This window comes from Canis lupus, chromosome 6 (assembly GCF_003254725.2).
Source record: "Canis lupus dingo isolate Sandy chromosome 6, ASM325472v2, whole genome shotgun sequence".
Lineage (NCBI taxonomy): Eukaryota > Metazoa > Chordata > Mammalia > Carnivora > Canidae > Canis > Canis lupus.
This window is the reverse complement of record NC_064248.1, coordinates 15,243,748-15,298,252: the sequence shown is the minus strand read 5'-3', so window position 1 is coordinate 15,298,252 and position 54,505 is coordinate 15,243,748. Positions and strand designations below refer to the sequence as shown.

At 58.7% G+C, this 54,505-nt stretch overlaps 3 protein-coding genes and 1 long non-coding RNA gene across 10 annotated transcripts; 1 reads left to right on the top strand and 3 right to left on the bottom strand.

Moving 5' to 3' along the window:
• Positions 1-19,328: 19,328 nt before the first annotated feature.
• MAFK (MAF bZIP transcription factor K) lies at positions 19,329-31,168 on the top strand. 2 transcript variants are annotated; one of them, XM_025416051.3, is made up of 3 exons: positions 19,329-19,512; positions 27,494-27,572; positions 28,557-31,168. In XM_025416051.3, exons 2-3 carry the CDS (start codon positions 27,537-27,539, stop codon positions 28,989-28,991), a joined length of 471 nt encoding a protein of 156 aa, XP_025271836.1. In that variant the 5' UTR covers positions 19,329-19,512; positions 27,494-27,536; the 3' UTR covers positions 28,992-31,168. The 2 variants fall into 2 exon arrangements, with proteins under 2 accessions (XP_025271836.1, XP_025271837.1); XM_025416052.3 differs by lacking the exon at positions 19,329-19,512 and adding an exon at positions 26,457-26,839.
• On the bottom strand, positions 24,956-26,479 carry LOC125755255 (uncharacterized). The gene is made up of 3 exons (XR_007411183.1): positions 26,312-26,479; positions 25,641-25,808; positions 24,956-25,184 (listed from the first exon to the last, which is right to left on the bottom strand). It is a non-coding gene; the product is annotated as an uncharacterized LOC125755255 (long non-coding RNA).
• Positions 31,169-33,706: 2,538 nt separating the features above from the next.
• Positions 33,707-45,684, bottom strand: TMEM184A (transmembrane protein 184A). 4 transcript variants are annotated; one of them, XM_025416047.3, is made up of 11 exons: positions 44,756-45,654; positions 40,809-41,015; positions 40,253-40,488; positions 39,849-40,094; positions 37,491-37,656; positions 37,147-37,237; positions 36,964-37,039; positions 36,793-36,884; positions 35,826-35,995; positions 35,179-35,376; positions 33,707-34,484 (listed from the first exon to the last, which is right to left on the bottom strand). In XM_025416047.3, exons 4-11 carry the CDS (start codon positions 40,092-40,094, stop codon positions 34,249-34,251), a joined length of 1,275 nt encoding a protein of 424 aa, XP_025271832.1. In that variant the 5' UTR covers positions 40,253-40,488; positions 40,809-41,015; positions 44,756-45,654; the 3' UTR covers positions 33,707-34,248. The 4 variants fall into 4 exon arrangements, with proteins under 4 accessions (XP_025271832.1, XP_035574215.1, XP_035574216.1 ...); XM_025416050.3 differs by having other exon boundaries at positions 34,344-35,067; positions 44,756-45,684; XM_035718322.2 differs by lacking the exon at positions 40,809-41,015.
• Positions 45,685-48,576: 2,892 nt separating this feature from the next.
• PSMG3 (proteasome assembly chaperone 3) lies at positions 48,577-50,140 on the bottom strand. 3 transcript variants are annotated; one of them, XM_025416054.3, is made up of 3 exons: positions 50,023-50,140; positions 49,548-49,793; positions 48,577-49,063 (listed from the first exon to the last, which is right to left on the bottom strand). In XM_025416054.3, exons 2-3 carry the CDS (start codon positions 49,761-49,763, stop codon positions 48,911-48,913), a joined length of 369 nt encoding a protein of 122 aa, XP_025271839.1. In that variant the 5' UTR covers positions 49,764-49,793; positions 50,023-50,140; the 3' UTR covers positions 48,577-48,910. The 3 variants fall into 3 exon arrangements, with proteins under 3 accessions (XP_025271839.1, XP_025271840.1, XP_048967167.1); XM_025416055.3 differs by having other exon boundaries at positions 50,001-50,040; XM_049111210.1 differs by lacking the exon at positions 50,023-50,140 and adding an exon at positions 49,897-49,921.
• Positions 50,141-54,505: the final 4,365 nt, after the last annotated feature.

Here is a 54,505-nt window from a genome sequence, read left to right as displayed (position 1 = left end):
AGAGGGGGCACGAGGATTCTGGTCCAGATGTGCTGCGTCTTCAGGGTCCTGCTGTCCCATTGAGCTGTCGAAGGGCAGGTTCTGGGGTTCCTGCGGTGGAGCAGGAGGAGGGAGCTAGGGAGGGCTGGGGGTGGGCAGGGCCCTCATCACAACCGGCTGGGGGGCATCAATCAGCCCAGACTCAGTTTGCTCGACTGCACAGTGGGGCTGTGCAACCTGTCTCAGTCCCTTTGGCGGAAGAGTGAGGGCTCCGTGGCGACAGGGAACCCCACACCCTCCTCCTCTCTGGGGTTTCCGGGCGTCCTGGGGTTTCTGGCTGGGGATCCGGGCGTCCTGGGGATCCCACCCCGCACCAGGAACAAGGCCCAGAGCAACTGCCTGGGTTTCTGCCTGCAGCCCCGCACCAGCCAGCCGGGTGCCTTCCTTCATGGAGCAGTCGGCCGGCAGGAAGGGGCAGGCCATGCACGCGAACACTGAGCTCGAGGCCCCTGCCAGATGGCGAGCTTCAGGGAGGCAGCGGTCAGCGGATAGGGACCCGACTCCGCCTTGCCCGCGGGCATGGCAGGGCTGAGCTTCAGAGGAGAAGCAGGGTGTGGGGGCCAGGGAAGACCCGCGAAAGGCACTCGTGGCATGGCTGCATGGCCAGCTGTGTCCGTGGACTGGCGGTGACCAGAGAGCAGATACGGGGCCCAGCGTCCTGTTGGAATAGCTGTGGGTCCCAGTGTGTGTCCCAAAGGGACGCAGCAGGACTAACTATTGCAGGCGCTTTCCTGAACGTTCTAAGGAAGGGGACAGGGGCCTCACTGGCCCTGCCTGTGGTCCCTCTGTCAGTGGTAGGACCAGTGGACACAGCAGGGAGGTCCCTGCCCTCAGTGGGGGAGGAAGTAGGGTCCCGGGCCAGAGCCCTAGTGATGGGATCAGTGCCCTTATGAGAAGAGATGGGAGAGTCTTCTCACGCTGCTTGCCCCCCACCCCCACGGGACAACCTGCAGCAAGGTGCGTCTGTGAGCCTGGAAACTGGCCCTCACCAGACACCAAGGCTGCGGGCAGCCTCCAGAACCATGAGAAGGAAACGTCTGTGCTGCGGGCCACATCTGGCACCATGGTGTCACAGCCAGAGCCGAGACCCCGTTCAAAGCCCTCCTTCTGCCAACAGCAGGAGCTCATCTGCTTTCATGGGCTGGGAGAGGGGGACCAGGGCCCTCATTCCAGCAGGCAGGAGGCCTCATGGTGGTCCAGTCACACCTGCCTGCAGCCCCTCTCCCACTGTGCTTCTTGTCCCCCCCTTGTCACCCTACCATCCTCAGCCCCCACCCCTGTGGGAACGCCAGGACCCCCAGGCCAGGCACCCCTGGCATGAGCTCACAGGGCAGGTGGGCTCACATCCCAGTCCTCTGGATGGGCACCCAGTAGGGGCTCAGAGGGGAAGGGTGACTGCTGCACCCCATCACTCGGGTGAGGACAGACACTACGAGTGCTGGCAAGGACATGGAGCTGGCGGGAAATGGGCTGCTGGTCCCGTGGAAACACTCCTCAGCACGGACCCAGAGAACTGAGAGACCGACCTTGCTCAGACATCTGCATGCCCACGTTCACGGCAGCACGATTCACAAAAGCCAAGAGGTGGAGATGAATGTCCATCAGTGGATGAACAGAGACACAAAGTGTGGTCTGTCCACACCATGGAGGATTATTCAGCCATGAAAAGGAGGGAAGCATGGATCCATGCCACAGATGAACCCCGAAAACATGCTGGGAGAAGCCAGACCCAAAAGACCACACATTCAGACCACTGGTACGAAGTGTCCAGAACAGGCAAAACCACGGAGAAGGAAGGCAGATGGTCAGGCCGGATGGGGGCAGGTGGGGGGAGGGGTGGCCAGGGAGGGGCACTGCTCAGGGACACAGGATCATCTTTGAGGTAAATGTGTCTGGAATTTGGTGTCGCTTCTAGGTGCAGAGCACTTGAATATTCTAAAAGCTGCTGAATTGTGCACTTTAAAATGGTAAACGTCAGGATCCCTGGGTGGGTGGCGCAGCGGTTTAGCGCCTGCCTTTGGCCCAGGGCGCGATCCTGGAGACTCGGGATCGAATCCCACGTCGGGCTCCGGGTGCATGGAGCCTGCTTCTCCCTCTGCCTGTGTCTCTGCCTCTCTCTTTCTCTCTCTCTCTCTCTCTCTGTGACTATCATAAATAAATAAATATACCTTTAAAAATATTAAAAAAAAAAGAGGTAAACGTCATGGTCTGTATCTCCATGAAGTCATCGAGAAAGAAGCAGTTCGATGATACTTCGTGGGGGTTTTTTTGGTAGCCAGAAAAAAAATTATTTTTTTCCATCTTCAAGGTTGTGTAATTGACAACAATTTAAGGTATTTAAGGTATGGAACGTGGCAATTGACCTACGTACCCTTTGTGAAATGATGACTGCAATCCAGCTCACTCACATCTCCTTGTCCTCACCTGGTCACCACTTGGATAGCTCCTGGTTTTGACACAAAGCTGTCTGAGACCCCTGCTGGCACGAGGTGAGGTCTCCATTGCATCCCTCTGGAGTGGGCTCCCATGAGTGCTCGGCCCCCAGAATGTGACAGCTGGGACACCCCGTCCCTGGGACGGTGGCTCCTGGAACCCAGCTGCGTTTCTGCTTATGTGACACCTGCTGCTGCAGGGGCAGAGATAGGCCTCCCCTGCCACCCCTTCCCAGCACACAGACCCGCGGGCAAGGTGGTGACCATTGGTACTTTTAGTCACTAAGGTGGGTTTTTTTTTTTTTAAGAGTTATTTATTTGAGAGAGAAGAGGGGAAGGGACAGAAGGAGAGAGTCTCAAGCAGACTCTGTGCTGAGTGCAGAGCCTGACACAGGGCTCCACTCCAGAACCCTGAGATCACGACCTAAGCCAAAACCAAGAGTTGGACACTTCACCCACTGAGCCACGCAGACACCCCTAAACTCACAAAGGTTTTTGAAAAACTGGGAGACATGATTTCCAGCACAGAATTTGCAAGAATGGTGCAGAGTGTTACTGAAGAGCCTTCGTCCCAAATCCCGGAACGTTAACCATGTACTGTCTTCGTCTTGCCCTCTTTTTCTCTCCCCGTGACTTCTCCTAAACTATTCAAGAGTAAGTGGCCAAAGACTCCCTTAACCCCTGGACTCCTGAGTGTGTATTTCCTGGCTCAGGTGACGACAGCACTGTGATCGGCATCAGGAAAACTACGTCAGAGCCGTGCTCTTCGTCCACCTAAGGCCTTAGGAGACCGTCTGTTGTCTGGGCAACACCGCCAACCTGAGATCCCGCATTGCATTCTGCAGCCCCATCCTCCACCCCCGCAGCCTTTCCTCTGGAACCGTCTCCAGCCTTCCTTGGTAGTTCAGGACGTTGACGTTTTTGAAGTGTCCAGGCCTGTTATTTTGTAGAATTCCCGTGAGCTTGCATTTGCCCTGTGGCTCACGGTTAGCCCCAGGTGACGCGCATCTGGCAGGAGTAGTTCAGAGATGCTAACTGTGGGCGCGTCGTATCAGCAGCTACATGACTTTAACATAACTGTAATTTATCTCGTTGCTGGCAAAGTTGATTACTTGATTTGGGGGCTTCTGCTGGATTTTCCCTCTCACCCCGGTCCCCAGACTTTCAGCCACTCAGTTTCAGCTTCCTCATGGACTTGCACAGACTCCGTCCTGAGGATCACTGATGGCCGTTGGCTTCCCAAGTCTCCATCCTGGGTTTGTGGGCGGCATCCCCACCCGCCTGTTACCATCAAGATGGACTGGGGGACTCCTTGCCCAGCACACTGTAACCCTGCACCATCGTTATTTAAGACACAAAATGTCCCAGGTTTTGGACAGTGGAGCCCCTGCCAAGCTAGCTTGTCAGCTTTGGACATGACTCCATCATTACTTGTCCTTCCTTTGCTCCCCTCTCGTTACTTTCTGAAGCCACTGAGAGCGGAGGCTGTTTGCTAGGGACAGCTGGGCTGGTGGGAGGATGGAGAGTCGGCCGAGGGATGGGAGGAGAGGGATGGGAGGGAGGGCGTGGGCGTCCCCGGTCACCTGAGAGGCGAAGCTGCTGGAGCATGTGCTAGGTGGGCAGCTGGGGGGCAGCCTGCTGGACATACAAGGGAGTGTCCCCTCCACATCGACGGCTGCCAGCTTCCCTTCCTGCCCTTTCCAGGCCACCCCTGGGAGTGATGGAGACCCTGCTGCAGCCTCCCTGGGGTGGGCAACATGGGGTGCTGGCTGCTGCAGGCAGCAGGGTCTGGGCAGCCAGCAAGGACGCCAGATCAGGGCCAGACTCCAGTGGAGGTTCTGCAACTATGTACGGGGGCGGGGAAGATGGGACTTCTGGCAAAAGCCATCAGAGATTGAGTGTGCCCAACCTCTGACCCAGAATCTGAGCCCAAATGTGCAGAAATGCAGGCAACAGCTTGGCCGCCTCAGAGGCCCCACGTCCAGCCACCTCTATTGGTCAGCACAGCCGTGAGGCGTCCACACCACCCCCATTTCCAAAGCTGCTGTGAAAGGCCCACACCAACCCTTCGGGGCCGAGAGGACCAGATGGGGTGAAAGGGGGCTGCTTATGGCCCTGGACACATGAGGTGATCACACCTGTCCATGGTGGGAAAGAACACACCCCAGTGCTTTAGGGGCAGTGGGCAGCACCAGTGTGCTCTGTGTGGCTTCATTTTGGCAATTAGGTGGATTTCCCAGGGACAAGAAGGTTCCTGTTGGAAAGCAAAGAGGAGTGTGCTTTCCTGTGGGCAGTCATAGGCCTCACCCCACAGAGGCTCCCGTCCCCCTGCTTGGGGGTCTGCAGGCCGCCCTACCCAGGACAGGACACTGAGGCTGCCCCACCCCAGAATTGAGTGCAGGGATCTGGGGCAGGCCCAGGAGTTGGATTCTTCGAGCTTCCCACCATGCCAGCACAGGTGCCCGAGGCTCCCTGAGATGTACTGTGTCTCCTCCCTTGGCTACTGTGACAAACACCCCAGATGGAGGCCTAAACAATGGAAGTTTATTCTTCCCCAGTCTTGGAGGGGACAGATCAAGGTGGTGACAGGCTGTGCTCCCTCCAGGGCTCTGGAGGAGGGTCTTTCCTGGTCCCTCCCAGCTCCTGGGGGGCACCTGGACTCTGCCTCCCCCCAGGCCCCGGCCACCTGTTCAAGCTTCTTCTGTGACCTCTGCTCCTCTGTCTATGCCTCCTTCTCTCCTCCTGGTGGATGAGGGCCCAGCCCAGCCCAGAGTGATCTCAGACTCATACCTGACTTACCTGTGCTGCGACTCTGTTTCCCAGCAAGGCCCATTCTGTGTTTGGGGGCCACCATTTGGCAGGCTGCAGCTCTTTGGCGAGGACCCTAGGAGTGCCAGGCTCTGCCGTCTGGCCTCTATTCACCCTGTTTCCCATGTCAGGAGCCCCTGGCCCTCGCATGGCCACCCTTGCTCTCACTGGTCTTTGCTCTGTGCAGCCTTTTTCCCTGGCCCCCACAACCATGGCCCCAGCCCCAGTTGGCCTGGCTGGCACCTGGCCACCCTCCTGTCCCTATGAAACTGCTACTACTCACCAACGAGTAGGCCTGACACCAGCCACCAGCAGCACCAGCTCTGCTGCCCCCTGTGCATCCAGGGACCACGCTCCACACTGCATAAATGTGGCCACAGCCCTGTACAGAGCAAGATCCTGTTCAGTGAAGACATAGTTGTTAGGAGCTGGGCTCAGCCCGCAGGGGTGCATCAGGTGGGCAAACACAGGCCTCTGATACCCACATGCCCAGTCACCATTGCCACAACCCCGGATCACCGTGAGAACTGTATCTGCCACCGGTCCTGACCTAACAACTGTGTGATGTGCTTAGGCAGCACCAAGACAGCAGGAGGGAGGACCAGACAGGGCAGCCCCTCCCAGAATCTGAAATGCCAGGGCCTGGGTGGCCAGCAGGGTGGGGGACAGAGGTAAACAGGGACCAGCCTAGGCGCCCTCCCCAGGGGCGGGGGATGGGGAGGCATGCAGGTCTGCAGCTGCCTGTGGTCTAACTGCCTCTAGGTCAGGAAGCAGCTGCTCCCCGATGCCTGGCCTGGGCCCCAGGGCTGTGCTTGGCCCTGGGTGGTGTCTCCCTGGGGTCCAGGTCTCCCCGCTTGGGTCAGGCGTCTCCAGCACTGGACCAGGCCTGGCCCTTCCTAGCACTCCTGGTGTAGGGACGGTGAGATGAGGCACAGGGCACCCCAGGGCGGCTGGTCGGTTCCCAACTACCTTGTCCACTAAATTTAGAAAGCGCTTCACTCGTGCTGGAAGCCCCGGCAGCCTGGTGACTGGGTTTCAAAACCATGAATCAGCAGTTATTAGAACTCAGATGCCCGCATCCTGGGGGATTGGGGCAACTTGGAGACCCAGCTACCCTCAAGCGGAGGCTTGGGGAATTTCCTCTGCTAGCGAACATTCTGGCGCGGAGTGTTCAATGCTGGAATCCACCGATGAGAAGCCCCTGTCGTGGGGCCGGCTGGCGGTGTGCAAGGAGGCCATAAGGATTCCTCTCGTCCAGTGCCCGTGAAGGCTGGGGCCCTGGCAGCCCGGCCCGAGGCACTGTGATATCTGAGACTCTGCTGGGCAGGCGCTGGCCAGCAAGCGGAAGCTCTGGGGAGGCAGCCTCTGGCTGGAGGCGGGGAAGTGCTTTCCAACAATTGTCTGAAAATAGAACGGGCTGGCTCACGAGGAAATGAGTCTCCCGTCACGGGAAGGGAGCAAGCAGCAGCAGGAAGGCCATGTAGCCAGCAGGGGATCCAAGGTATCTGAACCCACCAGGCACTGAGTCCTGTTTCTTACCTGCGGGCACCCCCCAAATGTTTTGGGGCTGGAGGTGAGAAAGCAGGACTGGGGTACAGGCACCTTCCCCAAATCATGGTGCTAGGAGGCCAAGCCAGTGCTGACAGGGAGCACTTTCTTGGGGATCTCGGGCATGTGGAGAGAAGAACCAGTGGGCAGACCTGCCTGGCCCCATCTGATAGCCGTGTGCCCCTCCCTGGACCTCATCTTCCCTTTCTCTTCAGTTAGTGTCAGGCTCTCAGCCCTTGATGTCACATGCTGACGTCCCAGGGTCCAGCAGCCCATGCTCTGAGGACCCCACACAGTGAGCGGCTGCCGCCGCCCAGCTCTGGGCTCCCGGGTGGAAACAGAAGGAAAAGGAGGCACAGGCTTTTGTTCTGGCTCTGATCTTTCCGCTGTTGAAAGACTTCAAGGGGAAGAACGCTCTATCAGAGGGCCGGGAAGATAAGAACTGGGTGCCCCTGGGGCCCTCTGTATACCTTGCCCCCCCCCCATGGAACCCTGGGGTTCCAGAGAACACAGTTTGAGAACCAGTGCCAGCATGGCCATGGTCTAAGGTATAGGGTATCTCATGACCTGGCTACACATTCCCAGCCAGCACCTCACCCATGTGCCAAAATTTCCCCCTGGAATGGCTGAGGCTGAGGACGGGCCTCAGGCTGTCTTCTTTTGGTGGTCGGTGGAAGCCCCTAGGTGCACCCTGTGACCAGTCAGCTGTGGTGGGGCAGAGGTCAGAGGTCAAGGGCATGGGGCTGCATCCTCCAGAGGTCACAGCCCACATCAGGCAGGACCAGAAAGGTGGCTTGGGTGGGGAGAGTCTTGTCCCCCGGACACAGCACTTCCTCTGGGGAGAGCAGTCGGAAGGGCTTATCCCCCTGCACTCCCCCCAGCACCTGCGCCCCCTCCTTCTCTCTGTCCTTCAGCTGGGGGAAGGGAGGCTCCTGCGCAATGACCGCCTCCCTCCTGCCCTGCCCAGCACAGATCTGACTCCAGGCCTTCATCTTATGGGCCCTATAGACCATCCAAGTGTTCCCAACGTGGTCGGGGGTGCAAGGGGGGCTACACACGGCTTCATCTCCTCATTTGGCCTTGTTCAAATTTTCTGCAAAGAGCATACAGTGTATTCAAAATGAGAAAAAGACCCTCCTTCACTTTTCTTGAAATTAAATAAATTCAGAAAACAAAAGTCCCAGAAACTCCCTGTCCTAAACACAGTTCTCAGGTGCTGTTTTGCTGACAGAGGCGCCTCCACACACTCACACTATGTCGCACATCCTGACTTGTGGTACAGGCATTACGGTCAGGCACAAAGTGTCCCAGGTTGGGTCAGTACAAACTGATGTTCTCATTCTCAGGCTTCATGATGAAGAAGAGCATAAGACTTCCAGGCATCTTGATGTCAAGTGCCAATTGGCATTTCTCATGGTATCGATTCTTTACGACCCATGTTTTCTGTAACTGGTCGCACTGGGCCCGGCTAGCTTGTGCCCGAGGTAGGCTGTGGCACCTGCTCAGGACTCGGGCTTCCTCAAAACATGGCACTGGCTTCCCCAAGCCAGAAGCCTGGAGACCCAGAGCCTGATGGAAGCTGCCAGGTCGGGTAACATGTTAAAATAAGAAAGATCATATCTGTTTTCCCTCTGGGTTCCTGGCACTAAGCTCCTACAATCCTTGACATTTCCTGAAAAGTGGGAGCATCATTTGTTATTCCCAATGGGTCCCTTGACATTGCCTGAGTTTTTGTGCTAAGGAGGTGCCCTCAGGTAGGGCCCCCAGACAGCCTCAGGATGGGGACCCTCTGGGTGGATGGCATGATTAGTGATCAGAGCCTGAGCTTCCGAGGGGGGAGGGGAAGGGAAGGGAGGGTTAGAGGCGGCCCCACCAACTACTCAATCCTGCACCCCTAATGGAACTTCAATGCAACTTTGTGGAAGAGCTCCTGGTGGCCGCCTGCGGAGGGCATGAGGCTCAGTATTCATCTCCCCACTTCTTGTCCCCGCATCTCCTCCTCTGGCTGCCCCTGCACTGTTTCCTCTATGGTAACACTGTACCCCCGAGTATGATGCCCTCCTGAGTTTTGTGATTGGTTCTATTACAGTGAACTACCGAGCCTGAATTTGTTCTCAGCCGGCAAAAGTAGCGGGGGCACTGTAGGGGCTCAGGACTTAAGTCTGAGGTCACGGAGATAGCTCATGGAACCCAACCCTTCACCCCTGCTCTGCGCCAACACGGGGAAGTAGTGGAGGATGCCAGTGAATTGTGGGACACCCAGCCAATGCCAGAGCACCGGAGATCTGGCTGGTGTTTGGGAAAACAGAGCACTGGACATCACGCCCACTGTCCTCTGTCAGGAAGACGTGGCCAGGTTCCTGGGAGAAGACACGCATTCCGCTCCTGGAGGGGAGACACTGGTACAGCATCCCTGGAAGATGCAGTGCACTCGCCTCTTCGAACTTGGCTCCTGGCTGCCACAACCACAGACAGACATCTGGCAAGGGGCCATGTCCACCGCTTGGTGGACATGCTGGTTATTTCTGCTTGGGAAGATGATGTGTAAGGCCAGAATAAATGCTTGCTCACGGGGCCTCTCACTTGAACCTGATTCCACCTGCACCTGTGTCTCCGGGCCCTGGTCCTGGCTCTCTGATTCTCCCTGATGTGGACAGGACAGAGCTGTCTTGCCCAGCTCATCAGAGGAGTTTACTGAATGCATGCTACGTACCTAAACTGGTGTCTGGTGCATAAGAACGATTAAAATTCACAGAAATTGATTGATAGCATTGTGGTCGTTAGTCATCGAGGGGAAGATGGCTGTCTCACTGTGCGGTCCTTGTCCCGCTATTCACATTTGGTACCTGACCATTCTTGGTGTGTGGGGCTGTCCTGTGTGCAGCAGGGTATTGAGCAGCATTCCTGGCCTCTGCCCACTAGATGCCAGTAGCAAACCCCCTTCCCTGGGCTGCCACAAACAAGAATGTAAGAACATGTCCCCCTGAAACCCTCCGGATGAGAACCACTGCCCCAGAGCATGTCCATATTTCACTGGCAGGAACAGGGTGTTTGTTTGCAGGGTAAATGGTATGGTTCCTGGGGTGGAGGGAGGGAAGGCAGCACAGCCATTCTTGCCCCAGAGACACCTGGTAAGGTGTCCCAATGCAGGAGGGTGGTCTCGGCTATGATCACAGCTGGCCTGCCTCTCTTGTGACTCCCAGGGGTTGGGCCACAGGCCTTTGAAGAAGGGTGAGAGCCTCAGTGGGATGCTGGTGGCCTTGATCAGCCAGCTTTGCCACTACCTGGGTCCCAGGTACCCCTGCTGAAGATTGGGCCAGGCTCTCCTGTTGCATCCCTGTAGCATGCAGGGTGTGGCGCCAGGTTGGGGTGGCGGCCTCAGACATGAGTTGCCCAGGAGGGCCGCCATCCCTGCCCTGTCCACTGGACCTGCTGGGAGCTGATGGGCCAGAGATGTCAGCAGCAACATCACTGATTTGTAGAGAGGATGCGGCCGCTGCTCTCGGGTGGGGGTGGGGGTGGGGGTGGGGATTAAAGGCAGGAGGGGTATGTTCTTCAGGAATTTTTTTTTAAGATTTTATTTATTTTTCTTTAAAAAGGTTTTTAATTATTTATTCATGAGAAACAGAGAGAGAGAGAGGTAGAGACACAGGCAGAGGGAGAAGCAGGCTCCATGCAGGGAGCCCGATGTGGGACTCGATCCCGGGACTCCAGGATCATGCCCTGGGCCTAAGGCAGGCACTAAACCGCTGAGCCACCCAGGGATCCCCAAAGATTTTATTTATTTATTCATGAGAGATACAGAGAGAGAGAGAGACAGAGACAGAGACATAGGCAGAGGGAGAAGCAGGCTCCATGCAGGGAGCTTGATATAGGACTCAATCCCGGCACTCTGGGATCATGACCTGAGCCAAGGCAGACGCTCAACTGCCGAGCCACCCAGGCATCCCTGTTCTTCAGGATTCTTGACCCAATTGCCCTCAAAGTATGAATGGAAACCAACTTTATTACTTTACAATATATCAATATCATCATCAGAGTGATGGGAGTCTTCATTTGAGAGCTCTGCATTTTACAAAGAGTCACTTCCCATGTCTGGTCGTCGTCTGTCAATCCTATTCCCAGTTTAGCAAACGGGCTCAGAGACGGAGGACCTGCCCAAGGCCACACAGCTGGCCCCTTCCAGAGGAACATTTGGAAGCCAAACTCTGCTCCCCCTGGATCTAAAGTACGGAGGAGCCTTTCCCCTCCACTAGTGAAGAAAAAGGTGATTCCAAGACTGGCCCCTCTCCAAGAAGAGCCAACTACCTCTTTCGCCCCAGAAGCAAGCTGGGGACAAGCAGATAGAGGGTCTCGGCCACCCCCCAAGCTCCCACTGTAGCCATCAGCTGCTTCATGGCAGAGGACCTGGCCTTCTGAGCCGCAGGGACTGAGATGAACATGCACCTGCTAGGGAGGGGGCTGAGGACAGGCCCTGAGATCAGGTACATGCCACCAGAGAGAGGTGCAGGCAGGTGCATGTCACCTGGGGTGTTGGAAAGGGAGACTTCTCCTTTGTCCCCAAAGGCAGTCAATGGACAGCGAAGGATGAGGGAAGGGCATTGTTGAGCGCTGCCTACCCTGCACAGAAGCATGAGTCATCTGTTCCAGGTCAGCAAACATCCGCCTGCAAAGACTGCCCCCTTACAGGGTGTGGGGTACAAACACCCCGCCCCATTGACTTCCTAGAGGACCGCACTTGGCTGCCCTACATGTGTGTGGGGGTCATGCAGCAGGCTGTCGCCAAGGCCAGCCCACCCAAGGTTCAACCCTCTACGTTTCTGAGTCAGGGGCCATGAAGACTATGACCACCGGGGGCCCCTTCAGTGAGAGCAGTTGCCCCCACAGGGCTACAGCCTAGCCCTGCCCCTGCCTCTCCTCTTCCCCCAGAGTGATTGGTGCCTTGCCCTGCCCCGGACCTTGGCCAGGGCCACCTGAGTCCACCCTGTGGCACTCCCTACATCCAACTTTCTGGAAGGAGGGTGGGGCAGCATGCGTAGCTGGCCAAGGGGCAGGTCCTGCTACTCTCTGGGACCCGACAGTCACGGGACTGCCAGCCCCCGCAGGGCGAAGGGGCACTTTATCTAGTGTAAGCAGATGCTCATTATGAGCTTGTCCTTTCCTTTGGCAGGTTCCTTTGGCACACGGACATCCGTAGTATCTCCCTCCCTCCTCACACTGAAGGCGGTGCAGTTACATGCAGTGAGGCACCTTGCTTTTCACTCACTGTGCGCCCCAGGTCTTATGGACCTGCACATGCACCTTTCCATGTAGCTTTTGCTGCTGTATGGCACCCCAGGTCCCGCCTCTCACTTAGCTGGCCCTTTAGCAGTGACTACTTTTTGCTCTCACAAGTCTCGTACACTCCTAGTTCACTTGTGAACAGGTGCACTTGTTGCATGGAGCTCTAGAAGGGGGAAGGCCTGAGGTCAAGGAAGGTCCATGGCAAGGATGAAAGGGCCCCCAGATGGCCCTCCTGCACCCCCACTGGCAGCTGTGCCCCTGTTCCCCCCACCTTGCCATTGGAGGACACCCCCGAGTCTTGAGTTCTGACAGATGCGAAATGGAGTTTTGATACTGCTTTAACATGTGTGCTTTGATTATGCACATCTTCCTCTCTCTGAATTTAGTTTTTTTTTTTTTCTGTTGTGATCTCTTCCTATCCTGTGCTCCTTTTTATTTGTCTCTTCCTTTTATATTCCTGGGAGTCTTTTGTAGATTAAGGGAGATAGCCCTTTGTGATGTGGACTGAAAATATTTTTCCCTACTGTATACTTTGTGTTGTGTCTTTCCTTATGTTGATTTTTGCCTTAAGTCTTTTTTATGTGTCCAGACTTTTAATCATGATTTAAATACTCTTTTCCTGCTCCAAAGTTTTAAAGGGAGTCACTTGTATTTTCTGCAAATATTTTTAATGGTTTTTTTTAATTCATTTTTTTATTTCAGTAAAATATACATAACCTAAAATTTACCATTTTAACTACTTCTAAGTGCACAGTTGAGTGGCATTAAGTGTGTCCCTATGGCAAGCATCCACCATCCGTTTCTAGAACGTTTTCATCATGTGTGGTTTCTTCGTAAAAATGTTAAATCTTTGATCCATTTGAAGTGTATAGTGCTGGTGTGTGGTATGGGCAGATGGACCCAGCTCCACCTTTCTGTAAAGGGTCATCACGTTGTTTCAACATCATTTATTGACAAATTTGTCTGTGTTCTATTTTACTGAGCCTGTTTTAGAGTTGGAGAAAGTGAGGTTAGGAATATGAAATCAGGAGCCCATTAGCATGACCTGCACGTCCCCTCTCCTGGGTCCCAATGTCCAGCCGTCCTGCTCTTCCCGCCTTCCAGGAGCTGATATGAGAGCACTGTGAGTGCTCTTAGAAACCCAACATTAATATAAAAATCTGCAGGCCAGTTAGGGGAAAGAGGACCCTCATGAGAAACCATGTCACACACAACATCAGAGCAGATGGAGCTCCAGCTTTGCCTCTGAGGACAGAGGGTTTGGGGAGGACAAACCACTTTCACATCCCCGGGTGGGAGCAGTCAACCCTGGAGAGGTGGGCTGCTGTTGCTCTGCTGTGCCCATTGAGACAGTCAGCAGACACCCGTGTGCCTGGTTGTCCACAAGGTCAATTTTGCCCAGTGAGGACACAGTCACTCAGAAAGAGGGCCATTTCTCTGCAATGAGAAGCCACAGGCTACTTCCTGGCACTTTCTCCTGCTTATTTCCCAGAATCCACCGCCTGCAAGGTGCCTGAGGCCCGTGAGCACTGCTCCCACAGCTGCGCCCATGGGGGCCTGCTGTCACCCCCAGAGCCTTGGTGAGTTTCCTCCACACTCAGCCTCCCAGCCGGGTGCTGGGGATAGGAATGTGGCGCTGGTGGGCTGGCAGGCCACATGATTTGGGAGGTGTTAGAAGTTCCCACGTACCAGAAGTAAAGCCAACAAATCAGTAAGACTTACTTAGTTACTGTGCACACAGCAGAAGGACACTTGGCCAGCCAGGAGCATGCCCATCTGAGCAGGGAATGGGGCTGGGGGCTGTGCTGTCACACAGCAGCCCCCACAGTGAGAGTGCGGTGAACACTCATTGTTCATGGTGACTGGTTACCTCAGCAGAACTTTCCTAAATGAGTGGGAACTGGTTAGTGGTTCTCTCCCAACAGCTTTGAAGCAGTTTAGGTTTTGCTTATCATTTCCAGAGGCACAAGTATGGAATGACGTGGGTCACTTCAGCTTTGCAAAAGCAGCTCAGTGAAACTTTGTTCGACTCAACTGTTTGACTCAAGGTTGGTCTCTGTTTGTTCTGGGTTTTAGCAATTCTCCCCTTTTGCTGGTCATATCAGTGAGGTTCTTTCTTTGCCTTCTGACTTTCCACTGAATCTTCAGGCTGGAGGGTCGTGATGTCACATCTTCATCATTTCTGTGGTTCTTGTTGACTTCATCCAGGTGTCTAGTTCTAATGGATACTGTTTGGCACATGGGTGGCTGCCATCAGCATTCATACCCAGAGAGTGTGCAACATCCTGGAGAAGCCAGTATGACGACAGTAAGGAGGACAATAAGCAGGATGGAAAGGTTCCCCAGAGCAGAGTTCCCCAGGAGACAACATGCCACGAATCAAATACATTCAATGGATTACAATTGTTTGAAGTTACTTACAAAGGCACATGTAATGTGTTAGCAATCACTGAGCCTCACAATTACTCAGAACAGGGCAAATGAGGCCATTGTACTTTAGGAGCCAATGCCACAGGTGGGCTTCCACCTAAGTCAGGTATGGTATGAGCAATCAGGTAATTTAATGACAGACATTTCTATGCAAACACAAGAAAAACAAAGGTTATTCCTTCAAGGGAATTGTTAAGTTCAGTCTCTGAGTTTGGAGAGCAGCCACTCGAGTTTCTAGGTGTTCGGTTTGGAGCATCTCCAGAGGGGGCGAGAACAGGCAGTAGTGATCTGACCCATTTTCCTGGTTTGCAGCGTGATCTTTCTGAGCAGCCACATATCAGCACGAGTCATTTTGGAGACTCTCCATACATGAGTCATTGTGATTTCTCTGAAGTCGATATCAGGTTGTCAAGCTTTCGCTTGCATAGCTTTGGGAAAAGGAGGGTTTTCGTTTCATAGTGATTCCAAGTCAAGAGAATGGGAGAATTAGAGATGTTAGTTTGGAGAATTCTATCCAAGTTTTGGAGGAAACTAGAATTGATGATCTAGCCCAGTTTATAGGTATAAAACAATATCTCAAAGATAAGAAACAGCACTAGAATCTGATATCCACAAAGACGTGTTATTGAAACATATTTTTCTCCCTATAATCATCCTCCATTTCTATCAAAGATAACCATAGTAAGACTAATTCATTTGCAAATTAAGACTAGTTTTAACATACTCAGTCTGATTATTTATACAAGTGCACAAAAATAGCAATTGATCACATAGGTGCTTATAAGTCTGTTTTACTGGAACTTTTCACAAGAAAACTCAGATTGGACTTTCAAGAGCCTGTCCAGACCAGGAATCCAAGCCAGTTATGTCCTGTTAGGGGAAAAAGATTCTTATTGAACTTATGCAAACATGAATATTGTTAAAAATAAGAATATTTAACAAGAGTTTCCTGAATTCTAGAGAGATCATATGGGGAGAAAAAGAAACACATTTCAACCTCTGTTGCAAAAATACACTTTACCAAATTGTTGTACACCATAGATAGCTTAAGACAGAGGAGAAATGGGGTCCTTTACACCCAGAAAACAAGACGTGAAAGAACTAGCAATGTTGTAAATGAGGTGATCCTAATTATAGTAATCTCCTTTGGTGTTTTTGTTTTGTTTTGTTTTAAAGATTTTATTTATTTACTTGAAAGGGGAAGAGAGAGTATGAGGGGGGATTGAGGTGGGCGGAGGCAGAGGGAGAAGCAGACTCCTCATCAAGGAGGGAGCCTGACTTGGGGCTTGACCCCAGGACTCTGAGATCATGACCTGAGCTGAAGGCAGACACTTAACCATCTGAACCACCTAGGTGCCCCGTTCAGTGTTTTGTAATTAATTCTTGCTTGCCTCATCTTGGGTTAGTGGCTTTATGAATCAATTAGTTTTCCATGAAAAGTTTTAGAAGTTTTCACTCAGTTCAGTGCTTTGGTCTTGAGGTTATCAGAAGAGCTGCATTCTAGAGTGCTTGTCAGGATCACTACTGGGAATGTCTTTGAAAAGAAAGCATTTTTGCAAGAACAGTTTTGCAAAAGCATCAGAGTAAAACAATAAGGGTCTGTAAATGGTAACAGACTTAAAGTGGCCATGGTTAAAGATCTGTGAGATCATTGACAAGGAAGTTTGGTTTTTTCTGTGACATACATTTTAATATAATAACTAGAATTATGACTAATAACATTGTAGCAGTACATGTCAGGTTTTCAAGAATCTCATAGAATATCTGGAATGAACATATTATTAACAAAAAATTATACAAACGTAAGCTAAAGGGTTATCATCACTTCTTATTAGACAATGCTTCCCATGTAATGTAATATATCAAATAAGCCTAATTAGTTCAGAATTCCTGTTATAAGGAGAAAGAACAAATCTTTTGAGATCGTCGAGGGGTCCTTTTAAAAATCCCAAAGTTAGTTTGAGGTAAAAAAAAAACTTCATTTAGAATTTGATTTTTGAGAAGTTTGTCAAAGATATCCAAAGGATATCAAATAGGATCAAATATCAAATAGGATCATAGTTCACTGTGAAAGCAATACATAGTTATCCATTGGCACCAAAGTGATGATTAAAAATTTCAAAGCCAAATACAGAAAGTTACAGAGTTGTAAAAATGACCTTAATTCTTTTAATAGAAAAGACTCAGTTATTTTTCTAGGTAATCAAAAACTTAGTAAAGCACAGGAAAATTATATTCATAAAATACAGAATTTTTGTTTCATAGGCAGATTACATCAAAAGTAAAGAAAAACCTTTATTTATAACTTCTGATTAGGGGTATGCCTGAGTGGCTCAGTGGTTAAGCGTCTGCTTTGGGTTCAGGTCATGATTCCAAAGTCCTGGGATCCAGTCCCACATTGCACTCCCTGCAGGGAGCCTGCTTCTCCCTCTCCCTATGTCTCTGCCTCTCTCTGTGTCTCTCATAAATAAATATAATTTCTGATTAGGGGTGGACTGATAACCTAAAATATTTCTGTGACTTTAACAGAGCAAAAAAACAAATTCTAATTTTGTACTGGTGTACTTTTGATATTAAAAATCTGTTTTTTTAAATTTTAAGTGGCTCCATGCCCAACATGAGGCTTGAATTCATGACCCAGAGATTAAGAGTCACTCACTCTACTGACTGAGCCAGGCAGACACCCCCTAAAATTCTTTTTTTTGGAAGTTAAATAATCCATTCCAATCTTAGACCATTTAACCACACATTAAATTGCTTTTTCAAGATCTTTTTCCACAAACCTCTTGCAATTTTCTGTATCCCTTTAGGTTTTTCCTGTCTTTTTCCTTTGTTATTCCAGAATAATCATTTAACTTTAAGACAAAATTACTCTTTTTCCCTTACTAACCCTCCCCAAAACCAAAACCTAAAACAAAACAATAATAGCAAAACCCATGTCTTTTATACCTTTTCTTGTTCAAAACCCATTAAGGGACAATGGAATGCACTCTGATTGGCACAAGCAGAAGCTGCTAAAAGACAAAAGGAGTACAAAACACAGTTCCAAAAGGGGCCTTACAGGATGGGACACAGAGAGAGAATGTTTCATAAAACCCCTCTGGCCATCTGGGCAGGAATGCACAATAAAGGTGGAGAGCTTAGGACACCATACAGCAGAGCTGAGATCCCAGAGACTCACCCTCAAACTGCAGGGTTGATGAGAAAGTGGTGAGCTGAGTGGGCTCTGTGGGTGCTGAGACCTGTTTGCAGAGCAGCCTTGGAGTCATTGTGTGTGTGTGTGTATGTGTGTGGGGGGGTGTCCTTTTTTTTTTTTTTGATCCCACTTCTGACACCATGACATGTGAAGTTCTCATGTACCAGAAGTAAAACAACAAATCAGTAGGACTTACTTAGTTAGCTGTGCACACAGCAGAAAGACACTTGGCCAGCCAGGAGCATGCCCACCTGAGCAGAGAATGAAGCTGGGGGCTGTGCTGTCACACAGCAGCCCCCACAGTGAGAGTGTGGTGAACACTCATTGTTCATGGTGACTGGTTACCTCAGCAGAACTTTCCTAAATGAGTGAGAACTGGTTAGTAGTTCTCTCCCCACAGCCTTGGAGTGGTTTAGGTTTTGCTTATCATTTCCAGAGGCACAAGCATGGAATGACATGGGTCACCTCAGCTTTGTAAAAGCAGCTCAATGAAACTTTGTTTGACTCACCTGTTTGACTCAAGGTTGGTCTCTGTTTGTTGTGGATTATTACAGAGGGGTCCCCTCCACAGACTGTCCTCCACCTGGCATGGGACCAGAACACCCCCTCTGTGACCCAGGGCACTGTTCTGGTCCTGCCTTTGCAACCACGAGCTGGACCTGTTCCCCAGGTCCCTGAACCTGGGAGCCCCTCACACTGAGGCCCTGGGCCAAAGCTGTTCATCACCATTTCTATAGAAGAGAAATAATTCTCTTTGACCATTTTTAAAAAGATTTTATTTATTCATCCATGAGAGACACACAGATAGAGGCAGAAACATAGGCAGGGGGAGAAGCAGGCTCCCTGCAGGAACCCCAGTGTGAAACTCCATCGCAGGTCCCCAGAGATCATGACCTGAGCCGAAGGCATACCCTCAACCTCTGAACCGCCCAGGCGTCCTTCTTTACCCATTTCTTGACCAAAAAAGAGAAATCAAAGGACAGATGGGGATGTCCATGGCGGGGACGGGGGCAATGGTACAAGGAGGCTGCCCTCCCCGATTAGACCCCAGGACCCTGGCCTCTGGCAGTAGCGTCTAGCGCACTGTCCCCCAGGACGAGAACTCCAGCTGGATTCCCAGGTGGAGCCCCCTGCCCCCAAGCTGGGCTCCCGCTGGGACCACCCCTGGGGACGGCGGAGTCTCCCGAGGGTCCAATGGGGCTGAGGGGACGCGCGCGAGGCCGGCTGGGAGAGGCGAGCAGCGCGGCCGGGGCGCACGGTTGTGGGCAACGGGGGAGCTCTTGGCTCGGCTCCCTCACTGGGGACGACCGCCACCACGCGGGGCGCGCGGCACCTGAGCGCAGGTGCAGCCCTCGGCGGCGCTCTGGCGGGCGCTGGGCGGGCGCGGGGCGGGGCGGGGCCGGGCCGCGGCGGGCGGGGGGCGGGGCCGGGCCGTGGGCGGGGGGCTGGGGGCGGGGGGCGGGGCCGGGCCCGCGAGCGGCGCGCGGCGGGCGGCGGGCGGGGGCCGGGGGGCGGGGCCGGGCGGCGGCGGCGCGCAGTGGGCGGGGCGGCGTGACGCGCGCCGACGCCGATCCCGGAAGCGGTGTCAGATGCTGGGGAGCCGGGCGGGCGGGCTGGCGGCGGGCGGCGGGGGGGACTTGTTGTTCTTTGCGAAGTCGGAGCCCCAGCGCGCGGCGGAGGCGGCGGCCGAGGGGAGCGCGAGAGTGAGCGCGAGCGCGAGGAGAGCGCGTGCCCGCGAGGAGCCGCCGCGCGCCCGCGCCCCCCGCGCGACGCCAGGTGAGGAGCGGCCGGGCCGGGCCGGGCCGAGTGGGCCGGGGCCGGGGCCGGGGTCGGGGTCGGGGCCGGGGCCGGGGCCGGGGCCGGGGCTGGGCCGGCCGGGGGCGGGCCGGGGGCGGGCGGGGCCGCGCGCCGCTGAGTCACGGCGGCCTCGGCGCGGCCGCGAAGTTGGGCGGGACCCCGAGACCCCGGCCCGCGCACCTGCCGTCAGGTGCCGCGCGGGCCGGGCCGCCCGCCCCTGAGGCCCCGGAGCGCTCTCCGGGTCCCCGGGCCGCCCCGAGCCCGAGCGGGAGGCTGGGGGCCCCGCGGGGGGGAGCCCGGGGCGTGCGGGCGGGCCCGGCGCTCCTTGTCCAGCCCTCTCCGCCGGCGGTGCCTTTGGCCCCGAGATCCGCTCGGAGGCGGGAAGGCGGGGGCGAAAATACAGGCCACGTGCAGGGGAGCGCGTGGTGGCGCGGGGCCGACCCGGCCGGTGCCGCCCTGCCCGGCGGGGGCTGCCCACCCGCGCTGGGGGCGGGGGCGGGGGGGACAGGACGAGGGGACTCATGACCGCTGTCACGTTCGGAGCAGCTGACCTGCCAGGGGTTCCCCGGAGGCAGGCCTTGGGGTGGGAGCTCTGAGTGGGGAGGGGGACGCTTGCCCCAAACCCCGCGGCCTCACCTTCTCGTCTGCGAATGGGGGTCTCCATCCCTCCCAGGTCCGCCCACCCGCGTCCACTGCCCCCGCCCCGGGAACCTCGGAGGGCTACGGGGTGGGGGAGGGTCCCCCCTACCTGGGTCTACCTTAGGCAGAGCTGATGGCTTTGCCTTGGGCGTCTCGTGCTGTTCTGGCCAGCCACGTGCTGTGGAGTGCTTTCACAAAGCAGAACACAGTCGTGGAGCGTTGATGTTTTGGGGTGCTGGAAGTTCCCTGCTCTGTTCTGCGTTAATGATTATGCTCTTGTTTACCTTTCCCGCTGCTCTCTGGTCGGGCAGCCCTGCTTCCCCGCTGGATGGTCAGTGCGGAAGATCCCTACACGCAGATGGGGTCCGTGGCTTCCTGGGTCCGTGTGACTTGGACGCCCTCCCCTCCCCCTCTTCCCTCCCCTTTATGGGCACTGGAGATTTTGCTGTTACAGCCCTCCCAGCACAGGTATATCTCGGCAGAGTGCCGCTCTCCACCGTGTGCGCTGGGCCTCTCCAAGCACCATGCCTTCTGGGATGGGGCTTCTTAAAGAGTGTCTGTCCACGCGGGTGGGAGGGGTCTGAGAAGTGGAAGGTGGGCTGTGCAGGTGGGTGAGGCACACCTAAACCTCTCTTGCATTGTGGGTAGTTGACATCTTTTGCAGAACTTCCCTCAGGAGGTAACCCAGTAGCAGTGTTTTGAGTTTGAGCTCGGGGAGGGGGGGGGGGGGCGGGGAGGAGGGAGGTCTGCTTTTAGAACTTAACCCCGGTCCTCCTGTGGTTCCAAAATAAAGTTTACTGACCCAGGAACACAAAGCAAGACTTCTCTTTGGAGTGCCTTTGCGTCTGTGTTTGAGCATAGCTGGACTTTAAGGGATGTGGTCCAAGTTCAGCCCCACTCACTTTCAAGGTGGTTGCTAAAAATGGGAGTCGAATTGGGGCTACTGGGGAAGTCACTGCTGTGGCTTGCTTCGTTCCAGCCCTGTCTCCAGGGCCCGGCAGGGCTGCAGTGAGGTGGCTCTCCCGACCCACCTTCGTCCGCCCAAGTGTCTGCTGCCCCACACGCGGGCTCTCTTGGAGCTCCAATAGCTGGAGAGTCTGTTTACTGTCTCAGGAGCCGAGAAGAAGGCCTGCCTGGTCCCGAGTCTAAAGGTTTCTGGAGTGGACTTTCTGGCTTTAGGGTCCAGTCCACACGGGAAATGGAACCCGGGCAGCTGTGAGCGTTCTCTGTGTGGTTGCTCCTCAGAGCAGTAAACAGTGACTCACCCTCCCCTCTGCTCCCCGCCTCCCTGCTCCCTGCCGATGGAAGATGCATTGCTCCCGTGTTTACTTTTGCTTTTTGTAAGTCCCAGACTCGTCATGTTTCCTCTTTCTTACAGTTTCAGGAAATTGAAAGTGTTGTCTTAAAATCATAGAACTTTAGAACAGGTAGAGATACATGGTACGGATCATGCAGTCCACGCCCCCCCCCCACCCCCTCCCGCTTTAGATGAGGACCCCAAGCCTGAAGCCTCCTCACCTGGCCTGTAGCGCCAGAGTCTGACACCCGGGGTCTGGCGTAGCACCCTGCCTGCTTTTCTGTGTCACGTGGGCTGCCCTGGACGGGGGGTGCCCCAGAGCCCCCTCCCTTCAGTGCAGTGCTCACGTGTGGTTAGGCAGCATGCCTCCCACTTGCTGGAAGTTGAGGGGAACAGGTGTAGTTAAGAACATCCGCTGCTCTCCTTCCAGCGAGGGGAGCAAGCCTCGGACAGAGAGACCAGGACCAAGTCTTGGGCTCAGCCCTTGATTTATGCTCACCAGAGGGTGCCCGCCTGCCACAGGGAGGGCAGGAGGGGGCTTTCTGGTACAGTAGGGGTTGAGGGAGGAGGGCAGGAGCACTGATTGTGGGGGCCCTAGAAGGCAGAGCTGGAGGCCTGGAAGGCGACAGGTAGCCAGGGAGCAAGGGGCTCAGGAGGGCCTTTGGGCAGGTGGTTCTTCCTATCCTGGGGCCTACATTGGAGGGACCAAGGTCCAGATGGAAGAAGCCGAGGCCTGAGCCAGGTGCTGCTGGAGGGCTGGAGCATCTGCAGGGAGGCGGGCTGAGGCCAGCAGGTGGACGTGGAAGGAGCAGTGAGGCCTTGGGGACATGAATTGCATGCTGGGACATCACCTGAGCTGGAGACTGGGAAGCAGGGCAGGTGTGGGGACAGGGTGCATCTCTGGGGCTTGTCAGACACACCGGCTCTTTAACCTTGGCTGGACGTGGAGGTTGGGGCTGGTTGACCCCCTGGGCAGCTGTGGAGCGAACAGAAGCGCAGAGGGGAGCCTGGAGACAGGACGACCACCCAGAGGGGTACCAGGGGCAGCGAGGGGCCAGGGCGTGGTCCAGGAGGTGAGGCATTCGGCCTGCTGTCAGCTTAGCAGCCGCCTGAGTCACCTCTGGACAGAGCCAGGATGACACAGCTTCCTCAAACTGCAAACGCAAGGTGACCAGACGTCCTCCGAGCCAGGCAGACAGTCATGTCTTGCCGGAGGGCGGCCAGCCAGGGCCAGCCTGCAGGCTGGGTGTGGGCCGGGCTGGTGGGGTGCACCCCACATTGAGGGGAGTCCAGCGGGAGGTGTGCGCCCTCCTGGTCCTGGGACCCATCTTCAGTTGGTTGAGGCATCTGCTTAGGGGGCAAGCTGGCTGTGTTAACCTGTGTTCATGGGACAGTTGACTCCTGTGCCCCACTGTGCATCTGGGAGCTTAGCTTTGGGCCCCCTGTGAGAAGGGCCCCAGCCCTCCAGGACACAGGCAGTCACGTCACGGTGACTTCGGGCTTTGGGGTTTGGAGCCACCCAGGTGAGTCAGGTGCTGCTGTTTCGCTGCTCAGAGTGGAGATCTGCTCGAGGACAGAACCCCTTCCCTCCCTCCCTGGACCTGACAGCCACAGAGCCCTGGGAACACAGGCTCAGAACAGCTGGGGTGCTGAATGGGGGCAGGCACGAGGAGTGGCAGTGGCCTTCACTCCACACTGAGCAAGAGCAAGTGTTTTGAGACCCCACTCTGCTGGAGGCCAGAGATTCGGCTTCCTGCACATGAGGCTTACGGTGTAGGTGGGTCTCACCAATGGGAGCATTAGAACCCTGTGAGACTCCAAAGCCCCAGGCCATTGTACCCATTAGCCACCCGGCTTTACTGGTGGAGCAAATGTCCCCCTGGGGCCCTGAATCTGGGTCCAGTGCAGAAAGGGCCGGAGCACCCTGGGGCCAGCCTGGACTGCAGTCACCCCAGGTGAGCAGAATGGGACAGTGGGCAAGCAGTAGACATATGCTGGGGGCATGGAGGGTCTGAGGCCCTGGCCTCCAGCTCACCTGCCCCTGGAAGGGCTGTCTTGGACTGTTGAATCTGGACGACCTGCCTATTCTTGGTGGGCCCCAGAAGGAAGGGCAGGGCCGCCCCTGGCTCCCTATCTTGTTCCAAACTGCCATCCCCAGACTTGACTTACATCTAGGCTGCTGGTATGTCTGTTTTTGTTTGTTTTCTTTAAGGGCGAACGGTCTTTCCCTGGACTTTGTGTAGATAGACACGAGGATAGAGTTTCCGGCTTTGGGTTGAAGACTAAGCTCTTCAGTTAGAAAAGCAGTCACCGGAAAGGTGTTCCAAATTCTAATACAGCGCAGCCTTCCTTGATCAGCAGCGTCTCAAGGGCTGCAGGACATGGGCGTCCTTACCCTCACTTGCTGGGCAGGCATGCGCGCCACAGAGGTTCAGACCCGCCTCCCGGGATCCCTGCCTGGCTCTGGCCATTGGGCTGCTCAGGTGACTTTACTGGAATTCAGAAAAGCCTGTGGAGAGAGATGAGCAGTCCGTCCACTCATGGCGGGTTTTGTTAGTTAGCAGTGACGGGAGATGATGGCTGGAGTGTCATCCTATGCAGCTGTCGGAGAGTCGTGGGGTGGTCCTGGTCCTGACCTGTTGCTGGTGCGGTGGCACTGGTATCGAGCCTGCTGTGGAAAGGAAGGAGGGCCACCTCACCAGCGCTCCGCCTGGCCTGGCCTATCAGGGCCGAGGCCTCTAACCCCGGCTGGGGTCCAGCCCAAGACCAGAACCCAGTCCCTCCTGTGTGCGCTCTGGTGGCCATGAGGTTGCCTGAGGTTCAGTCATTTATAAATACGTTTTAGGGCAGTTGTTTTAAAATCAGTTGTTTTACAAACTTGCACAGGTGTGAAACCTCTCTCTGAACCTATTGCCAAAGGCAAACTGTTAGGGTTTTTTTTGCCTTTTGTGTTTGAAGTGACTTTAGTTCACTACTGCATATATGTTGTATAGCTTGGCAGAGGGGAACGATGATGCTTTGTTTGTCTGTATACTGAACTCACGAAAGCAGGGCAGTGCCTGGCCAGCCCTGTGCTCCTGGCACTGTGGCCCTGAGGCTGTGAGGTGCCTCTGGGGGCAGACTGCTGGGTGCTGGCAGGGCAGGCAGACAGTTGTGCTTTCCAGCAGCTAGAGGAGACTTCCAGTCGAGCGGGTGCCTCAGGAGGGGGCGGAGGCCGAGATTTGGTCCTCCTGAGGCAGTGGGGTTGTGTCTGCGAGCAGAAGGCCCTGGACAGTGTTTGCCCTTACCTGGGACTTGCCCACCTGTCCCCAAGTCTCTGACTTCTCAGGGGTTTCCTGGTATGGACCCTAGCCCCCTGGGGGTTGAGTGGAGCCCCCAATCTCCTTGGCGGCCCCCACTCGGCCCAACTGAGGCCTCAGCAAGCTGGACAGAAGCCTGGGACCCCTGGTTCCGAGCCCCTCATTTTCAGAGAAAGAGCCTGAGACCTACAGAGAGAAGAGCTTTACTGGGTTTTCCCCCAACCTTGTCTCAAGGTGATGATCACCTCCGCGTGTACTCTCCCGTTGAACAGGTGGTCTGAAACCAGCAGGGAGTCCCCAGGGGTCAGACCGCAGCGTGGCACCATCCCACAGAGAGAGGCGTCCCTTCTTGCTTGGACCCCAGGTGGGCTCGGGGCCACTCTTCTCCCACCTCTGCTGAGGCGCTCATCTGTATCCTGTCCCCAGAAAGCCAGGGAGGTGGGCAGGTGGGTTCAGAGCTGGTAGACATGGGGCTTTGCCCAGGTGACCTTGACCTTGCAGACTTAGCCAAGGGACCCTGAGGGGGCCTGTGCAGACAGAGAGGAGGGGCCGAGCCCTTGGAGCGCCGTGGCCCAGTCCTGTGCCCATCCTGGTTACCTGGACATCCCACCTTGCCTGTCATGGAGGGCAGGTCCCCAGAGGAGGTGTACCTGCCCTGACCGAAGCCCTGTGTGGCCCTGGGTGCTGGCTGAGCTGGCCCCTCACTGATGGTGAGGGAGAGAAGCCCCTGCTGGTCGGGGTCTGAGCGGAGGTCCCTCCTTTTCTGGGGCCTCCCTTTTCTCATCAGGCAGGCTGGGCGGTCCGTGCAGGGTGGGAGGGCTTTAGGTCTGTGGGAATGTGAGCTCCTCACTCTGTAAACAGCTGTGACTCACCGCACAGCTATGCCCTGGCGGCTCCAGGCCCTTGTGCGCTGACGTGTGCTGGAATGGCACCCGGCCACCCCTCCTGTGCCCGTGGAAAAGTTTCTCATGGCTCTCCCAGCTGCCTGGCTTCTGCTGGCCGTCCAGGTGGCTTCTCTAGCTCGGCTTTGACCCCAGCACCTGGAGGGAGGGACACTCGTGCCCCCCTCCCCCAACACCACAGATGCCGGGGTCAGGCTGCTGTCAGGAAGCAGCTCCTGTGTCCCTGCCGGGATCACCCCATGCTGCTGTGTCTGCGAATCTGTCTCATGCACACGTGTGGGGGGTGTGGAGGAGCCCGGTGCCCCCAAGGCTGTGCCTGGTCTCAGCCCTGCTGCTGTCCTGCTCTCCATCATCCATCATTAGTGCCTGGGAGAGTGGCTGTGTTGCCAGGGCTGACTGGGGGTCCAGTGGCCTGGGTGCTGAGACCTTCTGGGAGCAGCAGGCAGGAGCAGTGGGGGGACAGGTCTAGGCTATGCTGCACTCGGGGTCCCAGGGCCATGGGTGAAGGAAGGCGGGGTGGAGTCACCCACTGAGTCCCACTTGCCCTAGAGATGGAGGCTTTGGTGCGGCTCCTTCTCTCGGGCCTGCCCCCTCCCCCGCCATGCATTTTTCTCATGTTCTCTCTGCTCAGTTCACTTTACCTGGCGTTTGGAATGTGGACCCTGGTCCCTAACCCAACGACAGAGTGTGCTGACAACTCTAGAACCCCTTCCCCTCATCCTCCCCAGCCAGCCGCCAGGGCACACGGGTTTGTTTACCGTCCCACAACCTGTGATGTCTGCACCCGCCTGCCCAAAGCCATTGTTGCTGTGGGCTTCTCTGTTTCCATGACAACCATCAAGGGTTGGCTACTTCCCAAGGTCGCCATGGCAACTATCAGAGGGGAATCATGCTTGGGATGCTTTGGCTGGCTTTTTCATGAATGATTAGAATGTGTGACACAATGCAGACGCGAAAACTAGAAGGGCGGGCAGCGGTGGGGGCTGGCGGGCGCCGGGGACGACTCCCGCCAGACAGTCGATGAGCTCGTGCGGTGGCGGCTCCCCACCTCCTGGATCCTGCCCTGGCCAGTGTAGGGAGCCCCCGCCCACCTCACGGGCCTCAGGTCATGACTGTAGGGCAGCCCAGGTGGGGGTGGTGATGCCACAGCTGCAGTGCTCTCTGCGGAGGTAGGTCTGCTAGGGAGGGCGGGGCCCCGGCGGGTGGGGGCTCCACCCATCCCTTGGGGTGTGCTCCCCAAAGGAGCCCTTCCTCTCTGGAGCCAGGCTAGGTCAGGGGTACCGGGGGCTCTTGCCAGGGCAGGGTGCCATCCTGGGGGCAGCAGTGCCCTTCAGGTGCTGGGTGTGGCTGTTCCCTGGTGGGAGCTTTGCTGCTGCGCACTTTGGCCCTTAAACGTGCAACCTGTGCCTGGTGGGTGCAAGTGTCTCAGCTCAGAGGGAGTGAGGACAGGAAGCAACAGCTGCTCTGGTGCCCCCCCCCCCCCCCCCCCCCCCCGCCAACCCTGGCAGCATAAGCCTGGTGGGCAGGGGCAGCACAGGACAGCCGTGTAGCTGCCAGGCGCTGGGCCAAGGTGGGTCTGGGTGACTTGGTGGTCTGATGCTGGAGTGGGGGGTGTGGCCAGGATGCCGACCCTTTGGCAAGCCCCTCAGGCCTGGCTGGCTCGCATCTTTTGGGGTGACTCGGAACGAGGAGCTGAGCCTCCTTGGAGCATCTACACGGTGGGGATGTCCCCACCTCAGGTCACTTATGACGACAGCAGGTCCATCCCCAGCCTGGCCAGAACCTAACCTTGCTCACTTTTGTGTTCTTATGTGATCTTGTAGTTCCAATTTCCAAGGCCTTCTGTTCGGGTGACGTGCCCAGGTTATGACGACTAATCCCAAACCAAACAAGGGGTTAAAGGTAAGTGGGACTAGGGGTAAGCAGACCCTGTTTCTGTCCTGGGCTCAGACCCCAGCAGCCCCTCTTTCCCAGGATTGCCCTGAGTGTGAGGAAGGAAGTCCCATCCCCTGGAATAGAGTGTGTTTGTGGGGGCTGTTGGCTAGAGGAGGTGTCACAGAGCGGTGGTGACAGAATTGAGGGTTGTGGCCATGGGAGATGCCAGCTCTGACATCCGGGGGATCACTCCTTGGGAGGGTGAGGTGTAGGAGCGGATCCCCGGATCTCTATTGGCTTGGATGTGCTCATCACCCCGGCACCGGGGTGTGGGCAGTGTGGCCTCCATCCCCTAGAACCCCTGGCAAGGCAGCACGTGTGAATGGTGACACTCCAGCTCCCAGGGCCTGGCTCCGACTGCGTGCAGTGCGTGCTGCCTCCCAGGCCCACCCAGCTTCTGAGGCCGGTAGCCTGTGCTCTTGGTTGGCTGTCTCATCCTGGGAGCAGAGTTGGGTCTGGCACGAGAGGGAACTCTGAGCATTTGTGGTGAGCCGTGCACACCCACACCCCTTCTGAGGTCCCACTAGGTCGGAGGGGTGTGGAAGGATGGGCTGCCGTGCCTTCCTGCCCCTCACCTGCCTGTGTTCATCCTACTCCCCGGCACTGGAGCTTCACAGAGGGCGGCATGCACGTGGGCCATGGCCTTGCAGGGTCTGGGTAGCCAGTGGGAACCAGGTGAGGGTCAGGTGTAGCCAGTGACCCCCATCAGAGAGCCACCTGCATTCTACTGTGTGTGTGGTGTCAGGTGACCCCACAGGGGCCACTCCCAATCCACGATGGAGGAGTGAAGGCCAGCCTGGGCGGCAGAGGCGGTGCTGCCAGGTTTTTCTGCTGCCCGGAACCAGGCTTTGTCCCAGCATAGACACACTGAGCCAGCTCTGGGGGCCCGCTGTGGCAAGTCCTTCCTGCCCCCGTGTCCCTGTGCTGACCCCTGTGCTGTGGCCCCTGCAGGTCAAGAAGGAGGCGGGCGAGAACGCCCCGGTGCTCAGCGATGACGAGCTGGTGTCCATGTCGGTGCGGGAGCTGAACCAGCACCTGCGAGGCCTCACCAAGGAGGAGGTGGTCCGCCTGAAGCAGCGCCGGCGCACGCTCAAGAACCGCGGTTACGCCGCCAGCTGCCGCATCAAGCGCGTGACGCAGAAGGAGGAGCTGGAGCGGCAGCGGGTGGAGTTGCAGCAGGAGGTGGAGAAGCTGGCTCGAGAGAACAGCAGCATGAAGCTGGAGCTTGACGCGCTGCGCTCCAAGTACGAGGCCCTGCAGACCTTCGCCCGCACCGTGGCCCGTGGGCCTGTCACCCCCACCAAGGTGGCCACCACCAGCGTCATCACCATCGTCAAGTCTGCCGAGATCTCCTCCACCTCCGTGCCCTTCTCAGCCGCCTCCTAGTGCCTGGCCGGGGGTTGGGCCTTGGGGTGCAGCAGCCGGGGTGCTGGGTGGGCGGGCGGACGGGTGGTGGGCATCCCTCTCATGCCCATCAGCGGTTCCCCTGGGGAGCAGACCCCCTAACACCTGAGCCCAAGTACAGACTCGTGGCGGGGACGAGGGTGCTGGCTAAAGATGGGGTCTTGTGAGACCGTGTGCTGCACGCCTTCCCACATGCGCACACATGCACACACGCACACACGCACCCACCTGGCCTTCCTCTGGGCCCTGCCAGCTCTCTCCAGACTGTCCTTTTCCAGGGGTGTGCGTCTTGTGCCACTGGGAGTCAGGGTGTATGGAGGGAAGGTCCACAAGGTTCCTGGCCCCGTGGCCCAGATGACAGGGCCTCTGTCTTCCACTGCCCCCAGGAGTGGCCTGCTGTCATCCACCAGCTGGTGCAGGAACCCCCTCGCTGCCCTGACTGAGCTCTGGTGCTCTAGGAGGAACCATTTGTGTGTGGTGTCAAAAAGCACCATGACAGTGCTCTAGCCTTACCGGAGACGAAGGGAGGGCTGCCTGAGAGGCTGTGTGTGTGTGTGTGCCCCAGGACAGGCCTGCCATCACACCAGCGGTCGCACCAGCACGCCAGCAGCACAAGGGCTGCAGGGGAGCGGCTTAGTGTGGCCTGTCACGTGTACCAGATTTCCGTGGGGGTTGCCGGTTTTCCCTCTGTTGGAGGGACCCCAGAGAGGTCCCCACTGAGGAGCAGTAGCTGCTGGGCGGGGAGCAGCCAGCCGGGGAAGGTGGAACAGGTGCAGGAAGGGGTGGCGGGGCCTGGGGGTGGACGCGCAGGGGTTCTGTGTGGAATGGGGTGAGGTTGGCAGGGTCCTCGAGGGCAGGCTGTGGTTCTGCAGGAGGGGCTGGAAGGTGTGACAAGGGAGTTGACACAGGCATGGGGCCACCTCCCAAGGACCTGGGTGGTGTGTTGGTACAGGGGACAAGGGGACACAGCCACCTTGGTGCTTCATCCTTACCTGGAACCTTCACCTGCTCTTTCTCCCCCCCTTGGCACCCCTCATGACCTTGGTGATCCCTGCTGGGGCTTCCCTCCCCTGCAAGCCTCCTCCATCGATCATGGCTTCTGTGCTCCAAACTTGGACTGCCCCTTCCTGCCCCTGCTGGAGCGATGCCAGGGCTGCGGGGTTTGGGGGTGGTCGGTGAGTTCAAGCTCCCAGCTTCCTCCTGGCCCCGCCACCCACCACCTAGGGAGGAAGAGGACATGTGGCCCCAACGGCTGCATCCTCCTCCTGTGTCTGCTGTCAGGGGCGGCCGGAAGACGTCTGGGGCTCTGCAGCAGCATTGCCTTGCGGCCTTGGCTTGGCCTTGTCCTGGGGGAGGGTGAAGGGTCTCGGGCATGCTGGATCCTGACAGAGCAAAAGGCCCAGTGTATTTAAAAAAAAAAAAAAAAAAAGCTGTCAATACCATAGCCATGGTAGGTAATCCACATTGGATATCAATAAGGACCATGGGGAAATATTTAAAAGAGAGAAAAGTATATATATATATAAAATTATATACACATTTTATCGTACAGATTTTTCGTAACTTTTTTCCTGTTTTTACTGTAAATCCCTGATAGAGCAGAGCTGCAGTTTGGGTCGGGTGGGGGTGGGAGCCGATCACCCCCACCCCGGCTGCCCGCTGCTCCCTTCCGCATCCCGCCTGCCCTGGGGCCCCCTGTGTGCCCGCTCCCCGGGGGGCTGGGGGCCAGGGACGGAAGACCAGAGCATTCTCGCGCTTTTCCTTTCAGCTCACTGAGATTCCATTGTCACACGTTTAATATATGGATTTTTTTTTTTTATTTAAGAGAAAAGGCAAGGACCTCTGTCCCTTGGGTTTGTCCCCTTGTCTCCTGTGCTTCAGACACACGGGTCCTTCCCGAGGGGGGCAGTGCCTTCATCCGTCTGGGTGACAGGGCCTCCTGTGTCCTCGCCTCCGTTGCTCGGCTGTTCCATTTCAATATTTATTTTTGTGCTGCTTTTATGGTATAAATTATTGAGAAGAGACCCCACGTTGTGGTCCTTGTCCGTTTGACACGTGCCCTGCGCCTGCCCTGTCCCCTCACAGCCACCACCTAATTTATTGCTGTACATCTCTGCTGTGATGCTTTTGTACCTTTGCAATAAAGTTTTCTGGTTTCAGATCCGCCTGGTTTTGTGACTGGGGCTTTGGGTCAAGTCCCTGAGTGTGTGTGTGGGGGGGCGTTGGATGTGCTAGGCCACTGCACCCCCCTGCCCGTGTCCTGGCCCCCTGACACCATCATCCTCACCTGTGGTGGGTCTCCTAGGTTTGGAGGGGAGGTGTCCATCAGGACAGCCTTGGGATGGGGAGGGGGTCAGGCAGGTGGACGCGGCTGGGCTGGCCTTCTGAATGGTGGGCACGATTCCTGAGTGTCCCGTCTGCCCTGACCAGGAGCCCCTAGCCCTTGAATGCGGATTGCTCCCCCCACCCCCCGGGCGGTATGTGCCCCAGTCTCAGGTCAGGTCTTGCAGGAGGAGGGAGAGGGAAGGTTGATCTGGGGTGAATGAGATGCCTAAAGTAAGGGGGCGCTCCTGGAAGCCAGAGCCGAGGGCCTTCCCCACCTACCATCCCTCCAAGGGGCAGATGGGTCAGCCTCTGAAGGACGGTGGGCTTGCAGATGAGGTCTCACGGTTTCCAAGACCTGCTGGCCCTCCTGGCCCACCTCTGCCTAAGCTGATGGGATGGCCCCCGCCCTCCCTGTCCCTGTGGGGCAGGGTGGGGGGGCTTCAGTGCCAGGACCACCCCTGTCCTTGCTGTCCCTGATGGGCAGGGGGGGCTTCAGTGGGTGGCGAGCTCTGGGGCACCTGTCTCCCGCCTTCCAATCCACAGGTCCCTTGTGTGCAGTTCTGGGAGCAGACTGGCAGCGTGGCAGGGTCACCCGGGGCCCCCAGCTAAGCCAGACCTCCCTGAAGCCAGGCCTGCTCCACCTGCGAGAGCCCCGCGTGGCGGCCCAGTGCCTGGGGCTGGCAGCGAGTCCACGGGCGTGAGCTCGGGGAGGCATGGGCTCCAGCCTGTCAGGGCCCTTCTGCCCTGCCCCGGCCGTCCACCCCTCTCGGGGCTGCCTCCTTGGGTGCGGATCGCTGGGGCCATTTCCCAGATGAGAGCATGGGGACCTGCCTACCCTGCCACTCCTGGCCCCCAGAACTGAGAGCCCACCTTGTCACCATCAATGGCCAGAGGTGCCTCCTCCCCTTCCTTCTCAAGAGTGCCCATGCTCCCCCCAGGAGGGGGGTGGCCAGTGAGGTGGGGGCAGTGACTTGGACCACATGAGGCTCTGTCCTACCTGCGGGTGGCAGGGGCACGGCTTTACTCTGTCGTGTCAGAGGGAGAAGCAGCGCCTAGTCCCAGGCGGAGATGTCTGTGGGGGCCCGCATGAGGGCGAGTGCTGGCTTTTGTGGGGCTGATCCAATTCTCGAAAGTGGCTTAACCTCTCTGGGCCTCAGCCAACTTTCCCATAGCTGTGGTGAGGATGGAGTGTACGCCAGGGTCCTGGGCCCACCCTTAGCACACAGTGGACCCCCTGACCCTGACCCCAAAGTGCCAGGCTGACAAGGCCATCCCCAGTGCACAGACCTGGCCTGAAGGCGCCCTTGCTGCCAGCAGCCCACACTGGGTGTGGCCTTTGGAAGGAGATCCCCATCCACTGACCCTGTGCACACGGCTTTGGGCAGCTGGGGCCTAAGGGGGTGGACATCTCCGGGCAGGGGCCTGCAGAGCAGCACGGCCCCATCACCCACAGTGGGGCTGGCACCGGGTCCTCCTGCGATTTCCATACAACCTTCTGCGGAGGTCGACAGATCTCAGAGGCACTGTGCCCACTCGCAAACCTGCTGACAGACCGCAGGGCCTGCGCGGGGCCGACCATGGCCCGCCAGCTGTGGAGGGCATGATAAGGCGGGTGGGGGCCTCTCCAGCTGGGTGGCAGGGTGGCTTATCTCGCAGGGCAGCCCATGTGGGCTCTTGGAGAGGCTGATGCCTTGAATCCCAGGTCGCAAGGTCTCAGGGCCACCCTACTCTGGCCAGGACACTGTGGGTCAGTCCCTGCCCTGCTCAGTCTCTCTGAACCTTTGGGTCCTTTCCCCGGTGATGGGGTACAGGTGGCCAGGAGGGGTGGAGGTCACCGCTGGAGAGTGCCCACCAGGCTTTCCTGCCTGCTGCTCCCCATCCCCATGGGCTCTCGGGCACACAGGCCCCTGCCCTCAGGAGGTGTCCCCATTCGGCTGGCTGCTGCTGGCATCTCTCCTGTGTCCCATGCCACAAGGCCCCCCTGAAGCTTCTGGAGGGCAAGGTGAGTGTCTGGCATAGCATAGCCTGGCACATAGGTGAGAGGACGGGGAAGGCAGGCTCCAGCTGCGAGCCCCGTCTGCACGCTGTGCACTCTCTGGGCTTGTGTCCGGGTCCTCCATGGACCCACTGTGGTCGAACCTGGCCAGGGACTCATTTTATGGGGGCGGCTGAGCTCCAAAAGGAAGGGGAGTGCTCTGGGTCTCCTGGGAGCACAGGGCAGGTCTACCTGTGAGCTCTGTGCTCCCTCTGCTTCAAGCAACGACCCAGACCCTTCCCCCAACACCAGACTTAGCACAGTGGGGCTCATCTGACAGCTCCGCTGCAGTCCCTTCCTCCCGGCACTGACCCTGCAGGAACAGAGACCACTGGAGTCACTAGAAAACCCAGGTGTTTATGTATAAATAAGTGTGATTCACCTAGAAGCCCCACAAGCTCCGTGGGCTGCCCGGGGCAAAGGTTCTGTGCAGGTGGCACCTCGAGGTGGGGGCTTTCTGAGAATCTCCACCGCCAGAGGGGGTATGCGGCGGCCCGGCAGGGCCCAGCTGAGCTCACTGGCCCCGCTGCCTATGGCGCCTGCCGTGCCACACTCTCCCAACACCGTCCTGCCCTGCAGGGGCCCGGTCTGGATTCCATCCATGCAGTGTGAGCCTGCTGGTGCCCATCTCACAGCAGCCCCCTGAGCTGATGGCCAGGGGAGCCCCGAGGGTCCCAGGCTCATCAGATAAGCTCAGGTGTCCCCTCCTGGGGCCAAGGGCCTGCCGGTGGGAGGCAGACTGGGAGGTGGCTCCACAGGCCTGGCAGGAGGGCTCCCAGGAGGGGCTTTGGCAAGAGGGCTGGTGGGTGAGGAGCCCTGTGCTTTCCCAGAGGCCTAGGCAGGTGGTCACAGCCAGGTGGCTGGTGATCCGTGGCCCTTCTACAGTTCCTCCGAGGGGATGAGCATCCGCTTTTCCACGTTCCGACTCTTTCTGATGGCACCAGAGCCTCCTGCCACGCTGGAGTGGGTGCCGGGGCTTGGGGCCTCATGTGTGGCCTGCTGGGTGTAGTGCTGGTAGGCAGGGGAGAAGTTGTGCACGGCGTCCTGCACGATGTCCTGTGGGCTCATGGTCTCCTTGAGGCCACTGGAGATGCTGTGCATGGGTGCCTCGGGGGCTGGGGGCAGACAACACGAGTGTGGGGTCGGTGTGTCCTGGACCTGTCCATTCCCCCTCGGACCCCAGCCCCGGGGATACGGCCCTGCTCCCACCCGCCTCCAGGCTGCCCAGGCCCTGGGCTCAGCCAGCAGGGGGTGACTTCCAGCCCTCAGGGCTTCAGAATCCCAGCCTGCTCCTCCCGCTGGGGCAATCCCAGCCCAGACTCCTGGGGCCTACAGGGAGAGACCGCCTTGGCCAGCTCTGGTCTTTTCTCCAGCTCGGAGTGAGCCCTTCATGCTTGGCGTAACCCAGGCTGCCAGAGCAGGTGCAGGCCATCACCACCCAAATTGGTCATTCACTAGGGATGCCCGGGGCCCCTGGGTGTGGTGGGCAGGGTACCCCAGGCTCGGGAAGCACCCCCCATCCCAGCAGGGGCTGTGGGGCCCAGACATCCAGTCTGGCCCCTCTCACTCAGAGCTCAGAGCCAGATGAGCATCTGGGCCAGATGCAAGTGTGGGCCCTGTCCAGGGTTGGGTCCTCCGGTGTCCATGAGGTTGACATCCCCTGGGCCCATGTATGGGATGGCAGACAGAGCTGTGGTGCTGAGGGTGCCCCAAGGAAGACAGGGCTGGCCTCACTCTCCCAGGCCCCTGGCTGTGATATCGCCGCACACTCCACGTGCCCCCACCCCCCACAGGGCCCAGCAGGCACACCTGGTGAGTTCTCTTTCTTCTCTGCATACACCTGGCAGGTGAAGGCATAGCGCAGGGCAATGGAGGCAAACAGCATCTCGATGCAGATGATGAAATTTTGGTAGCCAGCAGCCACCGTGCCAGCCCCCACCTTGCTCCCATCGATGACCTGGACCTCAGGGATGACCCCACACTTTTCCAGGATGGCCAGCAGCATCCCTGGGGATGGTGACAGCCGCTCAGGCACCTGCCCTGCACAGGTCTTGTGAGCTGGTGGGGGTCCACCAGGGAGGATGAGGTTCAGCAGAGTGGGTGCCTCCAAAGCCAGGGTCCCCGCACTGTGGGGCACCTGGGAGCTCCCCATGTGTCTGCCCTGACCTCCCTGATCCCAGAGCTTAGGCCCACCGCTCCCCTGCAGGGTGGGGTCTGGAAGCGCTCCCAGCCTGGCCCTGGGGGCCTCTGCCTGTGTACTCCACCCACGACCACCCAGACCTGCTGGAAGGGGACTCGCCATTTCCCCCGCTCCAGGGGCTTTGTGGTGTCTGGCCAAGGGGGTGGGGGTTCCGACCTGTGCTCCACCAGGGAAACTGAGGCCAGGCCTGAGGTCACACAGGGCCTGGGGATGGACATGGGATGGGCTCTAGTCTCTGCCCCAACAACCCACCCACCCTGCCAGAAGGAGAGGAAGATGACGGCCTTGATGGTGAGGAATTTGAGGACGGGTTCAAAGGGCTGCAGGAGCTCCCTGGTGGCGAAGTAGAAGAGGAACAGGGCGTAGAGAGCCAGGCTGACGGAGACGTTGTAGATGAGGGTGACGTAGAGGTAGCCGCTGTGGATGCTGGGGCCAGAGCAGGTGCCGGGGGTTCAGGGCGTGCCCCTCGCCCTCCCCACTGCCCCAGCCTGGGTACCAACAGGGACGTGCACCTGAACCCTTCCCGCAGGGAGCCCTTGTGGGGAGTCCCAACTCGGCTGTAAGGATGTAGCCCTTCTCCTGATGAAACCCCCCCTCCCCCTTCCCTGTCCACCCAGGCACAGCCTAAAGGGATGACCTCTGCATGTAGACACAGGGGTGGTGTGCGCCCATGTGTGAGCGTGTGGGTGATGTGCGTGAGACCTGTGGGCATGTTCACACGTACACGGGAGCGTTGTGCTTGCATGAGCTTGCGAGCGGGTGTCTGTGTGTACACGTGCATGAAAGCCTGCATGTGCCTACTTGTGGGCGTGTGCTTGTGTGAGCGAGAATGCACACCTGTGAGCATGTGTGTGCCCGCACACGCCATGTATTCCTGCGGACCCGGTGCAGGGCTCCCCCCCAGAGTGCCAGGGAGGCGCTGCCCACCTCCCTGTGCCCAATGGCTCCCTGGGCCTGAGTGCCCTCGTCCCCCTCACTCTCCCCCAGGGTGGGCTGGCTGCGGGGTGGGTGCTGGGGGAGGGAGCCCCTGGACCTAGAGTGTGCAGCCCCACAACCCACAGACACGGGCCAGCTCTTCTGGGTCTGTTTGCTGTAGCCTCGCCCTGGCAGCCTCCCAAGAGGAGGGGAGGCCTGTTTGGCACCTCTGAGGACTCAGCCCGCTGCCTCTCCTCTCTGCCAGGCCCAGTGCCCACCCCCCAGCTAGCACAGCACCCTGGCCTTACTTGAAGTCTCCATCGTGGTATTTGCCAAATGCCTGCAGGACGATGGTGATCAAGGCCATGATGGGCTTCACGATGCAGAACTGCAGTGTGGCCTGGGGTGAGGGGGAAGCCAGGGGTGGTCAGGGGGTGGCTGCGAGGGGCAGGGCAGGGGCAGGCAAGACCCTTACTGACCTGCTTGCAGAAGCGCAGGAAGCCGATGGAGTAGGACATGCCCTGGAGGCAGCAGGTGCCATAGAAGCAGCTGGACCTGGGGTGTGGAAGTCCCTTAAGCAGGGCCCGGGAGGACATGTCTCCAGACCGGCCCTGACGCCTGGGGTGTGGAGGGGCCCGTGGGCTCTGGGGTGAGATGCTTACCGGATGGGCTTTCCCCGAATCTCAGCCATGATGGCGCTCTCACCCCCCAGGTACTGGAAGCAGAGGCTCAGGAAGCTGTAGATGACAAAGGCTGCAGAGCAGAGGGCCGGGATGCGCAGCAGTGAGCCTCGGCTCCCCGAGGACGCCCACACCAAGGACCCTCACACAGCAGGACCCTCCCCTCAGCTTCGCGACCACCCACCATCCCTGGTGACCCCTGGCCGTTGGCGGTCACTGTGGCCACGATGTCCCCACTCCCATTCCGACCAAGCTGGACTCGGCCCTGGAGGGTGGGGTTCCTGAGCTGACAAGTAGCCTCCCTGGATCTTGCTGGGGGTGCTCACCTTCATAGCAGTCACGCACCGAGTCGAAGTAGATGTAGTGCTGGTGGCCCCCCAGGAGGAGGAGGCTGAGCCAGGAGTCAAAGGCGTAGATGGGCACGATGAAGAGTAGGCGGATGATGTAGCGCTGCTCGTTGGGGACCGTGTAGGACCGCAGGTGCAGGTAAATCTGGGCGGGCAGAGCAAGGGCAGGCTTGGGGGGCGGCAGGCCGCATACAGCCCCCGTCGTGCAGGCCAGCGGGCAGTGTGGGAGGCAGTGTGAACTTCCCAGGGTGCGGCAGGCCCGTTCGTAGCAAATACTCTGCAGCGGGAATGCTCGCTCACTCATGTATGTTATGTGTTCATTCATTCCGAGAGAATCTTCCTGGGGGTGGGGGTGGGGGTGAGGGGCATCCATGACCCCCGAGGGGGCACGGCCACTCTGGAAGGCAGTTTGGCATCTCAATGTTGGACGGGGGACATCCAAACAGCTGATACCCTTGACCCCTCCTGGGATTTTCCCCATGGAGCAGGTACATTCAGAAAGAAAGTGTTTGGGTATGAGGATGCCCATCACAGCGACCCGTGCGTGGCAGTGGGGCCGGGCTGGTCACGGCAGAGCCACCCCACACGGGAGTGTCCCAAAATGTGCACTTGGGGACCCGCTCTGAAGTAATGTGACATGTAAACATGAGATGACCCCACGCATGTTGGAAACACGGTAAAGAGGAAAAGAAAGACATCACTGTCTTATCCCTGGACGGTAGGAAAACACAGCTGATTACAGTTTGTCTAGAACACTTTCTTGATTTTCATGTCTTCTGCGAGGACATGGAGAAGCAGGGAGAGGGTCTAGAAGAGGAAGAGTCACTGGGGAGCCGGGCACCCGGCTGTGGTCTCACAGCACCTCTGGAGGGCTTCCTGGAGGAGGTGCCTTTAAGCGCAGGTGGAGAGAGGGCCGTGGGAGGGCAGGCTGTGCGTGGAGCCCCGCATGCGCCCAGCTTGTAGGGCACAGTGCAGGGAGTGGCGGGGGCAGGTTGGCACCCAGAACAGGCTCCTTATCTGTTCCTCACTCCCCGATGGTGCAGTGGGAGGGGCCTGGCATGACCTGCCACTAGGAGACATGGATTCTCTCCTGGGGCTGGCACTGCCTGGCTGGGTGGCCTTGGCAGGCCCTCGCCGTCCTCTCCGGCCTTGCCTTCCTGTCTCTAAAGTGACAGGTTGAGTCCTTCTCTGTCCTTCTGGGTTCGGAGAGGGCAGAGTCTAGTTGCCCTTATGTCCCAGAGGGCCTGGCAGTGGGGGCGGGGGTAGGAGCTGCGGCCCCATCTGGGGGATGGACCCCAGGAATCACAGACACATACACACACAGTTGCTGCAACTGCAGAAATTGGGGTCACACAGAGGGGAGTCTGAGATCCCGACTCAGGACTTTGGGGGCCTGCCCCTGTGGGTCCTTGCCCCATAAATCGCAGCCTACCCCAGACCTAACGCCCGTCCCGTCACCAGGGAGTAGGTGTGGCTGCCACAGGAATGCGCATGCACCACACACCTGTTCAGTGGACCTGTCCAGAGGCCCAAGAGCAGCTTGGTAAGACTCTGTGCAAACACTGCCTCCTCCAGACAGCCCTCCCGGATGGCCCTTGCTGCTCTCAGCCGTGGCCCCCCTCACACACTTGTGTCTACCTTACATTGTGGTTGTGTGAGGCCACACAGCCCTCCCTGCCTGCCAGCCCCCTGCCTGCTCACGCCGCCCTCCCCTCAGTGCCAGTTGAACCATCCCAAAGGCCAGCTCTGCTCTCAGCTCCCCCCGCCCAGCCATCCCTCGCTCCCTACAACCTCTGGGGTGTGCTGCACCGACATTCAAGGTCCCTGTTCTGTGTCCTGAGCACCCTGTGCCCAGACGACTGTGCCTGGCCTGCGCCTCACACTCACCTCCCATGGCCAGCATGTCGTCCTGGGCCCCTCTGGGTGTCAGTTCTGCTGCCCATACCCTGGCTCTTCCTTCCCTGGGCCTGGCCATTCCCCCTCTGAGGGGTGGGTCCATCTGTCTAATTGTCACCCCGTGGGGCCGGGGGCTTGTGGGGCTCAGGGCTGAGCATGTCGCTTCTCTCCTCTCCTTCCCTAGATCTGGGGGCCAGCCCCTCTGGGGCTCCCAGCCAAGCTCTGTCCCTGGCAGGGAACTGCCATCCTCAGGCCTGGCTCCCACAGGCCGTGTTCTGGAGAAAGCCTCCTCTCTTGCCCCTGTGCCCTGGCATCATCCATCTAGGCCTCTGATGGCTGCCCCACAGCCATGGCCTGCGGTCCCAGATCCCAGCAGGGCCAGCCAGGGCCATGTCCCACAGAGAGCAGAGCCCAAAGAGAAGTGCAGAAGGGAGGGCTTACCTGGTGGCAGGTGAGCAACAGGGCAGTCCACACGAAGACCCCTGAGATGCCGCGGGCCAACGCGGTGGTGAGGAAGAGCCGGGAGGCGCCCTGGGAGCTGTTCCCCATGCGGTCCATCTGCGGCCCAGTGGGCACGAAGGGCATGGCAGGCACGGTGGGCATGGCCGGCAGGGGGCTGGGCTGTGGCCAGGTTGCTGACACCAGGGGGCCGCCGGCTGTTCCCAGGAGCCCTGAGACATTAGTCATCTGCAGAGGTGAGGGAGGACATGGGGAGGAGTGAGGGCAAAGGTGCACCCTGGCAGCTGGAAGCAGCCCCAGGGCCAGCAGGGGAGGAGGGAGTGGGGGCGGGGAGGGAGGGGCTCCTCCCCCAGGCCACCAGCAGGCCAGGGCTGCCCTGGGCATACCTCACGGTCCCTTGTGCGGACTTCGAGTCTGACCGTCTTGCCCACTCCCCTGACTCCGGTGGCCTTGGGCAGCTCCGAGCACAGGAACTCAGCTCCAAGGACAGGGCCTGGGGCGCCCTCCTTCCCCAGGGCTCGGCCACTTGGGCGCAGAATCAGCTACCAGACTCTGACGTAGGGTGGTCCCCGCCTCTGCTGCTCGGCTTGTGGAGAACCCACATTTGAGGGGCCAGAGATGCCTGGGAAAGTGGGGGATCCCCTGGTGCCTGCCTGCTCCGGGTGGAGTTGGAGCGAGGGCCCAACTGGCACTGCCTACAGAGGCTGATGGGGGGGTGCAGCCCAGCCCCCCTTCCCAACCCCTGGGACCTGCGCAACTGGGTGGGTGCCCAGTTCTGCTGCAGGGCCCTCCACCTCCCCAAGCCGCTCACTACCCCAGATGTTGGTTCTTTTCAGCTGCTTGCCAGCCAGCTGGGGCACCAGGCACCTCCCCCGTCCCACACTGGAGGCCTACCCAGCCTCTCCCCTTCCCTCCAGCCCACAGTCGGGACCCAGTGCCTACCTCTCAGGCAGGAAGCGACGGCCCAGCCCTGGGAGGCCGGGCCTCCAGGGAAGCCTGGCAGGTCATTTGCGTGGCCACGTGGCCCCAGTGGCAGCCCCACGGGGGGTGGGGCAGGGCCACTATCTGGAGGCTGTACCAGGCTTGGGGAGGGGCGGCCACCACCTCAGCCCCGGTGGCCCACCTGTGCTGCCACCTGCAGGGAGGGGCCTGGAGGAAGGGGAGGAGCAGAGGCTTGTCCCCTCCCGGAGGCTGACATTCTATCTTTGCTCAGCAGCAGCTGGCTCCCAGGTACCTGCTGGCCGCCAGGTGCCCTCACCTGCCTGCGCCAGACGGCCAGGTGGCTTCTACCCAGGCCCCAGGCGGGCAGGAGGGGTCTCGGTGGGCTGGGCTGATGTTTGCTTAGAATTGGGTGAATTTATATTGTGAAATTCTCAACCAGTCCCCAAGAGGTGCATTGGAAACCTTGCTGGGATTACGGGGTCGGGGGCAGAGGACAGGCAGGTCACCAGGCTCCGCGAGGGGGCCTGACTCATCTTGCCCCTGGTTCAGCCTGATGCCACAGGCCCCTCAGGGAAGAGGCTGTCCCGGCTCCGTCTCTGGAGGGGGTGTCGGGGTGGGGCCACGCTCTGGGCACAAATGCATACATGCCGCCACCGTGGGCCCCAGGACGGAGCGTCTGCTCTGTGCCCTTGATGGGACCACACGTCTATGTCCTTTGTGGCACCTAATACTTCCTGTAGCCCTGGGCCAATGGTTGGAGTGACGGGGGATCCCCTTGTGCTCAGAGAGGGGGAATGTCCCCAGGAGTGTGGGAGGCTGCAGGCCCAGCCCTGGACACGCGGCCCCACTCCCACCCCTCCACCCACACCGTCCACCCCCTGCCCCCTAGAGCCCCCAGCAGGCCTCCTCTGAGCACTGCTGGGACCTCCCATGCCTTTTCTCCCAGCTGTTTCCTTGTCCTGCCGGCTTAGATGTCTCCTTTAAATCCCCCCTTGTGCCGGGCCCAGCCTGTCCCCCATGCACGGGGCGTGGGCAGCCTCTGTATGGCCTGCCCTCTGGCCGTGGCTCCCACTCGCTCTGGCAGGGGTGGCAGGGCTGGGCTCTAACTTGTGCAGCCAAAGGCAGTTTTGCCCGTGTGTGCCCTGAGCCTGCCACCTGCCCTTGGTACCAGTGACCTGCAGACCCGCCGACCAGCGTGTGCAGAGCAGTGTTGCTGGCGGTGCACATTGTTGTCATTGTTATGGGCGATTGCGGAGGTAGAACCCATTACTGCCCATGGTGACAACGGCTTGGGGACCCGGAGGGCAAAGACTCAGCTATGGGGACATGGACAGGGCTGGCAGGGCCCAGGGAGCCCACCACCTCCACAGGTGGAGAAAGCAGGCCCAGGTCCTTCCCAGGCTGATGCCAGGATGTCTGAACATGCAGCAGGAAGCACTATGGTTAGATGTTGGAGGGACTTCCCTAGCTGGAGTCAGCGGGGACAGGCCTTTGGGAGTGTGCTGAGGGGCCCTGGCTTTGGGGAGGCACGAGGCCTGGGGCCTAGACCTAGACGGAGGGATTTCCCAAGCTCTACCCTTTCCTCAAAGGTGGAAACACTGTGGGGAAGGGCCATGTTCTCTGACAAGGCAGGTTGTACACCAGGGGCAGGCCCGGTAGCCTCCTCGCCCTGCAGCTCTGCCAGTGGCAAGGGGAGCTCCTTCCACCCAGGGCCACCCCTGCTGTGATGCGGGGGGCCAGGTCCAGGGTCCCCACCGGGTTGTTCCCACAGCTGCCCTACCCTGGAGTCTTGTTCAGCTGTTACTTCCAGGAAGGCCTCCAGGAATCCTTGAAGCCTCCCCACTCCAGGATCTTTTGCACAGGACACAGCTTTGCTCGGGAACCTTCCAGTCAGCACCAGGCCATGTGTGCATGTTAGAGGCCTGGTTCTCTACAAAATGGGAGCCTCCTGCCCTTGCCCCACCTCCTTCTCTGGGTCCTGGTCTGTCGCACCAGGGACAATCTCAGTCCTCAATGCCTTGCTCTGCCCGTGGCCTCTGCTTTCTCGTCTGCACAGATGAGTCTGGAGTTCTCCTGCCATTCTATGGGGTACAGCAGGCAGGTCCCTGCCATCACTGGGGGCCCGGGACACCCCCCTTGCCTTGCCCTGAGCTCAGGGAAAGGCTCCCAGCCACATGGTCCTCCCAGAGCCCTGACTCTGGAGCAAGACCGCAGGCCACCAGGGTACCTGGCAGAGAGCAGCAGGAGCCCAGATTGGGGAGGCATGGGGAGACAGGGAGGGGTCAGGAGCTGGGCCGAGCACCACAAACAGCATGCGGGGACAAGGAGGGCCGAGAGAGCTGCCTGTGGGGCCATCGGCCCCACCCCGGCAGCGGTGTCATGGCCCATGCACACTCAGGAGAGGTGACCGGGCTGGCCCGGCCTGATTTCCCTGCCTGGGGCTGGATGCTGACCAAGCCTGTCACAGGACAGACCTGCCTGCCCAGATCTGGGCAGCTGGGGCCTCTGACCCCTGTTTATAGTGACCAGGTGACCAGACCCGGGCAGGTCCTGGCTGGGCGGTGGGTGGCCGAGACACTGCTGGCCATTGTCAGACCCTTGTCCTCATTCCCATGCCTGCCTTTCACCACCATGACCCAATGCCTGTGGCTCCTGGCCTCACTGCTGGCCCTGGACCTCCTTCCAGACCTGTCCTGCCATGCCAGTCCCCCTTCTCAGCTGGCCTGCCATCTGAGGACATCTCTGAAGGCCTGTGGCTCCTTCCCTGCTGCCAGCCCTGTCTGGTGCTCCCTGGGCAGTCAGACAAAGGGTTGCAGGGAGCATCAGGACACCATGATCTCATGGGTCAGCCCCACCAAGGTCCTCTGGCTCTCCCTGGGGGTCCCCCCTGCTGGTGCCCAGGGGGTGGCACACAGGGTTTGCCTCTGAGCTTGTTAAGGCCCCTGGAATGGCCCTGGACTCAATCAATAGCCACCGTGGCCTAGGGCCTGGGGGTGACTGGACCCAGGCCACCGTCAGCGAGGCTCCTGGGTGCTCAGGCCTTTAAGCCACTCTGATGGGACCTGGGAGAAGTAGGGGGCTGCAGTGGCGTCACAGGGCTGTGGAAGGGACCTGCCAGCCTGGGTGCCCTGAACCACTTCTCCCCTCTGCGCCCATGGGGGACTGTGGGTCCCCCGCCCAGCTCTACTTCTGGGTTCCCTTGCGTGGAGGGCAGGCAGGGAGGTAGGGCCCTGGGTCAGACACACTGGGTTGGGACTCTGACACGCCCTTCACTGTGACCTTCCTGTTTCCGCCGCCATTGGAGCCCCGTATACAGCTGGTCAGCACCCGTCTCCCTGCCACCTGTTTCTCCTAAAGATGGCCATGGGCCACTGTAGCCCAGGACAGCTCTGCTGGGCCTCCCAGCCAGGTCACAGTCTAGCAGCCAGGTCACCATCCGTGGGCTTCTCTGGGCCTCGAGGCCACTCAGCCCTGGGGGACCCCCACGTGGGATCTCGGGAACCTTCCTCCCTTGCTCCTGGGGCTCTCCTGCCCTTTCTGCACTGTCCCCTGTGCCCTGTCCCTCCCCTAGGCCTGCTGCCTCAGTCCCCAGAGAGAAGCTGTGTGTACCTGGGGCCTGCCTGCACCTGCCTGTTGCCCTGGAGCCAGCCACCAGTCCTGGGTGTGTACCGGGGGGGCACTCTTCCTTGCAGAGCTGGGGCAGGGGTGCCGGCCTGGTCCTGGACTGGCCAGGCTGGCCTGAGACCCTTTGTGGTTACCAGCAGGGCCCTGTCCCCTTGGGTGGAGGGGGGTAGGGCAGAGAGGCTGGGACTCTCAGAATATCATGGTGGGGGCTTTTTTCTCCAGGAGCCCCCACCCCACTGGAGTGAATGGGACCTTGGCCTGGACAGCACAGCCCACCCATGGGTGTGTACAGATGCACACACACATGCATGCCCGTGGCTCACCTCCCCGGTGGCTCCCTCAGCCGTCTGGTTGGGCCCCTTGGGCAGCCGTGTGGCAGGGCTCCAGGCCCGGGGGTGGGCGGCCTCCCGACCTCCAGTGCTCTTCCTCACAGCAGCCTGGGTCGGTCCAAGGTACTGCTGCTCCTGGGGAAGTGCTGTCCTTCCCCGGTACCCAGAAAACGCCTCCCTGCCACCCGCCCACCTTGCCAGGCCGGCTCTGCCAGCCTGGGTGCCGCCCAGGCCACACCCTCTGCCACAGATTCTGGGACCAGCTGTCCCTCCCACCCACTGTCCGGCGGCGGGTACGAGTGGGCCTCAGAGTCTGACATCCGCTGTGGCTCTCGTCTGGGTCACTGGCCAGGTGTGGCTTTGGGGGCCACAGCTCTCCAGTCCGTGTGGACAGGATCGGAGGCCCACCTTCCGAGGTGCAGTGAGGGGTAGATGGGGTGACGCCATGTGTGAGACACGTGGAGTGCGCTGTCCCTCCAGAAGTGGCTCACACGTCCCTCTGCTGCCTTCATCCCTCGGCTGCCCCGCCATCAGGGAGCCAGAAGGGGTCTCAGGACAAGTAGCTCCACAGGCTTTGGCGGTGGCCCCCTCCCACTGTTAATGGGGCTGCAGGGTTTGGGCCCCTGGCCAGCACGGGGTGGGGGGTGCTGTGGCCTGAATCCCGCTGGCTCCCCCTGCAGGGCCCTGAGCCTTGGTATTCCTGTCTGTGAAGTGGGTTCAGGGGTCCTCATGCTCCTGGGTGGTGTGTGGGTTGAAGGAAGGTAGGAAATGGAGCTTGGTGAGTGCAGAGTGGGCACGTCCCGAGTGCTAGTGCGGGCCGGTGACAGCCTGCGTGAGGGCCACTGCTTCTGGATGACTGTTTCTCAGACCCCCTCCCTTTCTGCCAGTATCTCTCCCCCACCTTCCTCCCTGCCTGGAGTGGCCCAGGCGTGGGGGGTGGGCTGCAGGGTCCTCCCCCTCCAGGCCTGCCTGCCTTCCCCAGAGATGGGGTCCTGGCCCTGAGCAGCCTCCTCCAGAGACGCACAGCCTCTGAGAAGACGGTCAGTCGCCAGCGGCTCCCGCCATCGCTCTTCCATTGGGCATCCTAGTCCCTCGTCCACGTCCCGAGTCCTGATTGAGTTTCACTCCAAGGTGCTAAGGCGCCTGCGCTCCGCTGGTCCTGTGTGCAGCTTAGTCCAGTTCATTGTACCCGGTTTGGGAGGACTGGGGGCTCTGTCAAAGCCCCACTGAGCTCCTCGGGGATTGCCCAAGCGGCCGCCCTCCCTGGCTTCTCGGGCTCGCCCTCGGCTCTGAGCCCTGTCCCCACGGCCACTGAGGGAAAGGGAGGGCGTGCGAGGGAGGGGGCCCTCGGCTTGCAGCTGGGTGGAGAACCGTGCAGGGCAGGTGGCACCGTGGTCAGACGGTGTGGCCTTGACGGAGCAGCCCCTCCAGCAGTCCAGGCTGCGGGCTGATAGCCCCCGTCCCCTGCTTTCACCGGCTGCGAATCGCTGGAAGGCGTGATCACAGTTTGGTCGTTGGGTAAGCGCCGGTCCGTGTAAAGGGGTAGCCGCCTCTTGAGGGGCCCACCCGCCTGTGGGGCCTGCGGCCTCACAACGGCTCTTCCTGAATCCCCGCTGGGGCGCGGAGCGCCTCTCCGCCCACCCCCGCCTGGGTGTGTAAGGCAGGACAGTACCAGGCCCTGGCATAGGTGACAGGAGCATGGACGTCGGGCCGTGATTCCTACCAGCCAGCAGACGGCTCCTGGCAGCTGCGGAGAAGGCGCCGGGGACCCTGTTCCCCGTCCATGCCACTTCTGCAGCCCCCCGCCCGGCAGGCCGCTGTGGGTCGGGCAGCCGCCGCCCCGGTTCTCCGAGCCCCATGGAGCCGGGGTCTTTCACGGCCCACCTGCCTCTTCTGCAAGGCGGCCGCAAGGGGTGGGAGTGTTGCACCTTCGTGCAGTCAGGCCATGAGTGGGCGGCAGTGAGGGGCCCTGTGGCCAGCTCAGGTCCCAGCGCCCCCGCCCCGTGACACTGCCTCGGTATCCCCCTCTGGCACACATGGATGACCAGCGGAGCGATCTCCCCCGCCTGAGTGAGGACTGCTAGCATGTGTATGACCCGGGCTGTCCGCAGAGCCTGGTCACCGTGATAGGCAGCTGTGCTCGTCCCACAACAGCAAAGTCTGCAAATCTGAACCCGGACTCAGACGGGGACCCTGCCCGTGCCTCAGGCCCCCTGCTTGTTAAATGGGAGAAGTGGTAATCCCACGGCACAAACATCTAATCTTTAGATGACAAGCGTTGAGTAAGTACTCTCTCAAGTATTAATCTGAGGATACGGCGCCTCTGCCTCTGGTGTGGGGGCGCTGCTTCTCCAGCAGGCGGCTCCTCCCCTCCCGCCGAGGTCTTGCTGGCCTGCCTCCCAGCGGTCTCTCCATTCCAGCCCTGACCTTACTCCCCACCCGTCCTGACAGCCCAATCCCTGGGGGTCCTCGTGGGTGCGGTTCTCCCTTCACTTCCTTGGTCGGCTCTGGTGTCCTTGGAACTTGTGCTGGTCCTGGTCCCCTGAGAGGTCCACCAAGTGGGGCTCAGGGTGCAGGACTTTACTGAAGGAACGCCAGGGTGAATGCAGGTGGGGTGGGACCAGCCAGGCTGAGAATGTGTCTGCCTGAGGGGTCAGGCGGTGGATGGGAACCACTGGCTGGGATGGTGTGGCAAAGCTGGCCACAAAGGAGTCCTGTGCCTCTGGGGGATGGGCCTCAGTTTCCCTTGGCATCTCCAAAGCATGCAGGCCCAGCAGGAGCAGCCTGGTCACTCAAGCTCCCTGCAGCAGCAGTGGTGGCAGCACAAGGTACATTCTTCTCTCCTGTGTTGGCACATCCTTCAGGAAGTCTGTCAGGATTCCCAAGCACAACTACCTGGTCACCATCAGCCAGTCTGTGGCTTGGGTGGGACAGGGCTGACAGTGACCCTGCACAGGCAGTGTCTGAAGGAATGAGCCCTTGAAGAGTTCCCCTCTGTCCTACCTTCAGCAAGCTCACACCCACCTCCAAACTGGACCAGAGGCTTGAATTATTTTTGTTGCCAGCTGGAGAGCAGTTTCTAGTCAAGAACCTGTCTCAGGAGCTGTCGGTTCCAAGGGAAACTGAATAAAAACTCCTCCTGATCTCATGAGGACATGGACGCCACCCAAGGTATTTCTTCACACAGATGGTTTTTTTTTCTAAGATTTTATTTTTTAAGTCCTCTCTGTGCCCACTGTGGGGCCTGAACTCACAAGTCTCAAATCAAGAATCGCATGCTCCACTGAGCCGGCCAGGCACCCCTTTATACAAATCTCAAAAAAAAAAAAAAAAAAAAAATTCCCCATTCCCAGGGAAGGCTACTCTCAGAGCACAGGGACCCCAGCTGGTCCCTGCTTCCCAGACCCCATGCCCACATTGTCTCTGATCTTCTGTGGGGTGGACTCGATAGCACACTTAACCTCCCAGTTTCTGGTGTGGCTGGTGATGCTCCACTGTGGCTACACGGAGATGAAGATGTGCCCGGGGGGCGGGGGGGGGGAGGTTCCCAACGGTTGTCTGCCAGAGGCCTGAGCAGGCACAGGCTGCCTTGGGGTAGACATGCCTCACAGGAACTGTCAAGCAGCAAGACGGTAAGAAATGTGTTCGGAGTGGAAGTTAACGGCTGTCTGGCAACCCAAACACGCTCAGGGATGTCAGAGGAGGAGCGAGAGATGTGTACAGAGTGTGTGAACCATGTAAGGCTTTCTCCCACCTACGGTGCACCCAACGGAACCCACGCTGTGGGACAGAAGCTTCTCAGCACTGTTAGGAGGGATGGTGAAGTATTTGGGGACAGGTGTTTATTCTTAACATCAAACATTTCCTCCAACGACGGATACTGCTCATGGAGTGCCGGGATTCACACCTGAGGACTCATCTTCCAATTCTCAAATACATGCAAGTATCTGGACCCTGGTAAGAACCACCACAACCCCGGCAGACACTCTCCGCAGCTCTCCTCCATCCGTGGATACGTCAGCGCCCCTGAGATGTGTGTATCTCCGCTGGCTTCTAGGGCTAGAGCCAGACAGCTCCTCCTCCTGCCTGAGCCGCAGACGGTCTCCAAGAGGACAGGGCGTCCAGTCTCTGCGGCTGCTGGCTCTGGGGTCACCAGACCTGGCACGCCTGGATCACCTCCTTCACAGCCTTCAGCCCCTCTGCGTTCCTGTCCTTCATGGCCAGGGCCAGCAGGACCGCTCTGTTTCCAGCTTCCTGAGACACGAAGGTCACCAGGTTTTTCGCAAAGACGTGCGTGAGAGGCTGGAGAAGGGAAGGAGAGAAACCACTTTAATGGAGACAAATCCGGTTTTCCTTAGCGCCTTCGTGGAGGATTCCCCGACTGCCTTCCTGCACCCCAATAACCACCTACCCCTCCCTGTAAGTTCAAGGCAACAGCGGTTCAGAGTTCAACCGGACTCCAGAGCTCGGATCCTGAACACCACGCTGAAGAGGCGCTGTTACACTAGCCTTCCTGCTGCGTCCTGATCCTGGGTGTCTCCTGGCTGTCTGCGACCCAGAAGGATCTGCGGAGGCTGGGCGGGGGGTCCATCACGTCCCAAGGGCATCTATTCAGAGCTCGGGCTCCAAGCTACCCCACGAGGGTCAAACCCTACGAAATCCATCCGCCCACCTGCCTGCTGGACAAAACCTGCTGGGCTGGGAAACGGGGCGGAGGGCAGGCAGGTGCCCCCACTGCTGCTGAGGTGGCTGCCTGGGGGGGGGGGGGGGCGTCCACCCACTCTACCTCATCCTGCCCCAGAAGCACTCTGGTGGTGAGCACGGGCTTCCCGACGTCACTGGCAACGGCGCTGGGTTCCAGGGAGACCAGGGTGCCCATCTTCCCGAACTGGGTCACCACCACCAGGATGTGGCTGCTGAAGGCGGTGCACACCACCTGCGTGGGGACGCCGCACACCACCTCCGTCCTCTGCTTGGATGTCAGCAGGGGCCTGCCGTCCATGGCCGGGTCTCTTCAACCGCACTGTTACGGCTAAGAAGAGAAAAGGAGTCGATCAGGCCGCGTCGGACGCGCCCCGGGTCTGCCCCGCCGGCACTGAACGGAAGCGTCCGCACGCCCAGGCTCCGGCGGGCACCTCGGGAGCCGCTCCCGGCGGCAGGGGTCGGCGGCGGGGTCCCGGTCCCCGCGCTCCCGCCCTCCTGCCCCCGCTCCCGCGGCCGCTCCGGGTCCCGCTCCCACCCGCCATGCCGCCCGCGCTCACCGCGCCGCGCCCGGAAGTGACGCCTTTGGGCGACGCGGGCCCGCCTCCGCCCTGCACCCCTCCCCCGCCGGAAGTGCGGCTGTGGGCTTCCGGTCCCGGCAGGGCCTCCTGGGCCCTCAGCGGCGGGGTTCCGCGCTCGCGGGAGGGTCGGGCGTTCGGGCCGCGGCCTCGGTCTCCGGCTGCTCCCCGGGGCGTCCTCGGCGGTCCTGGCGGGAGCCCTGCTTCCCTGCCTGTGGGTTCCCTCCCCGCCGTGCCGCCGTCGCCGCCGGACAGCGGGCCACGGGGCCGGGTGCGGCCGGAGGGAGGACCCCGGAGCGGGGCCGCGGGGCGTCCTGCTGACCCGCCGGGGCGGGGGGGGCGGGGCCGAGGCCACTGGGAGGTCGGGGCTGCGGCGGGCGCGGGGCGAGCCCTCGGCCCCCTGCCCGGGTCCCCAGCTCTCCAGGAATCCATCTGGGCCACATCCATCAGACTGTCAGGCCCGTGGTGGGTGCCAGGCATTGTGCGAAGTGCTGTTGGCAGTGGCTCCTGCAGTCTTAGCCCCGTGGGTAGCAGCATCCTTGCCCGCCCCCACCCCCACCCCATGCTGGCTGCTCGGGCTCTTGAGAGCTTGCCCGAGGTCGGCAGGCGGGTGAGGGCTGGATGTGGGCTGCAGATGCTCGCCCTTGATTACTGGGCTCCGGGCTCTGGCACCCAGGTCCCCGGGGACAGGCGGGGGTGCGGTGGGGGTGGTGACCAGCATGGCCCCTGCAGCAGGATGACTTCTGCTCCCTCCTGGGCCCTGAGAGCCCCTCCACCGGCTCATCCTCTCTCCAAGCTGGAAGTGTTGCTGGCGAGGTGGGGAGTCTGCGCTGAGCCTGCAGATGCCCCCTTAGGGGAGTCACAGCCTTGAGAACCCCGTACTGGAGACCCTGCCCCTTGCCTGCTCTGCCCGCCCCACCGAGCCCCTTAGGAAGCCTTGGCCTCGCCAATCTTTGCTCCATTTTCTCCTGATTTAATGATTCCTTAGTCCGCGCCAAGTCTCATGAAGCATGCACCCTCCAAAATGATTTCTGGTGGCCTAAAATAGAAGGCATGTACACAGAACATCAAAATAGAAATAAAAATCAAAAGGAGACCTGTTTTTGAGCTTTCTTGCAGTGGACTTCACAGAGAGAAAGATTATGACTTTCACGGTTTTGATACTCCAGAAGAAAGAAGGGTTTCACTTTCTGAGGAGAGTGTATTTGTTGGGTCTAAATTTAAACCCACCTCCACCCACATCCACCCAAAAGCGAATTGCCAGTGCCTTGCTTTGAGATGGGAAACCTTCCAAAGGTTCATTCACTGCGATTCACCTACCCATGCATTCTCTCCACCTAGACAAATAGATACAAATTGGACACACACACCCCTAAAAATACCTCGACTCTGAAATAAAGTTCTCATTTTTGCAAAGGATGTGGAAGTGACGCGGCTGACATGTAGGTGACACTGTTAAGCAAATCTCTAAGTGCTTGTCCGTTGGCTGTCTTTGGTCTAGATCTTGGGCAGAGACTGCGTATGAAGGGAGGTGGGAAGTCCAGGGAGGAGCTTCCTGCCACCCAAGTGGTCGTATGGGGAGAGTGCCATGCTCATTGCCTACTGTTGACTGTTCTCCAGCGCAAGGTGATCATAAATCTCTTGAATTTGCCCTACATTCAGGGAATTGGGGGTTGCGAATACCCTTGTACGTTAATTTGGAGAACCAACAAAGAATCCAACGTTGATTTGGCAGGGCCATAATTTTTTCAACGAATCGCACCACTGTGGTTTTCCCAGCTCGGTAACCAGGAGGACGGGTTTGCCACTCCATGCAAGGGCACCATCAATTTTCCCGAATTGATGGTGATCCTTTGATAGGCACGTCTGTCCTCGTCATCCTCTCACCAGACTGCCTGTTGCCTGCGTGTCTGGCACCGCCGGGCCCTCCCCAAGCTTGCCGACAGCTTCGGCCACCAGAACACCCCCCAGAATTAACAACCTTCACAGGCTTTCCGAAATCTTGCACCTTTCATGAGATTTACAACTCACTTTGCGATTGATTTGCGCCGTACACCCACAGCCTCATGGCACGGGGCCAGGACTTCCACGGTCCTGCGTGTGTGTGAGAGAGAGTGGGGGAGAAGGAGGGGCATTTAAGGGGAGCCCGATTTCCTAAACGGTTGATGCCTTAGGGAAACCTTTGGTGTCCAGATGACTCTACTGCCCTCTGCAAGCTCATGCTGCCAGCACCCAGGTACCGGAAACGTCAGCGCTAGGGACCTAGAAGTGGAAGCAGTAGGACGTCAGGCTCCAGAATCTACCTCCATGGCCCTTACTAATTGTGCTGTTGGGAAGCTTTCCCTGTTGGCCTCAGCTTCTCTTAAAAATAGAGTACGCTTGTGCCGGCCTCCCAGGAGTGAGCAGGGGTCCATGCACCCCGACTCCCCGGAGTTTTATGAAGTTAGCTATATGACTTTATGTATTTCCATAACTTACTCCTACATTTACATATTATTGATTACCTTTATCATTAACCACCATCCTCAGGTGAGTAAAATCCTGCTGTCCTATGCCAGATGAGGAACGGCCTGAACACCAGTCCATCTTGGGGACTCAGAGGCCCCTGACCTCCATGGCCAGCCTGCAAGCTCCAGGCCGCTCGGGAGGCTCTTCGAGCTGCTGCCCTAGGGTCTGCCTGGGTGAGGATCTCAGAGACACAGCATTCCCTCCAGGTTTCGGTGAGATGTTGTAATAGGTGGAGCTGTGTTATTTGTAGAAACACTTGTCCCTCTCACATGTCCCGGCCAGTCTCCTAAGAGGACCTAGGTACGCAGAGAGCTGGAGATCGCATTTGTGATGAGGGCCTGAGACACGGCATCAGATAAGCAATTTTGTCCTATTTAGACAGTGAGATACTTAGGACTGGATGACAGGAGGTGTGTCCGCCTCCTTAGGGTTCTTCTAGGCATTGGTGACACACACCGTGTGAAACCGTCCTTTGCCTCGAAGGAGAAGAGATGGGCTCACTGGACAGCTGAGAAGTCCTGAACACTCTGGTGAGTCTTCTCCATCTCTCGCCTCTGAGATCGCTGTCCTGCCTTCCCGTAAAATCACCAGCTGCTGGGTCCATCACTTTGCTTCCCAGGATCCCCTGGGGAAAGTCCAGGATGATCTCCCTAGACCAGCCTGGTCGCCTGCCTGTCCTCAAACCAATCACTACTTGAAAACTAGTTCATGTAAAGGCAGCTGCCCCTGCACTTGCAAGTTAGCAAGCACTGGTTAGTGATATACATGTGTCAAAGACGAAATCATAATGGAAATGAGGAAATACCCAGCATGTCCCGCCTGCCTTTCCACAGATTTGCCCATTTGGACATTGCCAGCAACAGGGACTCCTACACCACGTGGCCTTCCATGACTGGCTCCTTCTGCTCCACATCGTTTTGACGAGATTCATGCACAAACACTGGGGCTTTATTCCTTCCCGACGGACCAGTTGTTTTTTTTTTTTTTTTAAATTCATGAGAGACACACACAGAAGGGCAGAGACACAGGCAGAGGGAGAAGCAGGCTCCATGCAGGAAGCCCGATGCAGGACTCGATCCCGGGTCTCCAGGATCATGCCCTGAGCCAAAGACAGACATTTAACCACTGAGCCACCCAGGCGTTCCACCAACAGACAAGTTCTTGATTACTCAGTAACTGGGAAGATTAAATGAGGTCACACTGCCAAAGGGCCTGGTTCAGGGCCTGCCACATACAGGTAGGTGTACGACAAGGCTGCCTTCCCGTCACAGGTCACTGGGATCCCCTGACGGTACCACACAGAAGGGACCTCGTGTGATCAGTGACTCCAAGCTCTCTGCACTGCTGGTGTGTGGGGGAGCTGATGTCGAGGGGTAGCAATGTTAACCCATCTACCTGGCCCCTAATGTCATCATTCCCACCCCCATCCCCCATCCCCCATCCCCTCCTGAGACGGGTCTGGAGGTATCCAAGCAGGCCTCAATGATGCCAAGGCCTTGAGGTCATAATTCCACAATCCTGTCCCTGGAGAAAGGCTATGGTGGTATGGAAGCTGCCGGTGCCCCGTAATGACATTTGTAGGCACGAGAAGCAGAAGCGTCAGGGGCAGTGAGGCCAGGCACAACAGGCAGGGCCATTTTTGCAGCCGTCTGCAGATCTTTCTCTGTGCGGCAGCCCTGCAGCTGAAGCTGGGGATGCTCTGCCCCGGGGGCCTTCCTTGCCCTTTTGTGCCCCAGTTGACGTTGGGAGGAACTCAGTCTGGTGGCCTGATGGCATGCTGGTACTGCTACCTGTGCTACCCACGCACGATGGTCACAGACACCCTTGAACAAATAGCAGCATGAAATTAGAAGTGATTCTAATTAGGGTTCTCCATAAGACAGAAATTACCTTTCGCAGCACCCGGTTATCTAGAAAAACAATGAACAATTAATTTTTTCCAAACCAGGATTATCCA

Bases quoted from the DNA above. Each gene is read 5' to 3' on its own strand.
- TMEM184A (XM_035718323.2), bottom strand. From the start codon at position 40,094: ATGACTAATGTCTCAGGGCTCCTGGGAACAGCCGGCGGCCCCCTGGTG. The intron at 36,885-36,963 runs GTCAGTAAGGGT...CCCTCACCCCAG, and splicing joins TCCTGCGCTTCTGCAAGCAG to GCCACACTGCAGTTCTGCAT. The intron at 35,377-35,825 runs GTGGGTGGGTTG...CACCATCCCCAG, and splicing joins CTTCCTCTCCTTCTGGCAGG to GGATGCTGCTGGCCATCCTG.
- MAFK (XM_025416051.3), top strand. From the start codon at position 27,537: ATGACGACTAATCCCAAACCAAACAAGGGGTTAAAG. The intron at 27,573-28,556 runs GTAAGTGGGACT...TGGCCCCTGCAG, and splicing joins AACCAAACAAGGGGTTAAAG to GTCAAGAAGGAGGCGGGCGA.
- PSMG3 (XM_025416054.3), bottom strand. From the start codon at position 49,763: ATGGACGGCAGGCCCCTGCTGACATCCAAGCAGAGGACGGAGGTGGTG. The intron at 49,064-49,547 runs GTAGAGTGGGTG...TCCCTTCTCCAG, and splicing joins TGCTTCTGGGGCAGGATGAG to CCTCTCACGCACGTCTTTGC.